Below are 72,089 nucleotides of genomic sequence, written 5' to 3'. Positions count from 1 at the left end.
TACGAGGTAATCTCCTTCTTTGAACTACTTAGAGTTCAATGGAGACATCATTACGTCGACATATGTGACCATAGAAGTACTAAAGAAGTAGAACTTCACTTGGTATGATGTCATTCGTTATTGTCGCGTCACATCATGAATTGGACAAAACATTCGTATCTTCACTATTCTCATGTTCACGCTCGACTGTACCTTTTGTAGTTCGCACGGAGCGCCTGTCATACGGCGGGTCTTAGCGAATTGACACTGGAGTGGAGGTGCGTTACACCGCTTTACTGCACCGTGTCGCGTACCACTGAACGCAACATGAGCTTAGTGTGTAACCGGCTAAAATCTCTTCCCTATAATTAATATATCTTTAAAGTAAGAACAGATCTTTTGAAGGAACGTGCGTTTGACCTTAGTTGGCCCTTGACTGCGATCTCACCTGATAGTTAGTGATGACTTAGTCTAAGATGGAAGCAGGCTAACCTAGAAGGGGTATAGAACTTTTATTAAACGCATACTTTTACCGGTATCGTACCAGAACGCTAAATCGCTCAATGACTTTGCCTGCAGGGTGTTAAGTGGTTACTACCTATGGCCGAAGCCACCTGACCGGCCTTGAGTTAATTTAGAAATTATTTTCCATATTGATTCAGCCTGGAATCGAACTGTGGACGTCTCACTTACACATACGTCCACAGAGCTCATGACTACACCAGGGAAGTCTTATGACTAGCTAATAAAAATATAAAAGTGTGATAGTAACAAGATAAGGCGGTGATAGTCTAGTGGTTAAGATGTCGGCCTCCTATTCGGGAGGTCGACGGTTCAATCCCGGGCACGCATCAATTTTTTAAAGTCATTAATATCACTTGCTTTAACGGTGAACGAAAACATAGAGAGGAAAACTGCATGCCTGAGAGTTTTCCATAATATTCTCAAAGTGAAGTCTGCTACACTTAGCCAGCGTAGTGAACTATGGCCTATCTCCATAGTTCAGTAGTGAGCCAGCAATGGGTTGATGATGATGACAGTAACAGGTGTTAAAAAACAGCCGAAATTAGAACCTCATACCTCTTTAAAAGCAATCGAATCCAACTCGTTATACATATTGTGTTATAGCAGAGCATTCAAATCATTATACTTATAATTAGGTCTCACGCTGAGTGTGTGATTGAAAAATCTCTCCCAGACAGTGTGTACTAGCCTTAAAATATGATTTGTTTGCTTGAAAGAGCTTTTTAAACTGTTCAAACCACATATTGTTACGCCTTAACCGTTGAATAATGGATATTATTAATTTTATTTATATTCGAAAATAGATTAAAGATTTTTTATTGGTTTATTTATTGGCTGTTTATCACAGAGTAAATATGGGCAGTACGTAGGTACAGTTTTTACCAGTTCTACTGAACTTAGTAGTCATTGTAGGCGTAGTTTCTGTTCGGATTTTAGCACACCAGAAACCAACCTATTATTATTTTTACCACAAAAATGGTTAAGACCTGCATGACGAAGAAACGAAATAAATAAAAAATCGTGATAATGTAGGAAATAGGTGCAAGCAATTTTTCACAAAACTGATTGACTGACTGATCTATCAACGCACAACTCAAACTACTGGACATCCGCTAAGAAAGTATTTTTGAAAATTCAATCCATAGGAAAATTGACGTTGTCCACGCGGACGAAGTCGCGGGAATAAGCTAGTTATAAATAATAAAAGAAATAAAAACTTTCAAAAATGTTAAAAAAAATGTATTTATTTATTGGTCTTATGGATAAAGGAGAACTTAGTACCTACTATTACAGTACAAGATATAATATGGATAAATAATACTCTTCTCAATATGCCGGTTTCATTAAGAAACTTCCATTTTCGTAAACACTATAACGATAAAACAATGCAGCTAATCACGCACACAGGGGAACTTAAAACCTGCATAAATATGAAGACGGCAACCGGCAGGTGGACCCACTGATTCCTCGCAGATAATTTGCCTAACTGGTTCTTACTCTGACATATTGCCTTACCAACAACACTACAACCATCAACAATGTTCCCTAAAACTAAATCCATTGCTGGGTCTGTTACTACCATTACAAAATTCTCGAAATATAACCAGCAATATATAGTTCTGTTGACGAGTGGTAGCGTAAACTAGTTGGTTTTACAAAATGACATGCTCTGGTCAGTAGCCCCATCCATACGGTTGATAAGAGTCCTTTATTGCGACATTTAATTATTATGGGTACATTTAAAAGAATATCGTCGAGTTTTTGTCTTTGTTTACAACAAAATTAAAATGATTTTGTTAAAAAAGTGTTGACACACCGCGTAAGGTGTAACACAGGGAAGGTCATTAGGACCGTAACCCTTCGTCATTTACATTAATGACTTACTTTAAGTTACTTAATGTACCTACCTATATAATTTAAACATGAAACAAAATGGAATTCTGCTAAAATATAGAACAAAACTTTATATCTATCTAAAGAGCGAAAGAGATAAGCAAATAAATCAACTAAATTAATAAATATAATCTATCATTTATCAAAACACTATTCATAACGAAAGGACCTAGACAGCTGAAATTTTGCAGTTTCCCTTTATGATGTGACAAAGGCTAAGATTTTCTAAATTCCACGGGATAGAGAATAAAGAGGATTTATATTTTGAATAAGCAAATCTACTTGGGTGCTATGGCTGACAGTGGTCGTAGTATTCTCCAAAGCTTAACCTTTCTAACCTCTCAAACTACTGTTAAATAAATGAATACTTAGGTGAATTAATTATTGATTGCATTATTTTATTGTAAAAGTAATACAACAAATTAAAACGTTAACCATAAGGTATAAAACAATGGGCAAGTTAAGCGTAGGGCAGCTGAGGGCAGCCAATATTGTAGACAATGGCCAATTAACGCTACCTGCAATTAAACCAGACGGCCATTATAAAGAACCTTAACGATTTATATAGAGTTAGTGTTACCAACACGACTCGCTTCATTGGAATAGTATTGCTATTAATATGGATAAGAAATAAAGAGTGAGTATGCGCTACTTCGTTCTCAGAGGTGTGCAAGTCTGCCAACGCGCATTCGGTCAGCGGGGCAGACTATGGCCTTAACTCTTTTTATGGTTAGAGGAGTCCCATGCTCAGTAGAGGACTGTCGATGAGTTGATCATGCTGAAGATAATAATTCATCACCTAGAAAAATGTAAGTATAAATAACATTAGTGGTTTGGTAAGGTAAAAATTAAGGATAGGGTATCCTCTTCCAAATTATCAACTTTTGGATACTGTTTAATTCCTTCAAAAATCTTATGATTGTAAAAAAGTATCTTTATAGGAATAAGCTCTCGAAAAAAATACTTTTAAAGAAAACTAGTACTAGGCCAACGTCCTCCACCGATAGCAGTTCTCTGCTGGGCATTCTTTTGTAAGGACATTCACAAGCTACGGTTTTGCACCGCCTGGATCCAGCGGCTCCCTGCAACTCATTTATTGCTTCAAAAATAAAAACAATTTTTATAATTGAAATAATAGCTTAATAACCCAGTGATAGCATAGTGGTTAAGAGTTTAACACATCGCGTCGGCCTCTTATACGGGGGTTCGGGGTTCGATCTCGGACGCGCACATCTAACTTTTCGGACTTGTGTGCGTTTTAAGAAATTAAATATCACTTGCTTTAACGGTGAAGTAAAACATCGTATAGAAACCGGCATGTCTGAGAATTCTGCATAATATTATCAAAGGTGTGTGAAATCTACCAATCCCTTCATGGCCAGTGTAGAGTCAAACTCACTCTGAGAGGAGAGCCGTGTGATTTAGAAAGCCAGCGATGGGTTGATGATGACGTTGATGAACGGGGGTAAAAACAACTCTAGACATATATTTCTCATCAATAGCCCGATAGTACCCGCCGCCCACGTCCGCGAGGTATTGTTTCAATCGAACCGAGTTATTGTAGATAATGCCTTATTTATTATTAAACGGCCTCTTTTCAGACATTACGAACAATGCCCGGTGATTTTCCCCCTATTGTTACTTGTTAAAGGTCCCAATCGGTGATATTTTTATAGCTTGTTTACAATCTTCAAGTAAATTTGACGACCTACTTTGTTATATTACTAGTAGAGATTAAAGTAAGACTATTTTACAGCCATAAGTTCTAGATAAGAATTACACAACCTAAAAGTTGTGTAAATAGAACCTCTACATACATACTTATTTCCTGTTAATTTATTAAACACTCAGACATGATGCAGTGCAAATTGCAGTTTTTTGAAACCTTCTTAAATTACGTAGGTAAGTACTTGTTACTTTTCTTTATCTTCTTTTATCGAAAAGGAGTTGTCTACTTATACTTCCCATAAGAATTGATTGGATTTTATTAGAAAATAAAAGTCATTAAGGCCGGATTATTATTATAATCAGGTTAATTAAGCATTACCATAGCATTGCATGTTCAAAATGGGTTTGAGATAAAGGCAGTTCGGCTTGAAACAAGTTAATGCGTCCGGGAAGCTTACCCTTCTATGTTTTCACTTGTGTAACTGGCGATAGGCTTGTAGTTTCGAAATAATTAGCTTGTGTTACGCTAAATGTCATTTTATAGTCAGGACACGTTACACGGTACGGTGATATCCATACTAATAATATAATATCCATTAACTAATTTTATAAATGTGAAATTTTAACTACATGACTGCCCAAAAAAGAAGTGTACCTAATGTTTTCAAGGTGTATGTAGGTGTGGGATTATATTCCATCGCAACTTCTGAATGCCTTAAGAGATTTACGTGAGTTGAGTATCGTAAGAATCAATACATCATCTTGAGGAGGTAACACTTTAACGTAGCATCCACCTAGGGAAACAAATCGTATATCCTGAGGATGTTACTTCAATTCCAGTCAAAAAAGTGCTGCTGTATCTGGCGGCTACAAAATTTGACAAGGAAATGTGAAGTGGAGACAAACACAATAGATCGGACGGTCGAAGTGATACAGGGTATTCAAAAACCTGCATAGCCCCAAAGTATAACAAGAAGAAGAAGGTAACACTGGCTTTACATTTTTTTTAACTTTTCACCAGTAGTGTTTTTAATTTTTTTATTTCTTATTAATGGTTTATTTCGTACTGTCAATATACGGTGCCTAAACTAATAAACTTTATAGTAGACTAGCTGGCCTGGCGAACTACGTTCCGGCTAACAGTCGATTCAAATTTTTTAAATATTTCTCTCCGTAAGAACCATCCTCGTACTTCAAGGACTAATATTATAAAAAAAGAATTAGTGAAATCGGTTCAGCTGTTCTCGAGATTTGCGATGACCAACACATTTAGTGATTCATTTTTATATTATAGATATGTAAGCATAAGGTAGTAGGTACTGTCAATTTATCGAACAATAACATCGACATCAACATTCGACACATAAGTACACGGCTTCCTGCGGAAGGCAAATAATGTTTAATTGGCGTGAAAACTCAATAATCGGAGATAAAAATCAGCAGGTAGGAACCAATTACTGCACTAGTGGTGTGGTACTACGCATCCCCGGTCGCCACTCGATGGACTCGTCCGCTACAATGAGTGATGTGACAAAGGAATATATCGATATTATTAAAAATGTTTTTTTTTTTCATGTATGACCTGTGATCAGTCGACAGACTATACGCAAATTTGTTGTAGGATTGTATAGTTTATCCAGAATCTTTGGTGGTCTGAACAATACCAAAAACCTATGGCTCGTTATTAGACTGTTGCAGCGCTGATTTTTAAGCGTAGCCTTATATCGATGCTACGCAGATTTGTTGTAGCGACATAATATGCATGGCTTCCCGGGGAAGGCAGATAATGTTTAATTGGCGTGAAAACTCAAAAATTGGAGATAAAAATCAGCAGGTAGTAACCAATTACTGCACTAGCGGTGTGGTACTACGCATCCGCGGTCGCCACTCGATGGACTCGTCCGCTACAGTGAGTGATGTGATAAATAATTATATCGGATGCTTTACAGCTTAATAGCAATGTTATATACTAAACTAGCAATTTAAAAGCTCATTCTTTTTTGTGTTTGTTGCTCATTCCTATCCATATAATAAATTTAATGCAAAAATGTGTTTGTTTGTTGGTTTGTCTTTCCTTCCAGGTTAAAACCTGAAAAGTCACATAGGCTACATTTAAACCCAGAAAAATAGAATTTTTAAAAACCTAAATCCACGCGGATGAAGTCGCGGGCATCAGCTAATTTAATATAGGTAAATATTGAATAAAAAATAAATAAAATTTATCGGCCTATTTATCGATATAATTACGTCACATCCCTAGCATTTCACATGCGGTTTTCAACGTGCACGGCTCTGGCTCTAACAACTCATTAGTCTGCCCGCGATCACCGGCCTTTATTTGTGGTTGCATGCTGAGGTTAATTGTTTTAATTTGACCTCATCCACTTTTTGAATTTTGTCGACAGATTATTTTCTCATCACTATTATTTATAAAAAATAAGTTTCTATGAAGTTATATTTTGTAGCATGGTACAATAAGTTTTCTTTTGATTAAACTTTAAATTAAAAACATTAATAATATTACCATGATTGGTCTCATTAATTATTGTGTACCTATCTACTAAGTAGCACATCTTTGATTACTTTGCCTAAATAACACAAGATATAATATCTATACAAGATGGAAACGATAGGTACCTACAATCTATATCAATTACATTGTTTGCGAAATTTTCTCAATTCAAAAGATTTAAAAAATTAAAACTGTTATTGATTAAGACTAGATAATATTTTTTTTAAAAAAACAAGCACAAAATCCTTATACCTACTTACCATAGGAATTGAATCAATACCCCTATTATAAATGTGAAAGTGTGTTTCTTTGTTGGTTTGTCCTTCAATCACGTCGCAACGGAGCAACGGATCCACGTGATTTTTTGCATGGGTATATTTAAAGACCTGGAGAGGGACATAGGCTACTTTTATTCCGGAAAATCAAAGAGTTCCCACGGGATTTTAGGAAAACCTAAATCCACGCGTACGAAGTCGTGGGCATCAGCTAGTACGTTTATAAAATAGAGCATTCATTTCTACTTAAGTATTATGTTACTTACCTACTTAGTAAGTAATTTCTTTTTGAGTTAAGATATCGACACTGTCGTAGAACATTGTCAGATATGACAATATGACGAAATCGTGATTTTGACACGAATCTCTTTTATAAACAATTTCCTTTCACACAGGAAAAAATTAGAAAAAAATATTCAGTAGTTTTGGAAATATTCAATAGAACAAAGCAGTATTTGAATATCATTCCGAAGAAAAAGATTACTTGTAAAGAAGCGCCGTTATCGCTTGCTTGTCAAATCACGCTCGCGCCGGCGGATCGTCAGTTGCGATGTTGTTAGATGGAAAACAATCGCGTTACAAAGATTTTTAGAAATAGCTAATTCGTGTATTGTTTAGCTAATTTTGATATAATAAGGATTTAACATCGAAATAATAAAAAACTACGTCGTATAATGTGAAACGACATTGTTCTACAGAATTCAAAAAAATCAAATTTACGCATTTTAAAACTTTATTATGACGATTACTACATACTATGCTTTATACCTGGAAGTTTTCAAGCTTTTTATTTTTGTATATTTTTTGTGTCGTATGTTATCGTAGCGTTGTTTTTGTTCGAAATGTATTTCATTTATTTAGATCGGTTGAGCATATATGACATTGTACTTCGGAACGGTGACAATTTTTTTTTGTCGTGTGTTTTGAACTGACTGTATTCTTGGACATATTTTCACATACACTTTTGTTCGGAATTTTGAAATGTTAATAACACCCTTTTTAATTGATATTTTTTTTTAATTTGTTGTTTTTATATTTTTATGAACCAGCTTTATAATCTACCACTGAATTTGTTATGATATTGTAGATTCTAAAGTAGATGGATCTAAATCATTTCTACTACCAGATGCGAAAAACCTCGCATTTAACTGAAGGATTATAATACAAACACATAGGAACACATAGGAAGGAGGATTTAAAACAAGAGTGAATAGGCACCTTCTAGGCAAACGCGTCCCATCTTAGGCCACATCATCACTTCTCATCAGGTGTGATCGTGGTCAAGCGTGCGCCTATAATAAATAAATAAAAAGGGATGTGTGGCAAGAAGTTTTGGAAGATAACACTGTAAATTTGAACCCTATTCGTCAACCCCGTGGAATATAGCTGATGCTAACACCAGTTTTGAAAATTCCCTACCCGTCGATCGTTGTCAAAGATTTTGGAAACACTGTTGTGGCCACACCTGAATCTCCATTAACTATTCCAACCCTTATGCCTTCACTAACTAATAGTTACAGCAGCTGTAATCACTTGTTTTGTGCAGATCACGATCACTAGCTTGATGCAATATCATCTTCTCCTAATACTGTAAGCAATACTTGTAGATCTTTGTCTGGATTATATACTACCTGTGCTCCGTCTCCAGGGCGAAAAGAACGTAAGAAATCTAAGGAATCCTAGTTGGAGGTTAAGGAAAAGTTTTACAAATTTCAAAAAGGGGCAAGGTTGTCGCTGAAAAAGTCATGGGTGCACCTTGCAAATGTTACAAATGTGTGGATAGAATTACTTATGAAAAAAGATTAGACTATTTTACAAGATTTTGGAGTCTAGTCGAGAAAAACATTGGGGGGTTTGTTGTATTTACCCGTAAGCTTGTAAAGAATTAATGATGTCTCAATAAAGACCAATCAAATTTGCGTAAATTCACCTACACATACTATTTACTACACCTCCTCGACCTCCTACGTCTGATTCTAGTATGTTGCTGTATGTCAAACAATGTTCTTGACAAACATGACTAATTGATTGTCAAGACAGCTCAGATGAATAACTTTTATAGTCTCGTATTGTTTTTTATAGTAATAATAGATACATTTTTTAAATATTAGGTAAATTTGATTACTGACCGTATAATATTTTTTATAAGACTGTTCACTTAACCGATTCCTAACATGTAGATAGTGGTTCCTAACTTAGATGGGCAGGTAACAAAATATGGTTAAGGTTTTTAAAATTTTAATCATAATTAGTATTCTTGGCCTATCCCATTTATGATTGATAAATTATTTTTAACATTTTATCATAATTTTCATTCCATTTTTATTACCATGATATTAAATTAGTAATAACGTTTTAAATAATCTCATTTTTTGTGATTCTGATTTGTTTTATGAACCCATAGCGGTATCTTTTATAGATTTATATATATATTTTAAACCTTTAATTATAATAATATACAAACAGGTTATAAAAGTTGGTTTTGGTTTTTTATTCCAGTATTAAATGCTAAAGAAATTAACATTTTATTTTTATTTTGAGCTAACCATGTGTTAAAATAATGAAATAAAACCTATCCTCCATTCATAAAAACACTATTCTAGCCAGAGATAAATAAAACAATTGCTAATATTAAAATAATAGTACAGCTTTTTTGAAAAGGTGCCAGTTTTTTTTATCAAAGGGGTGTATCAAAAATTAACATACAACATCATCTTCTTATGTTATTCCGTAGAAAAATGTGGCATGTTTACATAAGTGAACGCATTTTCCGTAGAAAAACATCGTATTGTAACACAAAGCGTCCTATCTATCGCAGAACAACGTCGGATATCAACATAAATGGACTATTTCTTTAAAAAATAGACATAATTTACTGGTAATTGTCTATAAACAAGCCCTAATATGATGACAAAGGCTATTTGTAAGTTATTATTCATTAAAGTAATTAGGAAATGAAATATGCAGAAAAATCCGAGTTCAAAACTTTAAACTGCTCTCCTGTAAAACTAACATTTCGTAGAAGTGACTTTGTTCTATGACAGTGTCGATATGGTTAAGATAACCGACTAAGTAGGTACCACTGCACCGGTTTTATCTTCACACACAACATCTCAAGACCCAATAAGTTATGTGAAACAAAAGGCAAACTCCTTTATTCGGGCCAATTAAAGAAACATTACAAAAATGTTGCGGCACAACATTGAAATCGGCATTTTATCGTTTCGTCGAGGACTGTGGATGACACGCTCCGTTCAATATACAAAATATTCAGCGTCGTGTGTCGATATGATCGCGTGAATACTGGTATCGAATTTGCATCTGGAACACTACCACTTGTTATAAAGTCACTTGAAGAAATCGAACGGAAATCTTACTCGAATCGAGTTCAAGTTCAAATCTTCAAAATAAATTGTCCCGAAAACAAAGTCTCATATTTAAATCTTTACTATTCTTAGCGGCAATCATAGTCCTATGATTTGCAATCGAACGGCCCGCGAGCTCAAAGGAATTTTACTAAACAACCAAATGGATTTTCCGTTAGTCTAAATATATAACTGACTGACTGACTGACTGACTGATCTATCAACGCACAACTCAAACTACTGGACAGATCGGGCTGAAATTCGGCATGCAGATAGCTAGATATTATGACGTAGACATCCGCTAAGAAAGGATTTTTGAAAATTCAACCCCTAAGGCGGTGAAATAGGGGTTTGAAATTTGTGTAGTCCACGCGGACGAAGTCGCGAGCATATGCTAGTATAATATAATAATCTTAATCAACCACGAACTCTTACTAAACTTGGACGTTTGCGATGGCTTTAGCTTGCTTTGGCTGGGCAGCACGTATTGTCACCCCTATGAGTGAACGAGATGGAGTACAAGATTTTATAGACAATAGTAAGTAGGTAATTTTATACCCTCGACCCTCACAGGTTTTTTTAGTCAAAAAGCACCCCTGGTAGTTACCTCGAAACGTCCACCAACATTCGAAGCTCGCGTGAACGATGCGATCGTCCACTCCCAAATCGAATACATTATCTCGCCGGTATTCGTGGTCGTGTAATTTGTATTCGAGATAATAATGGTAACGCAGTCAATTGGACTAATCAAGTGTACAGCTTGATAGGGTGATCTAGCTAACCACAAGTTCCTATTATATTATATTAGACAAGACTCTTGACAAGCGTATTTGGTATTCGATGTCATGACCGTTGACCGTACCCCGTGGCACAGCCTTGACATATACAGTCCAATTAATATTGTACTTGTACAGAGCAACGGTGGGGTGGGTTGCGAAGCGCGGGCGGCGCGGCCCGCTGCACGCAGATTCGCGTAGTCTGCGTGATTGATGGACGAGGGTTTACGTGAGCGTGGTTTACCCGTAGTGTTATATTCTCTTCAGACTGTACCTTCGTTTACAGGTATGACGATGTCTAACAGTTCAGTTACCTATTTAATCTTGTATGCTAATAAGTAATAGGCTCAAACATAGAGCTCCGAAAAGCTAATTACAAAATGGAAAATTATTGAGGGGATATCAAAATTGGATTTTTATTGAAACTGTCCCTAATTAATTTAACTTTATTCCAAATCATACCTACTTCAGCACCCATGGTAGTTACCTCGAAACGTCCACCAACATTCGAAGCTCGCGTGAACGATGCGATCGCCCACTCCCAAATCGAATACATTATCTCTCCGGTATTCGTGGTCGTGTAATTTGTATTCGAGCATCCCGCGAGCGAGAACGATATGGTAACGCGGTCAATTTGACTAAACAAGAGCAAAACTGAATTCGATAATTCTGGTTAAACAAAGCTAGGATATTTTTAACTCATAGCTACATTGTATTTTTAAGTTACCTAAAGTTCATAGTCGTCCATCAATGTCGCCTAATCTCTCTCTGTTCGTATCGGATTGCCGTCTCATATCATTGGACTATGAGAGAGAGTAAGGAAATAAAAGTGCATTAAGTAGTATGAAGGCACGCAGACTTGAGCACTAACTTAGTTGTCAAATACCGTTTTGCCGAGAAATATTATACTTAGTGCCACTAAGTATAATATTTCTCGCGCAATACGGTATTTGACAACTAGTCAAATCAGTAACTTTTTATCAAACGTCAAAACGCGCGCTTAGTAGGTATGCGATAAGTATTCTATGAAATACTGGAATGTGACGTCACATCATAATGACGTACTTTTTTAGTTTAATCGATAATTTAAAATGGTTATTACACTTAAAACTAACAAAGGACGTGGATTTTACGTATTTTGGAAGTCCCTCTATTTAATAATCACTCAGAAATAATTTATTTTTGATGTTGTAAAATACCCAATTGGCTAATCTCTATGGAGTGTGGCCACTATGGTCGGGTCGGAAAGACAATATTATAAGGAAAGTACTTACTCACTGACAGAATCATCAACGCTCAGTCCAAACTTGTGATCTGCTGCGCGATTCCGGGAGAATTACAGCTACAATGTCACGATCGCAATTATCTCTGATTGGTTAACGCTCGCTCACTATTGGCTACAACGCATTGTTGCAACAAGAATCGCACAAATTCAGCCAATGAGAACAATTGAGATTGTAATAATGATTGATGCAGGTTTTAGACAATCGCCCTACTGTAGAATCCGTTTTATAATATAGATAAGAAATCAGGCTGGATTTTCAGAAATTCTAACGGGATAGGGAACAAAGAGGATTAATATATTTAAGCGCACACCACATTTCTACGTAAAAATAATATACACACTTACTTACACACACACCCACACACACACACACACACACACACACACACACACACACACACACCCACACAATCATACTTCCACACATATATACATATACACACGCCATGTGAATTTTTATTTCATTCTTTTTTATTTTACTTATTTATCTTATTTTATTGTTTAATTTAGAGTTTATTATTAAGTAATAGTTAGATACTTAATAATTGTATTGTAAATTAAAAAAAGCTTATGTAACAGGGAAGGCACTGGCTCCCATGACACAGTTTATACTTCTTTGGGAGCCAGTGGTCAAAGTCTTATGTGTCAAACCTTTTTTGCAAATAAAGATATATTTATTATTATATTCGCCGAGCGCAGCCGCAGGTGATCGCTAGGTAGATGATATATAGGTAAGTAGATAGCTTAGGTAAATTAAGTAAGTAAATGGCAAGTAAAATTATATTGTTATGATAAATTACATTTCTAATAAGTACATATTTAGGTATCTTACAAATCCTCTAATGTTCAGAATCCATTGACATCCTATGAAAAGCGCATTATTGTGTACAAACTTAACCCGCAGTTCCTTATCCCATACTAAGGATATAGTGAACTTTAAATATGTTGAAATAAAGTTGCGATTTATCACGTCTAAATTACAAACTGGCAGATAAAATGTTGCCAGATTCAGTACCCCAGTAGCTACTTCCTTTGTGTACTTTTTGATTGAATATCGAATGGATAATCGTAAAGCTGAAGCGGTGGCGAATACGGGGAATCGATTTTGAATTGCCATTCAGTGACGGCGAATCGATATGGAAATTGATCATAGATGCTGTGTCGTTTGTAAAGGGTTTGAAGTTGTGAGTATTTATTGTTATTTCCTATATCATTTTCGTTTCTACGAAGAAACTAATTTTATGTTATTGCAAAATTCGAGTAGGTACCCATCTTCCAGGTCTCTTGTCAGGCTCTTACCATTATATATTTTTTTAATTACTCATGAAAACTAAGCAAATGAGTCCAAACTTCCTAAATTAAGGTAAGTACCTAGTTGAGAAATTAGCGCAAATCAAACACGCGAATAAGTCAAACTATTTTATAAAAAAATCTTTTGAAAAGCCTGAGTACCTTCCACTTATTATATGTAACTACTTAGTAAGCTCTTTTATCTGTAACGATCGGCAAAGGTTAATAAAATAACCTTTTTTATTGAAATTAATTTAATTAAACACCTAAATGCCCACACTTGTAGACCCAAAAATAACATTCTCTAACATAATTATCTATATTTCTTTATTAATTATGCTAACGTTATCATTCATTAGATTTTTAATTGAGAAATTAGTTTTAATAAACTTTTAAAAGTTAGCGGGGTATCTAAATGTAATTTTATTTGTGAGAAGTGTTTTTACACCCGCAGTGAGTTTTGATAACGATACATTTTACCATTATTACCTACCTACGAGATGATAAAACGAATCATTTGATTTTTATGCTAAAGGTTGCGTGTTCAGATCACGTCGGGTTCACCAATTATGTAGCTAGAGGGTTGGATAGTGATGAACCAGCTACATATAATGTAATTTTATTTTACACTTTATAAGAACTATTATGTATTTACAATAATGAGTGGCTCGCGAGCCTTATATAATACAACTAGCTTATGCTCGCGACTTCGTTCGTATATTTTATAATTATACTGATTGAGATAAGTACGGTAGATAGATTTTTTCTGTATGTATATACTATATATAGTTTTTTGTATTGAAATATTAAATGATATATAATGCCCGGTAGATATTAGAAATTAAAATTTGTTAAAAACAAATTATGTATGTAAAAAATTTATGTTATATGTTTTAGACATATTTTCTCTTAAGCCCACCCGCTAAGCTTTAAATATCAATTTAGACATTATTAACATAATATCCAGCATATTTTTTTTTAAATTTATGCTGTTTTAATTGACTAACTTGAACTTATTCTCATATAAATTATTATTCACGCATAACTTTGGCTCTAAAACCGTTTTTGTACGTTACAAGTCCAACGGAGAAAAACGAATCATAGTGATATTGACCATGATTTATTACGAAATAATAAGACGATGCCTGCGACTTCGTTCGCGTGAATTTAATTTTTTAAATCCCGTGCAGGGATCTTTTTAATTTTCCGGAACAAAAATTATCTAGTCAATGCCCGTACCCAGGGTGCAAGCTATCTCTGTGACCATCAAAAAGCTAACATTTCTAGACAGACAGACCCTTTTATGGATGTTAAACATGGCAGAGTACAGTAAAAAAAACCGGCCAAGTGCGAGTCAGACTCGCGCTGATCGTTCCTCCCTGTGTTGGGGACAACACGCACAGTAACTTTCAGCGTTTATAAAATAAAGATGGTCTGGCACTCACTGGCTCTCTCTCTCTATAATGTTATTATTCGATAGTAAACCTGCCACTGGAATGTAAAATAAAAGTCGTCCAAAACGATCTTATCCCAATAGGTTAATTGCATAAACACATTATTTAACTTTTGTCACTTTTTAAAGCCGAATTTTATTAGAAGACCGTTAATAGTAACGAGTTATAAAAATGTTACCGCAATCACCCATAAAAATCTTGTCTTTTTAGAAAACAAATCTAGAGTATGTACGACTTATTAGTGGACTAATTACTTTCTCACACTTGCTGTACCTATTTATCTAATGAAATCAAATCTGATGTAAGTCTTAGATTTCTATCTTGATTCTTGGATCTTTGATTTTAAAATATTTACCTAGTAACAGATATTATGTACTCGTAAATAACATTCTAATGTTAGGACTTAGGTCACATTAGTGACGTATCGTTCGATTTAAATATGTCGGGGTTCGTTATTTATTTTTATTCAGATACAACTTAGCCCTTTATTGCAACCTCACCTGGTGGTAAGTGATGATGCAGTCTAAGATAGAAGCGGGCTAACCTGGAAGGGGTATGGTACTTTACGAATTGCTTGCAGCGACAGACAGACATTATTTTCTATTTGTCTTTATATATAATACATATATAAAAGATTCTACTACCAAGGGAGTTAAATGGGGGATAAAAGTGTGTATGAAAGTCCGTCATTTTTCAAGTTATTTGGATGAAAATTGGTATTTGGGTTTTCGGTCACAAATGAAGAAAATATAACTACGTGTTTCGGGTTTTTTGGAAATTCGACGCCCACCTCGATTTTTTAAATTCCACCCGAGCGAAGCCAGGGCGGGTCAGGTAGTAACATTATAAGTGTAGATTGATGATGTATACATAAAATACTTACAAAAACCATTTTCTAGCCGATACATCCGTTGAAATTTAACAAAAATTATCACATAAAGTCTCTGACAGTGTTAATTTAAGTAATTTATGGAAATATAATTCCGTATACCACGGGACTCTATGGGAATGGTTCCCACGTATGTAGTACTAGAATCACTATTATGTTAATGGTAATTAAGGTAAAAAAAGCCAAATGCGAGTCAGGCTCACGCAACGAGGGTTCCGTACTACAGTCGTATTTTATCGACATTTTGCACGATAAATCAAAAACTATTATGCCTAAAAAAAGTAAAACCCTTTCATAATAATAAAATACCCCAATTGATATATAGGTAGTTATCTTACTTCGAAAATTAAAAATACTAATTATTAGTAATGAGACCACAATTTAATTTTTTTTGTGTCATGTGACCACAAATTCGCGGTTTTCCGATTTTTCCCCGAATGTCTGAGATCTACTTACCTGCCAAATTTCATGATTCTCGGTTAACGGGAAGTACCCTATAGGTTTCTTGACAGACCGACAGACAGACACAGACAGACAGACAACAAAGTGATCCTATAAGGGTTCCGTTTTTCCTTTTGAGGTACGGAACCTTAAAAAAATGGTGTTGTGAGAGAAAGTGCACTTTGCTATGCAGGTGGTGGACGACAATTTAACGTTTGGATTTATAAATTGGAATGTTTGTTTTATTTTGATTTCGTGCCATTGATACAGACTACGATGCCCACCTTCCTGCAGAGAAATGATGCCGCTGTGGATATACACGCTGAAATTTTAATGGTTGTTTTACCGAAGCGAAATGATTTTGTCGTGGTATTACAATCGATTTATAAATATAAAAAATTATTACAGTCAAAAATTCACAATCGAGAAAAACAAAAATCGAATGAGACTTCGAACCAATAGTGATACCGCGTGCGTGCAGGCTAGTTTATGCCGTATCACTACGCGCGAGAGTTTATTTTGCTCTAAACTTCTTCACTTTATTGGCAGCGCGGTTCGAGTGAATGTACTATTCACGTTACGTCTAGGGAGTTACTATTGTTTCTCACACTTTCGAGTTGTCGATTTTTTTTAATTGTTTCAAAATAAAACATTTTAATTTTTTAAGTTTAACTCAAAATTTCGATAGTACTACTGAGAGCAAATCGTTCTGCCGCGGGAAGACAACCACTAAAATTTCACCGTATATACGACGTTAGTATACGCAAAAACCGAAACACGTGTCATTGCCTTCCTCAATATCGGATATCCGATTTTAGCAATCACGTTTTGCAGAGTAGGTAAGTTGCTTGCAATGTATAACTTATAATGTTTTTATACTATTTATTCTTTTTCGTTTAAATCAATTGATCATTATAAGAAGAGAAAAATATGGTGCATAGATGCTATGAAAAAGGCATATTTTACTGTGAAAATAAGGAGATGAATAAATGTTAACACATTATTTCTTGTGTTCATTATATTCAAAACAACTATTGTGTGATTTTTTTATTTACCTACTGTGTAAAGTAGGGTACCTACCTAATATCGGATATCCGATACTGAGATTATCGGATATCTGATATTAGGAGCCTACTTGGTTGAGACCTGAATTTCTTCTAAAACTGATATACCTATATGATTTTGTGCCTAAATTAACGCTACAATACTCTAACTTGTTTGAAGTTCATATAGAACATGAGACCAGGATTACGTGTATTAATTTTTGTCTGATTACGGTTACGTTTAATTATTTTTTTCATAATTTTACAAAAAGTATCCGATATTCGGGTCCCTTCCCCTATCTTGGTTTTCTATATCAATGTTCGGCACCTTAATCAATGATCAATGATACGTTTCGAATGAGATTAAATTTCCTGAATATCTGATCAAGATAATGGGTGAAGGAGAAATTATCGTAAGATTGCTGCTTTATCTCGATTCTTAAGATTTTATGGGGATCTAAGGCTGAGAAAGGATGTACTTTGACGTTGCTCAGACTCAGTTAAAATAGACAGATTTATGTCTCACTCATAACTGTCTCGTTTTAGCTTTAAGTAAAATCTAAACAAAATAGAAAAAACTAGCTTATGCTCGCGACTTCGTCCGGGTGGTCTACACAAATTTCGAAGAACTATTTCACCCCCTTAGGTAGGGGTTGAATTTTCAAAAATCTAGACTTTATAGACTAGTGCTTGGCTGCAATCAGACCAGCTAGGTGATTCGCTAACTCAGTGTCTAACACAGAATGCTAGCCATCGAGGTTGGTTGGTTCTACATTGCTGCTTCACTGGGTGGCAGTGAAATATTTTTTCGTAGATAACCTTCAACGGATTAAAAAAATGAGCTCGGCGGCTATCGTTCAGTGTTAGACACTGAGTTAGAGAATCACCCCACTGGTGGTTTAATTCATACATTTTTTTAAGGTTAAAAGAAGCTATTCAATCCTACTAAACACTGACACAACATCATCATCATCATCATGATCAACCCATCGCCGGCTCACTACAAAGCACGGGTCTCCTGGCAGAGTGAGAAGGGTTTTGATCACGCTGGCCATGTGCGGATTGGCAGACTTCACACACCTTTGAGAACATTATGGAGAACTCTCAGGCATGCAGGTTTCCTCACGATGTTTTCCTTCACCGTTAAACTAAAGTGATATTTTAATTACTTAAAAACGCACATAACTCCGAAAAGTTAAGAGGTGCGTGCCCGGGATCGAACCCCCGACCTCCGATTGGAAGGCGGACGTCCTAACCACTAGGTTACCACAGCTTCCAAACACTGACACGCAAAGAGATTAAATAGAATATTCCAGTAGCTTCCTTACCCGCTCAATCTTACCCGGTGATTGATGAACGAGTGAGCGGAATGACCGAATGGGATCGATTCAGTAATGGCCGACATTTGCATCTGTATGGGCGAGATGGGTGTCTTTTACTGATCTAAACGATTCTTTAATGCTGCTGCTTTTCTATTACTAGTAGCTTATTCCCGCGATTTATTTGGCGACCCCCCCTGGTGCAGTGGTAACTGGTAAGCCTGTGGTCTTATAAGTGGGAGGTCCCTGGTTCGTTTTCCGGCATGGGCAAATTTTTGTAATAGGTATCTATAGTACGCGACAGGTTGAAATGGCAATCGGGGAGGAAACGCCCCGCACACCCGCACAGACCTCGCGCTAACCTGGGCGTCCCCCGCATCATACCCCGATTGCTATCTCGACCTTTCGCGGACTTTAGGTACTATATAATGTCAACAAGCCAGTTGGAATACTTTTTTCAGTATGGCACATAGAGAGCTTACATTACATCCTGTAGACAGATAAAGGACGTCTTTAGGTATTTCGGAAAAATAAAGGTTGCTATAAAAACCTAAAACCACGCTAAACCACTAGTCGAAGTCGCAGGCAAAATCTAGTTCTTAAAAGACTACCAATAAGTAGTAATTTTTTGTTGATTTAGTTTTCTTGTGATATACTAAGCATTTTGATTTGTAGGTATTAGAACCATAAAATTGTATAAAAAAACTACAAAGCTATTCAAAGAGGGTGATAATAAAATCAATAATAAATTGTATATTATTATTTTATTTATTTATTCAATGAATTTTTAATCCATCAACCTGTATTATTATTGTTATAGTTCCAGAGCTGTTGACAAACTTAAAAAATTTGGCAATGAGCCGGTATTAAAAAAATCTGGTATTCGAAAGCCCTAGTTATCTCATATAATTAGGGCTTTCGAATACCAGATTTTGTAAATACCGGTAATAAAGTAATTACCGATTTTTTCAATACCTTCTCACTTCTCGCTGCTCGCTTCTCGCTTCTCGCTTCACACTCCTCGCTTCTCGCTGCTCGCTTCTCGCTGCTCGCTTCTCGCTACTCGCTTCTCGCTGCTCGCTTCTCGCTGCTCGCTTCTTGCTTCTCGCTGCTCGCTTCTCGCTTCTCGCTGCTCGCTGCTCGCTGCTTAATTCTCTCTTCTCGCTTCGTTCTCGTTTTCATTTTAGCTTTAGCTTTAGTTTTAGTTTTTCTTAGTCTTTCGTTTTAGCTTTAGTTTTGGTTTCAGTTTTTTTGGGTAGTGATATGGTTAGTGATTAAAATTTACCGTGCGTTATGTAGTTTCGTAACTGTAGAGAAGCAAAAGAACAAGTGTAAAAAATAAAAATAAAAATACCAGCGTAAAATATTCGCTATCTCCTGAACTATGTTTTTAAGTTAATGTAAATAATATAAGGGCCCACACAGCGTCGCATCGGAGGCAATATCCGTGTAATGTTTGGGATGATTGCCGGACGTGACAGACTGACATACCATTGTCTCTGTATGTGCATTGTGAAATTGCATGTTTGTATTACTGACCGTACGCGACTGAATTACGCAGTTCGATTGGATAACGAAAGGATTGTATGGATAGGACATGATTGCCTTTTAAAATTTATTTAGTAGATAATGCCCGCGACTTTACCCGTCTAAATCGGTTGAGCAAATGGACCGTTAAAAGCTAGCAGACATACAGGCACACTTTCGCATTATTATTTTCGCCTGCCACAATCATCATCATCATGATCTACCTATCGCCGGCTAACTTCTGAGGAAGGATCTCCTCTCAGAATAAGAAGTCTACCACTGTGGCCAAGTGCGGATTTCACACACCTTTGAGAAAATTATGTTTTCTCATGATATTTTTCTTGAAGCGAGCTTGACCATTGAAGCGAGTGATATTTAATTACTTACGCACATACCTCCAGGAAGCGTGCCCGGAATCGAACCCCCAACCTCCCGAAGAAGAAACTGACGTCTTACACTGGAATTCATAGTCGCCATTCAGATGACGTGTCCCATTCAACCTTCATGTAATTTCATAAAGGTGTTCATTTGACACATAAATGTCGTCTGAATAGACCTCTAAAGAAGCCCCCACCTTTACTAAGAACTCCAGTGTCAATCACAAGGCTATCACCGATCACAATACAAAGGAAGCATCATCAACCCATCACCAGCCTGAGCACAGTAGGCCGAATTCGTAAAACCTGCATCAATCATTATTACAAGCTCAATTGTTGTAACTTGCTGAATTTGTGCTATTTTTGTTGCAACAATGCATTGTAGTCAATAGTGAGCGAGCGTCAACCAATCAGAGGTGATTGCGATCGTGACATTGTAGCTGTCATTCTACCGCAATCGCGCAGCAGGTCTCCTATCAGAATGAGAATGGTTTAGGGCCTAAACTTTAGGCCATAGTTCATCAGGCTGGCCAAGTGCGGATTGGCTCAAAGGAATAAAGATAATCATTACCCTTATATAATTGCGAAAGTGTGTTTGTTTGTTGGTTTATTGGTTTGTTGGTTTGTTGGTTTGGTAGTTTGTCCTTCAATCACGTCGCAACGGTGCAACGGACTGATGTGATTTTTGCATGGATATAGATAAAGACCTGGAGAGTGACAGGCTACTTTTTATCCCGGAAAATCAAAGAGTTCCCACGGGATTTTTAAAAGCCTAATTCCACGCGAACGAAGTCGCGGCCATCAGCTAGTGAAATAAATAAAGTTTAAAAATCTACATTATTCTATCGTCCCTCGTAATACCGGGCTATTACGTTCAGCTCCCGACGTTACGGTCAACGAAAATTGACCGTTTGATCAGCAAATCATTCCATTCCATTCCATTCATCTGTATTGCTATCATTTTGTATACGATCGATCTGGGATCGACGAAGGAAGTCACAATGGTCTAAGATCCCGCTATAGAACGACCTTCACCGAGCTGGTTAATGGATGAAACGTATTTTATATTCAATTTAATATGTCAATAAATATAATATAATATGGGTTGCCTAAAAAATTTCAGTCCAGTATAATATGAGTAAATAATAATAAAAAAATAAAAAAAATTAAATCATATCACCGGTTTGTTTAATTGACAATTTCCATACCAATCGAAAGTAAAAAGCCTATAGAATATGCAAACGTTATTTTTTTCACCGGGTAGGCAGGCAGAGGCATCTCTAGCCCTTGTGGCGCCCGTGTGCCACCAGTACCCTGGCGCCCTCTAGTCTAGTAGGAGCAGGGTCAAAATGGAATACTAACAGTTATATTTTCAAACGGAAATTCGGATGCAAATGGTGCAATTTTAAATGATGACGGCGTCGGCCATAACACGAGCGCAGGGTCTTTGAGAGCGCCGGCATCGACGCATCTTTGGAGGTGTCGCATTAAAGGGCGCTCGGCGCCCCCTTAGACCCGGCGCCCGTGTGCGCCGCACAACCTGCACCATAGGTAAAGACGCCTCTGTAGGCAGGTATAAACAGGTAAATCGATACTAGTAACTTGCACCACGTTAATGAATAAAAGTTAAATGAAAATAAACATTATTTCACTAACCTAACGTTTGCATATTCTATGGATACATTCGATACTTTCGATTTGGTATGGAATTTGTGAAATGATTAAAAAAAAATTTTTTATTATTATTAATTAATCATCTTGGACTGAAATTTTTAGGCAACCCATATGCAATATATTTATTGACATATTAAATTGAATGTAAAATACGTTTCATCCATTAACCAGCTCGGTGAAGGTCGTTCTATAGCGGGATCCTATACTACAATGAACTTCAATAGAATAGAATTTTCTGAACTGCAAGACCACAATACAAAATATCCTATGCCTCATGCAGTTTGCAGTTGGCGGACTGTAGCCCATCTGGGACCTGTACCTTTAAGTATGTCTCCAGCTTTAGTCTTTGTAGTGAGCTTTAGCACAAAGCCCCTGAGCAGTGATGTGATGTAACAACAGGTTTTGTTTATTTGTTAGTTGTTCGCAACACAATAACCGTTACCTGCGTGCATTTCTTGCCGCTAGATAATGATATAGAGTGGTAACAACCACTCTTCAATTCTTAGGGTCCCGTACCCAAAGGGTACAAACGGAGCCCTATTAATGTCACTCTGCTGCCTGTCTGACCGCGTGTTACAGGTCTCTAGCTCGTAGATAAAATGAGCTAGAAACTTGAAATTTCGGTCTTTGAACCGAAAGACTATTGTAGGGACTTCCACACCCCATATGGTCTTGCACCGCCTGAATCTAGCGGCTCCCTGTGACTCGTTTGACGTCGTCTGTACACCTAGTGGGAAGTCTTCCTAACACTGCACTTCCCGGTAGTAGGTTGCCATGCTAGCATCTTGGTACCCCAATGTTAATTGGTTTTTCAAACTATGTGTCCTGCCCATTGCCACTTCAGCTTCGCAACCCGTTGAGCTATTTCGGTTACTGTAGTTCCCCTACAGATCTCCTCATTTCTGAAATGACCACGTATAGAAATTCCAAGCACAGCTCTCTCCATCGCCCGCTGAGTGACTTTGAGCTTTCTTATGAGCAGCAGCTCTATGTAAACAATCGATTGCAATTAGGTTGTCAATGGACAAGTGTCAACGGACCCGTTCCGTTCCGTCGCGGCGGTGGTTAAGAAACGTTACCGCAACTATCTAGTAATTATTGACTAGTTTTCCACTATTTGTTTACTTTCTTATTTTCCTTGTTACTACTTACTACCGCAGTAGTAGCAAAGGTAATCAAATTATCCGTATACCGGTAGTAGGATTGGTAGTACCAAGGGTAATAAACGTTAATATGATAACATTCCTTACTTTGTGCCGATAGTGTAGCAACTCTATGTAAATAATCGATTGCAATTAGATTGTCAATGAACAAGTGTCGCCGGACCCGTTCCGTTCCGTCGCGGCGGTGGTTAAGAAACGTTACCGCAACTATCCAGTAATTATTGACTAGTTTTCCACTATTTATATACTTTCTTTAATCCGCAGGGCAATGTCCTTTTGCAGGAATATGATTGAATAGCTGACCCGCCCGGCTTCACTCGGCTGGAATGTTTCCATATGTAAAACTTCAATTGTTTCAAGGCTTTCTGTTTGCTCTCAGTTTCTCTTTGCAGCCTCATCATCATCATCTTTATCAACCGATAGATATTCACTGCTGGACATAGGTATCTCTAATAGGGACTTTCACGCGAACCAACCGGTCTTGCGCCGCCTTGAAATAGAAACATCTTCAAGGGAAATAAAATAGAGTACAGTAATGTACATCAGCCTTTAGAATGACATTTCGGCTTTGTAGAGCGTTTTCTTTGTCACTCATACCTATATGACGTTTTGTCGGTCTCAACGACAGAGACAACGCTGTACAAATCTGCTATTTCTTTCTTAAGGTCGATGTAAATTACTTTCTGCCGCGTACTGTAGAAAAATTTTTGAATGTTTCGTCAAGTGAATCTACCTAGCGTCCTACACTAGTTCGTAATATCCCTTCTACCAAGAAGAACCAGCAATACAATCGGCGCTTGCTATTTTCATCCTCATATACTACAACTGGATTCATCAGTAGGTATTATAAATGCGAAAATGTGTTTGTTTGTTGGTTTGTCCTTCCATCACGTCGCTACGGTGCAATGGATTGACGTGATTTTTTGCATGGGTATAGATAAAGACCTGGAGAGTGACATAGGCTACTTTTTATCCCGGAAAATCAAAGAGTTCCCATAGGATTTTTGAAAAACCTAATTCCACTGGGACGAAGTCGCGGGCATCAGCTAGTAATCTCATAACACAGAATGAGGTTATCAAATAAGACAAAGCTTTTTCTGACTTAATATCTTTGTCGCTGAGAAAAAGAGAGACAGAGAGGCAGATTTGTAGAGAAAAGTTAGTTTAGCAATATTTATTGACTGGGATTATAGATGTGACTCTATAGCCCATACATGTAACGGTGTAAGTAGATATTAACGCTTATCGTTGGTCATTAAGAGCGACCGCCACCGCTATTCGCTTTACTACCTTTAATGATGATTCTAGCCTCTAGGTAATAGGCATTTCGAACTGTGATGACCTAATGATTAAATTAATAAGGATATAATAATATTATTTGTTCGCTTAAAACACGAAGTAGGTATTGTATTCGTTAGATACATAAAATTGGATACGGCAGAGTATAGATGTCTCGCTGCAGTGGATTTGGTGAGAATTACTTAATTTAATTTATTTTAGTTTATGAGTTTAATAATTTGATTTTTATGTACATTTTAGTTAATTTATAAGATAAGATAAGATAAGATAAGTTTATTAATTTCATAATAATTTCATAATATAATTTATAGTTTGGTTTTAATTTTAAGTTTTGTTTACAAATGTAAAATAAAATATATTTGTTACAAATCTAGAGTTAACAAAGTTGTCGTATACTTCTACCGAATACCGATAAAGAAAGCTAAAATAGTGGTTTCTAAGGCATCCTTTGTATGCAGTAGGTAGTGAGGCAATACATACATAATAAGCGCGATTAGCTAAGACGAGCCTCGGGCAACGGTAGCCGGGATGTGCCAATCTTTTTCTTGTTAGTGCATCGGTTACATGATGCTGTGAATCAGTACCCTTATTATTAATGCGAAAGTGAGTTTGTTTGTTGGTTTATTGGTTTGTCCTTCAATCACGTCGCAACGGATTGACGTGATTTTTTGCATGGGTACCTATAGATAAAGACCTGAAAAGTGACATAGGCTACTTTTTATCCCGGAAAATCAAAGAGTTCCCAAGGGAGTTTTGAAAAACCTAATTCCACGCGGACGAAGTCGTGGGCATCAGCTAGTTAAGTATAAATCCCGCAAATTTCTAATGCGCCATTTTAGTAACGTCAGCGCTAGACTGAAGTTTCGAGCTGATGGTGTATTTTTATTTCGGCTGACGTCAAAATTACGTCATTTCGATGTTAATGAGACATGGTTCCAGCGCAATAGCAATTTGCGGGACTTATAGACGGGTTTAAAATTGAGGAGCTGGCAAACAAAACTTAAGCTGACAATATACCTATATATCATCCTCATCATGATCAACCCATCGCCGGCTCACTACAGAGCACGGGTCTCCTCTTAGAGTGAAAAGGTTTTAGCCATAGTCTGCCACGCTGGCCAAGTGCGGATTGGCAGACTTCACACAGCTTTGAGATCATTATATGAAGAACTCTCAGGCGTGCAGGTTGTTTCACGAGGTTTTCCTTCACCGTTAGCTGATCATTATTAGTTTTTCTATTTTAAATCAAGATTTTTTTACCAACTGATTTCTAAACAAAGGATTTTTAGATATTTAACCTGAGTGGAGTCGGGTTGGGTCAGCTAATTTTATATAGGCACATTTTGCGAGATGATATTTCAAAATCAGTTTAAAAAAATAAAAAATTACAGAACGCACGTCACTCTTTTTGGTCCTGGCAGAATACCAGCGCTCAGGTTTTATTTTAAAACCTGCAGCATTAATGCTGAGCTGGGGCCATTTCATCCTGTGCCAAGTGGGTGCAAGAACTCATTTTAAAATAAATTAATTACTAAGTATTTTTTATGATCTACTAACCACTACCTACTAACCATTAATTTAAAGTTTGTTTGTACCTTAGGCATAAGATGAATAAACTAGTTTTCTTTCTTTCTTTCTTTCTTACTAGAATGAAGTTAAAAATAAACCGCTCCATGTAAACCCAGTTCTAATGGCGCTCGTACGTAATATACTATTAAAGGGAGTCAACGCACCCGTATAGCTAAGGCATGTAATATTAACAACAGCTACTGTTTTCCAACTAGTCCTAAACCGGCCGGGCGACATGCAGGACATACAGCGAGCTGTCTTTACCACCATAACTGCTTTACAGAGCTGATCATTACCACCGTAACAGCGTTTATAGAACTGATACTATTAGCGTAATCGAAAGACGTAATAAACCATTCCGAAGAAGGAATTTACTAAAGTCACAGCGAGTATTTATAGGTCTATGGTCACAGCGTAAATACATACAGTGAGATGACGCCTCTGATACTTGCGATCGAGTCATTTTTACGGCTGTGGGCACCTGTAGTCCGCGGCAGGTCGAGATGGCAATCGGTGTATGAGGCCGGGGGACGCCCCTGACCTGCGATCGCGCACGTCACCTGCGATCGCCCGCACCACGTTAGCGCGGGGGTTGCGCGGGTGTGCGGGACATTCTCTTCCCGATTGCCATTTCGACCTGTAACATACTATCTTCTTCTTCTTCTTCTTTGCTCTAGGCTGGTTCCCGCACTTAAACGTTTCCGTCTGTTGTGCGCACTGCCCCTCCCCGCTGAAGTCTTCACTCCAGCCATCCAAGCTCGCTCCAGAAGCCGAGTAGACCGCCCAGGTTGCCGAGGGCTTCATGCAGTGAGGTCGGGGAACCCAAATGGCGCTCGCGTTGTTCTGCTACGCCCGTGCACTCTAGGAGCACGTGGGTCGGTGTTTCATCGACCTCCATGCAGGCCCTGCACAAAGGACTGTTGGTGACACCTATTGTCACGTAGGTACTATACATATTATCCAAACGATTGATCTCATCGGTATCATCACGAACGAATCTCTTCTCATATTGAGAAGAAAGTTGGCTGACTTTCATAGCCGCCTCGAGACTTTTTTTATAAACATTGTGGGAGAATCAACTCAAAGTTGCTCGTGTAAACACCGTCAACATATTTTAGTCTTCCAAAGAAGGCGTTTTCTACCTAAGTGAAATAAACGAGCTCCATGTAAACTCCATGTACTGTACATCTCAGTAATATTTTATTGAAAGGCGTCAATGTGCCTTTTTAGGTATTAACTGTGTAATTATAACAAGATACTGTTTTCCAACTAGGTAGGACACGTCGGGAAATGATATTGCCATCTTTACCAAGTTCTGGTTCCCCATGACTTTGAAATAAATTCATTTTGCGGGGTATAGCGAATCCGTATTAAACTATCTACCTAATGAGAATTCTTTTCAGGATTTACTATACCATACTTTTTTAATTGATTAAAATAATTTTGATTTGAAATACACTCCCATCAAGTTTATATTTACATACTATATATTTATTAGATGATGGCCAGTTACTTCCTTCGCTTTCGTTTAATTTTTTTAAGGACCCGGGGAAACTCTTTGATTCCCGGAATATAAAGTAGGCTAGGCTAGGTACTTCGCGCCCGAGCACAGGCTCCTTCTTTACAAAGCGCAAGGCCGCCCACATATGGGCTCAACCTTTGGGTCGGAGCACCGCATTACCAACTCCTTCCATTTGATCTGATCCAAAGGCGGGCTGTTCGACTTGTGGACGATCCCAAACTAACCGGCTCGTTGGAAAGCCTGGAGCACCGCAGACACGTAAGCTCTCTTTGCGTATCGCCTTTATAATGGGGAGTGCTCTGAAGAGCGTTTTGACCTCATACCACCCTCCTTTTTCAACAACCACACCGCGCGCCACCGTAAGCAATTTCACCTTCACCACCTGGGTGAAGGTGAACACTTCCACCGTCCGTTGTGCCAGATCCTTCTTTCCACGCACATTGCAAACTGTGGAATCAACTCCCATCGGCGGTGTTCCCACTAGATTACAACAAAGCGTTATTCAAGGGGGCGATCCAACAAACTCCTGAAAGCCAGGCAGTTCCACTGCAAATGTTCATGGGCGGCGGTAATCACATAACATCAGGTGACTCGCCTGCTAGTTTGTTCGCTATATAAAGGTATGTAACTTTCCACGATATCCATGCAAAAAATTACGTCGATCTTTTGCTCTATTGCGGTGTGGTTGAAGGACAAACCAACAGACAAACAAAATAAACACATTTTCGCATTTATAATACGGGTAGCGATTATCAGATAATACCAGTAGGTAAATAATAAATAATTTATGGAAAGGCCCTCCTGGCTGTGACCGTTTTAATAATATTTACGAGGTATTAACAGAGTCGCTTATTTATTGCGAACCAGTGCTTATACTAATGCAACAACAAATTATTATTAATTCCAGTAGTCGTTCGAAATTATCCCTGGTTATATTGGGAAAGCCTGTTTGGATGACTGTTATTTCTAGGCTACATTGATATCTTTTTACCCGAACGAACGTAGTTTCTACCGCATTTCTTTTTACCCGATTATTGCAAAGCCGAAAGGATGGGTTATGATTTTAGCAGTCTATTTATTATCCGTACTAATATTATAAATGCGAAAGTGTGTCTGGCTGTCTGTCTGCTAGCTTTTCACGGCTCAACCGTTCAACCGATTTTGACGAAATTTGGTACAGAGGTAGCTTGCAACCCGGGGAAGGACATAGGCTTTTTATCCCGAAAAATTTAAGAGTTCCCACAGGATTTTTAAAAACCTAAATCCACGCGTACGAAGTCGCGGGCATCAGCTAGTTATACATATCTGTAAGTATGTAATGTAAGTAGGTATATATTATGTATGTTTGTATATTTATGTATGTACCACCGTAGCGCCTAAACTACTGAGCCGAATTCATGAATGATTGTCATTTGATTGCTTAAAAAAATGTCAACATAAATTATATAGGTACTTACATTTTTTATTATATTAGTATTCATAGTACCTACTATGAATACTAATCATACTGAGAGTTTTTCAGTCCCTTCAATGTGTCTCTAGCTTTATGTTCAAACCATCATAATTGCGTGTGTCCACGGCATTCAATATCTATTGGAAGCAATTTGATATGTAATAAATAGCTTTGAAATACTTCGAAGAATTGGTTTTCATAAGTGCAGCTATTTTTGTAGCTGTAAAAAATAGTTTTTGTAGGTACCTGAGCAATGTTGTTTATTAGAATTGTGGGTCGCAGAATCGATGGCTGTTGGGGCAAACCTGTGCTTGAGTTGTCATCATCATCATCGTTTCAGCCTTTTTTTTTCGAGGGGGAAATCTTAAAAAACCCAATCGGGTTATGTGAGATTTCTGCCCACTAAACCCCCTCGGTGGCCCTCCTCAGCGCGTTATTGATAGGCTTCGGGAACTCTAAAGAACTTACGCCGGTGACTCTCTCGCGTGACGCCCATTGGACTCATCCTGGAGAAAGTACTTCTCTGGCCTCATGCACCTGCATGTAGGCACGGCAACTTGTACCACAGTAAGCTGCCGACTTCTCAGGGTCGCCGGCTCCAGCCACCGGCGACCTCGAAGTCCATCATCGTTTCAGCCTATTGCCGGCCCACAACTGTGCAAAGATCAGCTCATCAGAGCAAACTGAGTAGGATTTAGGCCACTAGTATACCACAGGTATTAGTCTGCGGCCCGGGTGGGAGCGGGTGCGTCCTGCGGGGCGGCCAGAGGGGGCGATTTCATACTCTCCATGCCGCTCGGTACAGTTCTTGCAATTCACGAAGACGTGTGAACTTTACGTGTAGTTACGTCGTTTACATGGGCATTGCGTAAGTGTGCGTGCATGTCGGACCAATCGGTCGCGAGCAAGCGCTCGCAAACGCACACATTTAGAGTAACTTACTTATACCGATACGACTTAAACACAAACATGAACCACTCGCCTTCGTGAAATGCAAAAACTATACCCGCTCTGGATTATGACGCGTAATTTCTTGTAAATATTATAATAGTTTGATCTTCACGCTAGCCGCCCCGTAGAACGCACCCGCTTGAAACCCGGGCCACAGACTTATACATAGGTCGTTGGGTAGGTTATATATATTTACCTACATGAAAATGTTACAAAGTATGAAAATTATTCAGGTAGGTACCTACGCAATGTGTAATAAAAATTTGCATAAAAAGCATTACCTAGTTCAAACAATTATTCTCAATAGGCTTGTTTTATTATTATGCTAATGGATTAATAAATATTAATAAAAATGTAAGCACTACATTTAATACATATTAATATAAAAATTATGATTGTAATAAACCAGATTGGTCTATCAAGTTCTTACCAAGATTTATTAGTCATCAATAAATGCTTATAATTTTTAATTGACCTATTACATTATTTAGTGCCTCGCTAAAATCCAAAGCCACGTTTACACCAATAAAACAATTGCGGTGTATGTAAGTATGTGACACACAGATTCGGCTAAAACTATTATAAGTAGGTACTTACTGAAAAAAGAAATGTATTGGTCATCAATAAAATATGCTTATAAGTTTTTATTGACTTTTTACATTATTTACACTGGAATTTTTAAAAATTGCGTTCTGTATCATGCTTGGCGAAAATTAAATTATTAATACCAAAAAAAAAATCATCGGCGTTTTGAAAAAATCATGCTGTTTGCGTTAATATAGGTACCTACATATTTACAATTTTAAAAAATTAAACAAAGAAAATGGCATATAGTCCGCGATAAGTCGACATGGCAATCGGGGTATGCGGCGGGGGGAGGGGGGGGGGGACCCGCACATCACCCGCGCTCGCCCGCACTAGTTTAGCGCGGGGGCTGTGTGGGTACGTGCGGGTACATCGCGTATTATACCTACCTAGATGTTTTAGACCCTTTTGTTTGCAAATGTGGATGTCGATGTCAGTGATCGAATGACACGAACTTTAGACTCAAGTTAAGAATAGTTTTATTACGAGCTGAAGCTAATATAAATTAAACGAGTGTAAAAATATTGTAGATTCAGTTGCTAAAATATTCAATAGAATAAATTGCATACTAATAACATGCTCCGATTGGCTATTACAGGCTAGGATACACTGGAGGTTTTGTATGTACCTATTAATAACAAGATCACGCCTACGACGGATTTACATAATAGATATATTACTTTATGTAGGTAACTATATCATAACGAATAATTCCTATGATACAAACTATTAGCTAATTGAAGGAAATTATGTATTTATAGATACCTACATAATATTATAATTGTATTGTTTGTAGTGAAACCTGCTATATCCCTTCCAAGTTAGACCGCCTCGATTGCATCATCATTCATCAGCATCACTTACCACCATGTGAGATCGCAGACAACGGCTAACTTGTCATGGAATAAAACAATGGTAGGTACTTTTACTTTTTACTAGCTTATTCCCGCGACGTTGTCCGAGTGGACTACACAAATTTCAAAACCCCTATTTTATCCCTTCAGGGGTTGAATTTTTAAAAATCCTTTATTAGCGCATGCCTACGTCCTAATTAAGTATCATAATAAGATCAGGCATAAAAATCCAACTTCTAAAGGGGTAAAATTTGTGTAGTAGTGAATAAGCTAGTAATGCATAAAACATGGGGTAGGTACATACCACGAAATCCAAATCAATTAATCAAAACAAATCAAAATCATCAAATTAATCGTGGTATGTATTCAGCTACAATTGCTTTTGTGCGTTTGAATCAACGCGGAACGTAGAACTCTGAACTCCAAACTCTGCACCTCTAGCAGTATGGTCGATGCCTAAAGTACCACAGAATAAATAAATAACAGCTACCTAACTTAATTACATTATATTCTGCCTGTGTGGGCAAAATTCTTGATACAATTTATGTATACGTATAGATTGTATCGAAGTAGGTCGCGCAAAAATGCCTATAATCAAAAAATTGCCCAACTAAATAATTACTGTATAAGCTCCGGCTGTCATAATTTATTGTGTTGGTCACAATACCTGCCCGCATTGTCGTAATTTCCTCGTTAGGGTATGGTCACATAAAGAGTATTTAAATGTGTATATGCTTTCACTTTACTGCCAGCACACCAAGCACTAAATAGTAGGATGATTTTGCTATGTACAGTGCAAAAAGGCTCTCTTGGCACTTGAATGACATTGACATGGGGGCGCTGTTGGAGAACATAGGTTTAGACTATTCAAACAAGAACAAAGAGGACACTTGACGACAACGTTAGTTCCGATTTTCGCCACGCGCCAAGAGAGCCTTATCTTTGCTGTCCTTATTGCTCTAAGGTATACTGCGTTCGGTAGCAAGCGTGAAATGAACGGATTGTCTTACACGCAAATTATGCTGTTATACGCAGGTTATACGTCTAGGGCGCCTTTGTGATTGATAAGGTACATAGGTATGTTCTTGTCCGTCCATTTTATATTTTACTAGACTAAAAACCTGCATTTTTGAGAGTTTTGCATAATGTTTCAAAGATGTCTGAAGTCTGCTAATCCTCAATTAGCCAGTGGGGTGGATGCGGCCTAAACCCTTCTGAGGGGATGCCTGTGGTCAGCAGTGGGCTGGCGATGAGTTTATGATGATGCAAAAAATAACGTCAATCCGTTCCTCCATTGCAGCAGGATTGAAGGACAAACCAACAAACGAACACACTTTCGCATTTATAATATTGAATAGTGATTCTATCGTCTGTGTCTATGGTAACAAGTAGCAGCAGTAGCCGCGAGCTATAAAGCTATTTCAAAGCACTTTGCTGTCCTTATTGCCCTAAGGTATACTGCGTTCGGTAGCAAGCGTGAAATGGAACGGATTGTCTTACACGCAAATTATGCTGTTATACGCAGGTTATACGTCTAGGGTTCCATTGTGATTGATAAGTTACATAGGTTCATGTCCGTCTATTTTATATTTAACATTAGTCTGCGAGGGAAAGGGGTTACTTGAGTCTTGATTATTTCTTGATTGCCGTTATTATTTTTCTGTAAAAATGAATCGCTAAAATATATGTTGCTGATCGAGAACACCTGAACCGATTTCGCTAATTTTTTTTTTAATATTCCTTGAAGTACGAGGATGGTTCTTACGGAGAGAAAAAATAAAAATTGCCTGAAAGAGAATCGACTGTTAGGCGGTACGAAGTTCAGCTAGTATTAAATAAATACCATAATCCCCGTACGGCAGTTTTTTATTTAAGCCATACCCGTTTGGTTTCTACACGGCATCGTACCGGAGCGCTAAATCGCTTGGCGGCACATCTTTATATAATCACACCGGACCAGACAAGAGATTTAGAAATTATAAAATTCCAAACCTCTGCTGGGAATCGAATAGGGGACCTCCCAATAATAACACCACAGCGCTTACCACTCCGCCAGGGAGGTTGCTGATGAGGGAGGGAGGAGCTATTCGTAGTTCCAAGGTTCCAGACGTCACGGTCTTGTGCCGCCTGAATCCAGTGGCTTCCTGTAACTCAAGTGAGTTGCAGGAAGCCACTGAGTGAGTCAGTGGCAGAGCTGGACAGACGACATCAAGTGATGTCGTCTGTCCAGCTATTGGGGATAAACGTCACGCTTTCCATTGCGATGTCGTCATTCTAACTCTTGGGACCCTAACGCCCCAAGGCCCTGGCCTTAATAAAATAATTGCAACGATGGATATAAAAATACTGCGATACGTTAATGGCCTTTTTGGTTTTGAGCGCACACCCTCGATTCAAGAGCAATCGCCGCGGGTGCCAGATCCAAAATACCAATAATTTAGTAAATTTATTCGCTCCATAGCTCTTTTGTTCACTGGTAATGAGCGGTTACCGATTTAAAATCACATTGCCTCTATACAATCCGGTGTAAATTCAGGGCTATGTACACACAAGTATTTTTTAGTGAACGTGCCGCCAACTAAATATGTCGTCAACAAAAGGAAAACTGACTGACTGACTGATCTATCAACGCGCAGCTCAAATTACTGGACGGATCAGGGTGAAATAGAGGTTTGAAATTTGTGTAGTCCACGCGGACGAAGTCGCGAGCATTAGCTAGTTAGGTACCTACAGACAAAACTTACATACACATTTTCAAGCTTCTAGATACATCGAGTGGTTTGAGCTTCAGGTACGTTGATGGCAGTCAGTAGAGTAGACTTTTAAGTCGCTTTCAACGAAGAAACAGAGTGAATTAAAATCCCGTTCGGAAACCAGCCTTAGTACATTTATCGGGCAATTTAAATTATTATAACGTGCGAGTATACAGTAATTTGCGGGCAGGGCGTATTGTGTAATGGCCGAGCGTACAGATTGTTGGTTTGACGTGTGCCCAACGTGTAAAGGTAGGTTTATAGTGAAACCTTTTAAATGAGGAAATAATTTTTGCATTGTATGGTGAACGAAAACATCGTGTGGAAACCTGTAGGTCGAATTCGTAAAACCTGCATCAATCATTATTACAATCTCAATTGTTGTGATTGGCTGAATTAGCCAGTAGTAGCCAATAGTCAGCGAGCGTCAACCAATCAGAGGTGATTGCAATCGTGATATTGTAGCTGTCATTCTACTGCAATCGAGCAGCTGCATTCCTGAGAGTTGTCCATAATGTTTTCAAAGGTGTGTGAAGTCTGCCCCTCCGCACTTGGCCATTCCCTTCTTTTTCTGAGAGGAGACCCTCGCTGACCGACGACGCATTGGTGATAAATGATAATGATGAAGAAGTATGTTGCTGTTGATCAGAAATTGGGGGTAAAACCCAGGGGGGAGGGCCCGATACCAAAGAGGTGCAAACGCAAAAGTTTTTGTTTTAGTACAGAAAAAATTGCGGAAATGAGCATATAGCAAAATTGTATTCTATAGTAAGATCACGCATGTAGGTAAATAAAAACGTTAGAAACATAATATTTTGTTACAAATTTGAATTTTGAATTCATACTGGAACAATGAAAATATTATATTTCAAAAAAATTTGTAACACCTTCCTAGTAAAATGGTCCGTCGATATCACTATGTAGATATTGTTACGTCGTCATAATAATCTACTTTTTCGCTTTCAATATGACAGAAGACCCAGTGTAACCACTGCCTAAATCAGCTAATTATACATTGTGAAGTCAATCCAATTTTCCCACAATGCCAGGAAAGAGAATGGACGCGCGTGACACACTTTACACAAGTTCCCATTAATCATTACATGGAAAAAAATTAAATATTGACAGCTTATAAGCAAAGCAGCTCCTTTTACTCGCCGACATAATGAGACGCTAAGAATCTGGGTCTAAAGATTTTAAGGCTGAACCTGACCACAAATCACGATGGTAACTTAACGGAAAGACGTCACGCGCGCGCGGGTGTCTGACTTGCCTTACATCACCGGTGTTGCCACTATAGTCCGCGCCAGGTTGAAATGGCAATCGGGGTATAAGGACGCTCTGCACACCCGCACGTCACCCGCGTTCGCGGGTAATAATAATTATATCCATACTAATATTATAAATGCGAAAGTGTGTCTGTCTGTCTGCTAGCCTTTCACGACCCATCCGTTCAACCGATCTTGACGAAATTTGGTTCAGCAATAGCTTGCATCCCGGGGAAGGACATAGGCTACTTTTTATCCTGGAAAATCAAAGAGTTCCCACGGGATTTTTAAAAACCTAAATCCACGCGGACGAAGTCGCTGGCATCTAGTAATAAAATAATTTCGAAAAGTTAGAGTCTATCTTCCGATTAAGAGGCAGACGTATTAAGCACTAGGCCACACTAGGCTATCACGGTGGCCTAGTTACGAAATAGCGTAGGTATTCAATTCGTGTGTACTAGGTGAACAACGTTGACCTAATATGGATGGGTCCATACCAAACTGGATGGGTTCTCATACCCATCCAGTTTTGTTATAATATATTAAACTTTTATTGATCAGTGTTGACCGCTAAACGCAGAACTCTGTTATTAGAACTCTTGACATGGCTGTTAGGTATACACTTAGCTGTGCTACTAAATTATATTAAAATGTTAGAAACTTTGAACAAAATTATAAACGACGTTTCATTTGAACCACCACCTACCATTAAATCGGAGAATTTGTGTTAGACTATGACTAGTTAATTCCCTATAACGTCCTCACTAAATAACAATAGCAATCTTGTAATAACCATCGTTATTTGAGAGCTTTACATAAATCGCAATTATGGAACAATATCGTTATAGTCTAGGAGACGGGTGTAAATTCTCAGGCAAGTTTAATGCACCAGAAGCAAGTTGATACTGCTTGATTGTTGTTTAGTGAATTTTCAAAAATTTAGGTATTTCTGTCTTACTTTAAAGGCTTATTTTGAAATTTGATTATTATTGTATGTTTTTTTTAAATTTTGACTAAATTTTGTAATTTTTTCAATGTATGTAATTTAAATCAATTAGTGATCACAATTGACGTAGTTGCATAATAATTTTGTACACTGTCTGCGGCAGTAGGTTATGTTCGGGTCTAACTATTGAAATACATAGGTGTTGTTTATCCACAATTTTGCAAAATAAAAAATATATTTATTATTTATTATTATTTGTTAATTTAGGCTTATAAGCATAGCATTATAATTATCATGAATAAATTATCAAGATATTTTATTTGTAGTTCAGTCTCTCATAGATGTTTCTCTTTGCAATACCGAAACATTCTCCAAAAAAATTCTTTCTGTAAGTATTCAATTTCATTTACGTCCCTTATACTAGAATATTTTTTCTAGCTGTTCTATGCAACTTCTTAATGAAAGTTGCTGATAGTTGAAGTATTTAATAGTTTTAAGGTTGTTGGAAAATAAATACCAACAGGGTCCAGGGCATTTCGATTAAGAAAAAAATTGAAAGTGGCTGTGTTTGAATACAGGCAGTAGATGTATTTGTACTACATCAAATTAGAACAGTTGTCTCTTACACTATAACCCTATCGGTACAGTACAAGATCATTATATTAACAGTCACGGTGTTAATCGTCGGATTCCCATAATAAAAACGTATATTGATGGTAATGCCGTGAACCTGAATATCATGTCGTATTAGAGGTATTAAGGGAAAACTATGGAAACATAATTATTAACTTTTGATACAAAATTATAATATTATGAGCTTTGATAAGCCCTTGCAGGCAGTGACCTGCAGCTCATAGAGGCATAAAAGCACTGCTTACCCAAGAAATAGTTACCCTAGTTGAAATAGCTTAATGCTCAATGTAAGTGGGTACCTTCCTAACTACTGCTTACCCTGGCTTTGAACCCTGTGCACGCCACTGCTTGCAGGTGAAGCAGGGCAATTATTAAAAAGAAAGAAATATCTTTATTTATAGCGAAAACACGTACTTACTGGACTAAGTACAAGTGCTAAGTGCAGTCGATTCCTGAAAAGGCCAATTTTGGTAACTTTAATATTTCCCTAATTTTTATTTTATTAAGGTTTTCATACTCTAATTAATATTAAATTCGAGTTCAGTGATTTGTATAAAAGATTCTTTTTACCAAATAGCGAGCAAACGATCAGGCGGGTCGCCTGATGTTAAGTGATTACCGCCGCCCATGAACGACATGATTAGCTACCTAGTCCTAACCTATTATTATAGTCAATTTTTAATACCCCCAGCCATTGACTTACATATTACTTCGTAAGGACAAGGGCATTGAACAAGCACAATTGCACCGACTCATTAGTCTTAAAATGTTTATTTAGCACCAATGCATCCACAGTGACGTCTGGATTTCAAACGGGTCGTTCATTAGTATCTAAGAGGTGGCGCTGATTTATTTGGTTCCAAAACGGTGAAAAATTTTGTTCGCTTGGGCATATCTTGTCATTTATATCGATGACCCCAGCTCATACACGGGCGGTGGAATTACTTATTTGATTTTTTTCGCTGATTGTAACGAATATTGGGCTACGTGCACAGTTAGCCCGGAGCCAAATCTGCTCGGTCAGGCCTCGTGCGGCGAATACAAATGTTTATTATGGAAGAGTAGCGCGCATTGTGAGGCCTCGGGCTACTCCACTGAAGGAGTCGTGGCCGTTCTAAGAGCTAGGAGAAGTATGGAGTCGAATTTTATAATTTTGAGCCGAATCTGCTCGTTCAGGCCTTGGCGGCGAATGCAAATGTTTATTTTATGGAAGAGCAGCGCGAATTGTGAAGCCTCGGGCTACTCGACTGAATGAGTCGTGGCCGCTCTAAGAATTAGGAGAAGTGTTTTTTTTATCTTTATTTTTAGCCGGGGATTTATCACTTAACCACGAAGTGATAACGCCCCGATTTGTTTATGATTGATTATGAAGATTGATTTGTTTATGCAAACAAATCAATTTATATTAAAACTTAATCACTACACTAATTAAAGACTATTTATATAAATTTAAACTAAAGAAGTATTTATTTGATTTGTTGATTTTTTCTTACGATGGGGTATCGTTAATCCATCGATATAGCGGCTGTATACTTAGCGCAATTCTCAAATGTAAATATTTTTACTTTATAGATTTTTTTTTGACAGGACAGTCATATTTATTTTTATTTTTTACATATTGGCGCAGATTAGTCTTTGTGCCGTACGGGCGTACCAACTTGCTCAGGCAGGCGCTGCTGACGCGCGTGGTAAGCCCCGTAGGAACTCCTTGATTTTCGGGGTTGAAAAGTAGTCTATGTCCTTCCCCGGGATGTAAGCTAACTCTGTACCAAATTTCATAAAAATCGGTAGAACTGTTGAGCCGTGAAAAGCTACGACAGACAGATACACTTTCGCATTTATAATATTAAGTATGGATGTATAAGCTAGTTTAGACTTTAGAGTACACGGTCGCATTGGGTTAGGAATCCCTGTAAGGACAGTATGCATAATGATAAAAAAAAATTGTTGTCATATTATACGATTGCTACTCCATACCATTCTCTATCCATCTGTCGTCTTACGCTTTAGCCCGGCATTGTCTGCGGCACAAATATGATCAAATTATAAAGATGGCCGCCCGGGGCGATCGCTCCCGACCAAGTGCGAACAATTGCAACCGGGACGTGTATTATAACCCTATTATCTTGCCGTCTTATCGAGTTGCTCAGGTAATTTTGTTGCACACTGCAATTGTAATTAATTGTCAGTAGGTAGGTAATGCAATTGTAATTTTTTTGCTGAAAATATTTGCTGAAATTACACTTAAAGCTAGCTTTATCTAATTACTATACAAATCAATGCAAATTGTAATTTAGATTGTTTTTACAAAACAATTTTAGAAACTGCTATGGCTCATCGGTCGGGGGAAGTAATAAAATTCGAAAGGTCGTAAGTGGGGTACTTATTGATATTTTCTTTTCTTATTTAGGTACTATTTTCATTTAATGTAAGTCATTTATTAATATCACATTTATTATCTTGCCTCAGGCATATTTTGTGTTTTGAAAATTGATTCTTATCACTCGTTTAGAACTCGATTTTATCGCATGAAAAATTATTATACTTAGGTGTGTATTAGTGACTGAAACTATTATCACCATTTACGCAAGTGATCGCGATCGCTATCGCAATGGAAAGTCCGAGTAAGTCCCGATATGTTTAATGCATGATCGCTTTTTATGTCTCTGTTATTATCAAGTAATATATATAGCCACAGTTTAGCGACCATACAGACTGGAAACGGTAATATAGTATCACAAATTACTAGGGCTTATTTTTAACATTACATAACAACTTTAAATACATATCCAAAATTGCGGACCGGCAGGATCTAACGACGACGTAAAACACTATAAAAATTATAAAAATATTACATAACAAGTAAAATATGAATCTGATATATTACTAACGTATGTTGCAAATCATTTTTTTTTTTCATTTCATTTCATTCATTTATTAGTAATCAATATCATAGTACATTCATCTTTATAAATAAATATAAAATAAGGAACTGACCGACTGATATATTAACGTACAGCTTACGTATACCGTTGAATATAGAAACTTGTGCACGCAGGTTGTATCGATAACGTTTGAGTAGATCCCAATAAGAAAGACAAGCGAAATTTGGACGTACCTATAGCGAGTTTTTATTAGACATGTGTCCGCTATAGCTTAACTCAACTGAAAACCGCTGCCGTGCCTATAGCGTACCGTAGCGTTATTGTCGTAGCTAACAACGGTTATCAGCTAACATCTATGACGAACCACCTGACAACGCAACGCTGCCAACTGGCAACTGACAATGCATTGTTTGGTTTTTTGGTAACTAGAAACGCATTAATTATGCCTTCTCTTTCTTTCTTTCACTGAAAGCTGAGAAGGAGCGGTTATTGGCTACCGGCTTAGTAACTAAGAACTTGATAAACCAAAGCCGACCTTATCTCTATTACGCTAAGACTTAACTGTACAAGTACTTGTCCATTACACTTTGATCTATCAATCTTAATACAGTTAGCCTTAGAGTAATAGAGGTAAGGTCCTCTTTGGTTTATCAATCTTCGTGAAATGTTTTTGGTTAACTGGATTGTGGCAAACTATTCGTGCAGGCGTCCACTATAGTTTGACCTATGTCAATGATCATTATAATTAAACTTTGCTGCTATGAACTTAAGGTTGTGATTACTTCACGATATTTATGAGAGTAAAATTGGTTTTATTTTAGTGAATATGCGCGCGCTAGCTATACAGACGGTATTGATACGGCAGCTAGCTTAGTTACTACAACGGAAACCGCTGCGCGTTGCGCATATTAAATTAGTTGAAACACAACTCTGATACCGATATTCGGCAACGGTTATCAATATTGGTATTGAAACTAAATAACTGTTGATTAACCGTTGCCAGATATGGCCAAAAACGCCCATCTTTAGTTTTTATACAAAGCAAATCCAAGCGCATAGTAGCGTAGCATGCTGTTACGCGGAAACAGAATGTGTCGCCTTATCGCAGCAAGACACTTGTTTTGCGTAAACTATTTGTTCCCATCTGATGCCTAGACTGTACGATTGTTAAGCTGTGTTGTAGTGTAAACCTTTCGCTTTAGCAAATTAATTGGCGTGGTTAACGTAATTATTTCAAGTTAATAAATAATTAGTATCAAGGAATCTTCCTGCAAAAAAAATGGCACCATTGCCTAACAATAGAGAATTTTTTCGCTTAAAGAATGAGGTTGTTATGAGTACATGTAGATTACGTTGCATTCCTGCTAGTATGCAGTAGTATAATAGTTTTTATGTCGTTAACTTCTGGCTTAATTAACAGCTTAATTAAATAAATAGCTTATTAAGTATGACATACCGTAATATGTACGTTATTATTTTGTAATTATTATGTTACGTGACAATGTTAGTAATAAGACTAAACTAGACTACCTAGGTAGTTGAGCATAATATCAAGTCGGTCCAATTTCATAGGATGTGATCTAAAGGAAAATATTCTAGTAATATGTAACCTTGTCAAGGTAGCCTATTAGCCGTAAGATATCAAAGAAAATTAGGTTCTATCAATATATACTAAATACTAATAAAGTAAGTCAGGTAGGTAGGTACTTATTATTATTTAGGGTACAGAATTTATTTAATAAGTTAGCAATTTATTCCCAAAAGACCCAATCAATCGGATTTAATAAAAACAACTAATTTCCGATGTATAAATGGATGAATTTAGATTTTTATCCCGTGGGAACTTTCTAAATTTCCTGGATAGAAACTGCCCATGTCTGTCCTCGGGATGCAAGATTTGCCGTGAAAAGCTAACAGACAGAAAGACAGACTCTTCCGCATTTGTTATATCTACACTAATCTACACTATATATAATATTATAAAGAGGAAAACTTTGTTTGTTTGTTTGTTTGTTTGTTTGTTTGTTTGTACTGAATAGGCTCAAAAACTACTGGACCGATTTTAAAAATTCTTTCACCATTCGAAAGCTACATTATCCACGAGTAACATAGGCTATATTTTATTTTGGAAAAAAATAGGGTTCCGTAAGATATTTGGGTTTTTCGGACACAAGGTGTAAAAAATCAACCAGAAAAGTTACTTATTTTGCGTACGCTGCCTAAACTATAAAAGATAGAACCATAAAATGTTCTAATTAATTGTAGATCTTATAAATATCTACAAAAAAGTCCGCGACACACTATACCCATCTATGTCGAGTGAGGCACAGCAACCATTTTTTTATTTAAAAATCTTGAATTTTTTTTGGACTACATTTAAACGCGTTTATTTTACTCATGCTATTAATCCTTATCAAAATAAATGATTTCATCACTAAGAACAGTTTATGGAGATAATATTTGGTCTTTGAATGATTAAAATTGGACGTTTGGTTTTGAAGTTATGGCGAAATTAAAATATTACGATTTCTGCTGCACGGCCCGTTGTATTATATAAAGAGGTAATGTCGTTAAGTTTGTTTGTAGGGGGTAATCTTTAGAACTACTGAACCGATTTTAAAAATTCTTTCACCAGTAGAAAGCTACATTATTCCTGAGTGACATAGGCTATACGGGATCTTTAAAAACCTAAATCTACGCGGGCGAAGCCGCGGGGATCAGCTAGTTGGTATATAATATGATACTTCAGATGCTATTAGGAATTCAGTCTACTAGATAAGATAAGTATAAATGGATCCATATATCTCACGCATATTTTGTTAAAGTGTAAGTATGTAAGTAAATTAGGTAGCACTTTCCCACGTAGTAGCCATAAATTTGATGTACGTACCTATGGTCCATGAGAGAGTTTTGGAGTTTACCTAACTTATTGTTGGTGATTAATGTTCGATAATTAATTAAGATCTTCGCTAAATTTATGTGCGATTACGTTTAGTTTCTTACGGATATTACGTGAAATATTAACAATACGAGACTCAATAGCTCAACCGGTAATAGGAGTGGACTGAAAACCGAAAGGTCGACCGACGCCGACGGTTCAAACCCCGCCCGTTGCACTATTGTCGTACCTGCTCCTAGCACAAGCCTGACGCTTAATTGGAGAGGAAAGGGGAATATTTGTCATTTAACATGGCTAATATTCTTTATTAAAAAAAAAAAATAAGGTGATAAATTATTAACTTCTTTTGTAATTTCCAGCGATTTGAGTACTTAGGTAGGTATATGCTTATGTTATATGTATATCAATGATCTTTCCCAATTCCTTAATAAGTAATATAGGTAACAATTGATTTTGTGGCCTTGTCCACAAGTTCAAAGTCGCTCAGCCTGCTATGGAGCGGGCTATGTTGGGTGTTTCTTTCAGGGACACCATCCGTAACGAGGAAATCCGTAGGTGAACCAAAGTGACCGACATAGCTCAACGAATTAGCCAGCTGAAGTGGCAGTGGGCAAGCCATGTCTGTCGCAGAACTGATGGCCGCAGGGGCAGACTTGTACTGAAGTGGAGACCGCGTACCAACAAACGCATTGTGGAACGACCTCCAACCCGCTGGATGATGACCTTAAGAAGGCGGTGTGAACTGGGTGGATGAGAAAGGCGGCGGACCGTGTGTGGTAGGGCGCTCTTGGGAAGGCTTATGTCCAGCCGTGGATGACAACAGGGTGATTGATTGAGTGATCACACGTTTGGGCTTACCTATCATTAGGTATCATATTAGCCCATCCCCGGCCTACTACTGAGTACGGACTCCTCTCAGAATATATGTTCAAAATTATCGTGAAAACCAAACTAAAATCTAAAAACAAATCTATATTTATATAAAACGAAAAGGTGACTGACTGACTGATCGATCAACGTACAGGTCTAACTACTGGACGGATCGGGCTGAAATTCGGCATGCAGATAGCTATTATGACGCAGGCATCCGCTTAGAAAGGAATTTGAAAATTCAATCCCTAAGGGGGTGAAACAGGGGATCGAATTTTGTGTACTCCACGCGGACGAAGTCGCGAGTACAAGCTAGTACGTAATATTATACACAAACGTAGATTACAACTATATTTCATACACCTAGAAGATGATTATTGCATTTTTATTACTAAATAAGTACGTCAATTTAATTCGACGGTAGTCATTACTTTTAAATATTACATTTACTCAATTCGTTACCCACATACTCAAATGATACAAATTAATGCTTATCCGACAGTTTAAAGAAAGAGGTCATGAGTGTAAACCGGCCATCGCATCGTTTCGTTTACGCGCGATGTCTCACTTTAATGTGGGAACGAGGCGATTGGGCAGCTCTAATAGAAAAATTATAGGCAACGCACACTACACTCATTCAACAAATCTCAATATATAAAATTAAAAGGTGACTGATTAACTGACTGACTGACTGACTGGTAAATTAATACTACCTGACTATTCATAAGCACTTGTAAAAAGTTTACATGAATAAAAAAACATTCTATTCTATTCTATTCTATACTGACTGACTGACTGACCGACTGATCTATCAACGCACAGCTCAAACTACTGGACGGATCGGGCTGAAACTTGGCATGCAGATAGCTGTTATGACGTAGGCATCCGCTAAGAAAGGATTTTTGAAAATTTAACCCCTAAGGAGGTTAAATAAGGGTTTGAAATTTAAGTAGTCCACGCGGGCAAAGTCACGAGCATAAGCTAGTACCTATTATTAAAGACTAGATTATGCCCGCGACTTATCCTGTTTTTAGGGATTGAATTTTCAAAAGTCCTTTGTTAGCGGATGTCTACGTCATAATAGCTATCTGCATGCCAAATTTCAGCCCGATCCGTCTAGTAGTTTGAGCTGTGCGTTGATAGATCAGTCAGCCAGTCATATTTTAACTTTAGATGTTTTGATAATGGTTGTGACACAGTGATTTCACTGATATTTGCGAATTCTCACGTGAAACTGACAAGGCGACGGGTGACCCACATTAGCTTAATTATGTTATTTTTTCGCACAAGAGCCTTAAGTACAATCGTGACTTACGGTTATTTGCGCAAATTTAAAACTTCGCTGAAATAGTTTGGTACAGTAAACGGAAAATATGACGTAACGGTACTAAAATAACCTTTAAGAGAAAGTTTGGTGTCAGTGTCCGTTCGGCTTTATACTGAAACCGGCCCGACTACTTGACAATGATGTATTGTGGTTGGGAGTCAAAGGTTCGATTCTATTAACATTTTATAATTTGTTTATCCACGATGTGTCGATTTTGTTGGCGTGTTGGCCAAATGTTTCAACAAATAAGAGAAAGTAAGAGCTTTTGCGAAAATGACGTAGAGTAAGATAGATGAGTTGTAGGACTTGTAGGCAATGATACCTATCGTCCGTGACAGGTTAAAATGGCACTCGGGATATGAGGCGGGCGACTCCCCGCACACCCGCATGTCACCCGCGCTCGCCCGCACAGGGTTCAAAGTCAAAGCCAAAGTCAAAACGTTTATTCAAAGTAGGTAAAAAAATTACGCTTTTCGATAGTCGGTTTGCATTTGTAAGATGATGATATAGTGGTGATAATTTTTGCGCGAACTTAAAACTAAAGCTACTAGGGTTCCAAACGCGCCCAGGTCTGAGAAGAGCCCACAAAAACTCAGCCGGGTATTCTTTTTATTATCACCACTTTACAACTTTTTTTTTTTTTAAAGAATATTAGCCATGTTAAATGACTAACATTCCCCTTTCCTCTCCAACTAAGCGTCAGGCTTGTGCTAGGAGTAGGTACGACAATAGTGCAACGGGCGGGGTTTGAACCGTCGACCTTTCGGTTTTCAGTCCACTCCTATACCGGTTGAGCTATTGAGGCTCATCAACTATCACAAGTAGTTAACGCAGGGGCTGTGCGGGTGTGCGGGGCGTTCCCTCCCCGATTGCCCTTTCGACCTGTCATTCTATACCTACCATAGATCGATCATACGAGCAGGTAGGTTACGTTCGGATAGACGTTAGGCTGCCAAGGTGCTGGAATGGCGACCTATCGTACCAGGAAACGTAGCGTTGGAAGAGACAAGAGGCATCAAACTAGTTGCAGGGAACTGCTGGATTTGTTGCTTAAAAAACAAGTCGGCAATCGCAGGTCTAACGTACTTGTTAGTAGATCATGTCAGTGCTAGACCCCCACTACGATTTTTTTTTCAAAATGCCGTCTGAGAAAAGCCGGGGTAGGCCAGCTAGTATTACCTATAATATTAAAAGTTCTACATATTATAGTTACCTATACGTTTTCATCTATCTATTTGATCCAATGTTGGTCGATGATTCAACTTGTCCCGAACCAAGTCCCGAACCCATTGGCCAATGATCACGAAACAATCAATTTGTCAAACAGTTGAACGGAGTCTATTTGTTTTTTATAATGACAGAGAAACGCAGGTTTTGACACGGCCTCAAATTATAGCTCACATCTAAGATGTATATTAAAATAATTGATTATTGTAACATACAATCATTATAAATATGGAGGTCTAAATTATTCTTTTGGGAGACCGTTTACGGATTTGGGTTAATAGTGCTTGACTGTCTGTTGAATTTTGTTTGACGTTTCTAATAGTTATTAGAATAGAATAGTTTTGAAGTGAAAACTTAAAAGCCTAATTTACACTCATTAAGTTGTTGAGTAGTTAAATAAATTTTAACTTAATTTTAAGTGACATAATGCATGTAAACAGTGAATTTAGTAATAATTTGCATGTTTTTAGTGTGCAAGTAAACAAGTAGAATATAATTTTATCTGTTTTTCGGTTAAGTAGCCGTGCTCTCCTCACCCCGCGCAACCCCCATCGGTTTTCCTTCCCCATAAAAAACTAGTGAAATTTATTGCTTAAAATGCACATAACTTCAAAAAATCAGAGATAATAAAAAAGCGTGTCCGGGATCGAACCCCCGACCTCCCAGAGCAATATCAAAATCAAAGTAATTAGCAGCAACAGGCCCGGGCCCCCGACGGCAGCGACATTTACTCGCATATTTACATGCAACATTACAATAAATCACTCGATTCACTTTTCTAAATTGATATTGTAATCCGTTCCGTCTTGTTCTTGTTGCACGGAATAAATGAAGACGTCGCCGTGATGCGGCTTCGTTAAATTGCTATCTCCTCGCGTTAGAAAGCTGTGGAGTTGCTAATGGTATTAAATTTATATTAGAGGTTGGCTGTAATCACACCTGATGGCAAGAGACGATGCAGCCTAAGATGGAGCACGTTTGTCAAGACTCTATGCCCTAGGAGATGCCTATTCACTCTTTACTTGGAGGTAAGTATCTATATTAAAAGTAGAGGAGAAAATTGTCCGTATACTAGTGGTTACAATTAGAAACGAGGCAGCAAATCGCTTCGTATGTGTCGTGTTCGTAGATTTTCGACCTTGACGATGCCTAGAGCGGTATGATAGTAAAGTTTATCTGTTTTATTGCTGTGAACTTCATTATATTTTAGCAGTTACGCTACATAATCCGAGGCATAGTTGCTCACTACGGGTGCTGTAAGAAAGCTCGGAGTATTTTAATTTTTGACCGCCCAACTGGGTTATTATACCAACCATATCAACCATATCATGGTACTTACCGCATGACATGCCACTACCTATGACTCTACCCATATATAAACGCTAAGTGTTTTGGTTTATTGGTTTGCCCTTCAATCACACTGCAACGGAGCGATGGATTGACGTAAGTTTTTGCATGGATCTAGCTAAAAATCTGGAGAGTGACATAGGCTACTTTTTATTTTGGAAATTTACATATATTTTCGACTCCACGCCTTTCCAAATCCCCACTTATCGCATAACGATACAAAATGGAGAATCACGATGAACAGAAGCTGACTTATGTCCCGGTCCTATTCTGTGATATGTTCATCTCAACAATAAATATCCGAGTCCAATTAACGGAGGCGAACCGCCCAACTGGGTTATGACATATCAACCATATCATGATACCGCATGATATAGTAGTGTTGTTTTATCTTTGCATGCTGACTCTGGTAGAAGTTCTACTTGAATTTCAAGTAAATAAGTGATAAGTAGATTAAAATAAGACTAGCTGACCCGCCCCGGCTTCGCTTTTGAAAATCGAGGTGGAGGTTGAATTTCCAAAAATTCTGAAACACGTATTTCTTTATTTGTGGCCGAAACCCTAAAAGCAATTTTCATGCAAATAACTTGAAAAATGACGGACTTTCATACAAATTTTCATCCCCAATTTTAACCCTCTTGGTAGTAGAATTTTCAAGAATCGTGAAATACGTATTTTTATTGAAAGCTTAAATACCAATTTTACTCGATTTAGGTAACTTCAAAAATGATGGACTTTCATACAAAATTCCATCCCCCATTTAACCCACTTAGGAGTGGAATTTCAAAAAATACTTTCTTAGTGGATACCTACTCTTTACAAAGAACACATCCTCAAAATTTCATATCTCTAGGACCAGCGGTTTAGCCTGTGCGTTGAAATATAAGTCAGTCAGTTAGTCAACCAGTCAGGACACATTGGCTTAGTTATATCGCCCTACACTGCCCCAAGTGCCCAAGTAATTGTTTTTTCAGTCAACGAGTCATTTTTACCAATTAAGGCTTTCATCTAACCTAAGCTTTGTGTTTAAAGTTTAGACACTGCTAGAGAGACTAAACGGTCAAGCGATAGCGTAACTAATAGCAGAAGTCAAAAAATGCATTTTTATTTTGTTAGAAAACTTTCCTTCATATATTAAACCGCAGCAGAATAACGTACTTTTTAAATGAACGCTTGCGCTATTTAGTACAATAAAATTTAAATTATAGTTCAATGTACCCACCTTTTTATGCTAGTTTTTAATTTTATACAACACAGATCCAACGTGAGAACTCATCTGCATATTACACACGAGTAGAATAAATTGTTTTGCGAATCGATTAACTTCTCAATCTCGTATCGATTCTGTATCGATTACTTTTTGTTTGGCCTCCAATGTTAATGCTTTCCGCTTGGTAGGTATGTCTTTATAAGTTACTTATAAATAAAAATATGTACTGCTGTGTTAGATTGTTATTTTTACATAATATGATTAATTCCACTTACTCTACCTAAAGACACCTAAAAATATTATGTACCTACCTACTAAATTATTAAGAACGAGCAGAAAAAGTGCTAAGAAAAGTCGTACTTATGCTAGTTTTGTTTTCACAATAAATTCCATTCCAGACAGTTTTGTTTTCTTACGAAAAAGATTTTAAACTGAAAAGGCTGATATGCCAGAGCAACATAATGCGATTTTGAAACATGCCACAGGGCCGCATGCTACAAAAACGTTGCAAACATAACTATACAAAAACTAGATAAAAATGAAAATGAGGTATGGATCGGAGCAAGTAATACCTAATCAAAATTCAAACAAGTAAGTTAATTCTCGCCTAGCTCTGATTTTTGACGGGAGATAGATATAATAATCTTATTAATAGGCCACGATTACACCTGTAAGTTATAGTCAAGTAGCTTACGTAATTAATTGACAACATATTGACAGACTAAGGTAAGTAATTACAGGAGTGTAAATATGTCGTAAGTTACGTAAGTAAAACTTACAGAAGCATCCGCGGAAAAGCCTATGCAAATGAAAGTTTGCATCGAGTCAGCTTATAGTCACAGGACTATTGTCTTAAATGCCCGCCGCCGATTTTTCGGATAAAAATCGGTTTCAATCCTAATGTTCCACTCATGATGGTAATATTGTCCTATCTCACATATTATAAAACTTTAAATATCTTTGATAGTTTTCATAGTTCCCAATCAATCATTGTTAGACATACCTAATATTAATGAATGGAATAAGTACAAGAATTCTTGACTATATAAGGACAATTTTTATATACGTTTGAAATGACTAATACTGCAAGTTTGCAAATGAAGCGAGAAAATAAGCTTGAGCCTTTTTATTCTATCTTGGAAATGAATGGATCATGTCAGTTACATAATTTGTGGTCCAAGTCATTAGCGAAAAGATATCTAATAGGGTCTTGGACTGTAGTAATAAAATGAAGTGATTTTTTGTATAGTGTTAGTTTATGGGGCTAGAATCCATTATTAGAGATGGTAATTTAAAAAAAAAAAATTACATACTTCATTATTAACGTCACGCTACAATGGAAAGCGATTAATGACGTCACAATGCGTAAACGACAAATATTTTTAATATTTTTAACATAAAAAAAAATCCAGATGAAATTCTCTATTTTCATGTTAAATAGTGGTAAATACCTAGTTAAGCGAGCAGCAGGCAGCGAGTAGAGTAGAGTGGCAGCGTCGCGATTAACTCCGTCACTACCTTATTCCGTCGGTGCGTCTTTCGTCTAAGAGAAACATGTAAACGCTTAATCTTGTAACTTAGATCCCGCATGAATAATCTAACAACCACTCTGTCATCACATAGAGCTGGTTGTAGGTATGCAGGTCGTTGCACCGTCGTATAGCAATACACGACATTTCCGACGGTAGGTTGTTCAGATTTACGCATTTTAACTGAAGAAAAACTTAAAAAAATGGACATTCTTTTAAACAAATTACTCTTTTTTTGGTATACTATATTAAGTACAAGCTGTAGTTTCGCAAACTGAAAATGCTTAAACTGGTAACTTAGATCCCGCATGAACAAGGTAACAACCGCTCTGTCATCACATAGAGCTGGTTTTAGTGTAGGTATGTAGGTTGTTGCACCGTCGTTTGGCAATACCCGACATTACCAACGGTAGGCTAAGTATTTGGATTTACGCATTTCAATCAGTTTTTTTTTACAATTTTGTGCTTCTTTTCAAGACACTAGTTATTATTTTCAGATATATCATACGCTCTATCTTGTAACTTAGATCCCGCATGAACAAGGTAACAAGCACTCTGTCATCACATAGAGCTGGTTGTAGGTATGCAGGTCGTTGCACCGTCTCGTTTGGCAATACGCGACATTTCCAACGGTAGGCGGTTTGGATTTACGCATTTTAATTGGAGAAGAACTAGAATCTAAGTGTATTACAAAACTATCACGATTATGTATCCTTGCTATACTTAATTTGTTTGTAACACAACACTTGTGATGAATACTTTGTATGGTTTAATGAAAGGTTTTTGCTGACCGGGTTTTTACTTTAATGAGTTATTTGAGTCATATTTTAGCACTGGAATTTGGAAATACTTTTTCCTTATGTCTTGTGATCTGTATTGTTTTCACAATATCTATTGTGATTCATATTATATGGTCGATTAACCTTCCTGATAGGATAAGAGCGGTAATAGCTCAGTGGTTAGACGTCGCCCTCTTATTCGGGAGATCGGGCGATTCGTTCCCGGGCACCTCTAATTTTTCAGAGCTATTCGTATGTGCATTTTAAGCAATTTTATAACGTGTTTTAGCGGTGAAGGAAAATATTATGAGGCAACTTGCATACCAGAGAGTTCTCCATAATGTTCTCAAACGTGTGGGAAGTCTGCCAATCCGTACTTGGCCTGCGTGGCGGCGTTTGGCTAAAAGCTATGGCTCTCTTTCTAAGAGGATACTTGTGCTTAGTCAATGAGTGGTGAACCGGAGATTCATGATGATGATGGTGATCCTTCCTGATAAAATGGAGACCGCTTCTCAGCAAGCAGAGAGTAGAGTGCCGTCCGACGGTGGAGCGACGACATTCTAAAAGAAACGAAACCCTTCTTGTGTGAATCCGACTCGCACTTGGCTAGTTTTGTATTTCAAATCTTGGCGTTGTACTGCCATGCACACTGAAGTCGGAACACGCAACAAAAATAAGTGCATAACGAATCTCAACTTTCCCATCGCATGACTTAAGACAATACAATACCAACACGGGTTCTTTTGCTTTTCTTTTTAACTTTTTACTTTTAAAAGCTTTCAATCAAGCGGCGTTTTGAAAGAACAATATCTCTGGCTACTCACGAACCCAATCAGCGGACACTCGGCTTCGGGAGATAAATAAAATATATGCATAATAAAATTTAAAAGTGGCTCTGTTTTTGTGTTGCGCTGACACGTATGATACGCTTTTTTTTCTTTTTTTTTGACACTGTTAACTGTCATTCTACATTTCATCACCATCATAATATCATGATCAACCCATAACTGGCTCACTACAGAGCACGTGTCTCCTTTCAGAACGAGAAGGGTTTTGGCCATACGCTAGCTAATTGCGGATTGGCAGACTTCACACACCTTTGAGAACATTATGGACAACTATCAGGCTTTAAATATCACTTGATTTAACGGCGAAGGAAAACATCGTGAGGAAACCTGCATTCTACTCTTACTGAAACATAAAGATACTTATCGGTAAACTGTAACCATCTTAATTTGTGTTTGACCTTAGAATAAAAGAATAATGTAAGAACCTAAATCCAAGCAGATGCAGGAGTTGCGGACATGATCTTGTGCCTATCCTGTGTCTATCTACATATAGGTAGCATAGATATAAAACTGTGTAGGAGCATTTATGTTATTTCAAAACGACTACCTACCGTCTCAATAATGTATAATTTAACGAATATAACTGTAATTAAAAAATCGGGCAGCATTGTGAGGAAAAAAGGTACAAAAACAAATAAAAGAGCAACTAAATTGCATAAGAGTTCTGCATCGGAATTTGCATTTCGGCTACCGCCTGTATAAAAGGTCGCACGCACAGAGTTTGATAATGACACCCCGAATATTAAGATGTATACACAATGCAGTAAAACCTGTTAATACTTTTGAATTTTCGTGTTATTTTAGCAGATTATGTTTTAGCCTAAAACTTTCAGGATACGTCACCATAGCCTAATATTTGACATAATGTCGATTCAGTAGGGCGATTGTCTAAAACCTGCATCAATCATTATTACAATCTCAATTGTTCTGATTGGCTGAATTTGTGCGATTCTTGTTGCAACAATGCATTGTGGCCAATAGTGAGCGAGCAATAACCAATCAGAGATGATTGCGATCGTGACATTGTAGCTGTCGCTGTTAACGCTCGCTCACTATTGGCTACAATGCATTGTTGCAACAAGAATCGCACAAATTCAGCCAATCAGAACAATTGAGATTGTAATAATGATTGATACAGGTTTTAGACAATCGCCCTACATGATCAAACTGAGATTTCCCTTTACTACTACTTCCCTTTAGATTACTGCAAAATTGAGGACATCCAATATGGACACGCCCTTACAATTTATCGCGTATCTTCAGGTAGAAAAGTGTTAAATCGAGGCGATTATTTTGATTGCCTCCGGCACAGCCGCCGACTTAGGAATCCTATGGAGCAATTGCGAACGAAATCGAGATCATTAGCCGATCTCTTCAAGTTCCGTTCATCTAAGAAAAACCTTAATAAATCCATATTAAAACTTCTGTTGAAATCGATTGAAATTAAATGGAGTGGTGCTTTACGGCCTGTTTCCTGCCGCATTTGTGTTTGCTTTAATTTTGATACCTACTTAGTATCTACTAAGTACCTATAGACCATACACTTTGTAGGTCTGTGGAGTACGCGACAGGTGGCAATAGGGGAGTGAACGTCCAGCACACCCGCACAGCTCCTGAGCTATCCCGGGCGGGCGAGCGCGGTTGACGTGCAGGTGTGTGGGGCTTCCCCCGCCTCATACCCGGATTGCCATCTCAACCTGACGCGGACTGTAGGTACCGCATGAACGGTATCAATCCTCATCCATACTCCATACTCTTAGATTAAGGATTGGTCTCAAATCCTTAATCTAAAGCCATACCTACTATTTACATTCTAAATGCGAAAATGTGTCTGTCTGTCTGTCTGCTAGCTTTTTACGGCCCATTTCTTAACCGATTTTGACGAAATTTGGCACCAAGATAGCTTCTCGGGGAAAGAGTTCCCATGGGATTAAAAAAAACCTAAATCCACGTGAACGAAGTTGCCGGCATCATTTAGGTAGGTACTTGGTACAGAGACAGCTTGCATCCTAGAGACAGACTTTTATCCTGGAAAATTCAAGAGTTCCTACAGGATTTTTAAATACCTAAATCCAGAATTTTTAAATCTAAATTCAGCGTATGAAGTCGTTTAATCTAATCTATCTATCCATCTATAGAAAACACAAAAATGTTATCCATATAATCTTATGTCTGTTGTAGACTTTGATACCATACAACCGATGTGCCCCAGGCCAGCTTCATTAGAAAGGCAATAATGCGAAGATGGATTTAGACCAATAAAAATGTACCTATTTCTTTTTTAGCGCTGTAGCACACGCTGGGTATCCGCTAGTCTAGTATACTTTAAGACCTGAACTAAACTGGTCTACTTTCTCACAAATTTTAAAAAATTTCACTCGAGCGAAGTCGCGGCGGGTCAACTAGTATACTTATAATATTATAGTATCGATAATTCGGCATCAGTGTCTCTTTCGGTTAAATTGTATCGGCTTAAACAAAGTCGATGCCGATTGTCGAGTTTAAATTGCATTTTCAATTTAATTGCTTCTCAGATCATTCCTCGCGATTGCGGTTGCTACTCCATTAGTAACTGACTGACTTGTTGAGAACCTCTTTTGTCTTTTAGTCAGTTGTAGCTTTTTTGTGTTCGCTAAAAGGTGTCGCGTGTATGTAGGTTTGTCATTGTCTCGTTGACACACGCTTGGGTTTTCGATATATTATCTTTTTAGGGTTCCGTACCTCAAAAGGAAAAAAGGAACCCTTATAGAATCACTTCGTTGTATGTCTGTCTGTCTGTCCATCTGTCCGTCGTGCCCGTCAAGAAAACCTATAGAGTACTTCCCGTGGACCTAGAATCATGAAATTTGGTAGGTAGGTCTTACAGCACAAGTAAAGAAATAAATCTGTGTTCATGAATAAATAATTTTCAATTTTCAAAGAAAGAAAACTATACTAACATACGAACCTATACGACATAGGCTACATTTTATCCCGGGAAATCAAAGAGTTCCCACGAGATTTTTAAAAACCTAAATCCACGCGTATGAAGTCGCGGGCATCAGCTAGTAATAAAATATATTAGTGTCAGTGATCTATTAAATAAGTTATACCGGTTGACAAAGGTTCCCCAGAGAGGAACTGGGGTCGAAAGGAACTGGGGCATAGACAATAGGGACAAATTACCGTCGGCCAATTTAGCTGCTGATCCCCTATTGTTTCCGTACGATGTATATACTGCAAAGGAAAGTTCTTGATACTTTAATATTTTTGAATATAGGTACCTCCATATATTTTTATTTACTTGTTTGGAAACATCGCATCTAATTTTGTTGAGCCAGGAAAAATAATATGTAAGTACACTTAAAATTTTCTCAAAATAATGTTATTTACAGCCAATTCAATTATAGTATAGATAAACATCTACACAATGTTCCCTTGACGCATCGATTTAAAATCAAAGATTTTAAATTCCTAATTAATTATTCTAAACTGCTTAAAACACACAACTTAGAATATGTTCGTGCCCGGGATCGAGCAACGGACCTCCAAATAGAAGGTCGAAGTTATTAACTACTGGTTCATCACCGCCTTTTACTATACTTAATTCAAATGTACGAGTATTTAGAAAGACTAGGTATCTTTTAAATTTATATGAAACGTTTACACTTACATATCTTAAACATTACATCACTATCTGAAACCTTTCCCGAGACACAGACAGATAAAACAAATAATTCGCCACATCAATATATCAGTTAGAAACGTTAGCTCTCCAATTACAGACTATTAACAGTAGTATTACTGACATTTACCGTTTCCAATTTCACATAACGCAATAACTTTAATATGATAATAACGAGCAATGTACATGCTTGTCAAGTAAACAAAATGACACGACTTTCTATGCGGAAACCTAGCTCGGTGTTATTGAAAACTCGGGCGGACGATCCATCATGGCGGCGCTTCGTTGGACGTCGCTCAAGAGAATATTGGCCCGCTGTTCGCAAGATGCATGGTGTGCTCGTAACGTTTAGACATATAAATCATGTCTAAATATCTTGGTACGTCGTGTGGTGCAAATTGAAATGCTTTTTAGGGTTCCGTATATCCACAAAAAAAAAATCAGTTATAGTAGCTAACACTTCGTTGTCTGTCAAGGGAATCAAAACATATAGAATGCTTTCTGTTGACCTATTGCCATGAAATTTTGCAGATATAAATGTTTTAAATAGCACAAGTAAATGCAAAAATCCGAAAATTGTGAATTTGTGGTTACATCACATAAAAAAGTTTTATTCCTTGTACGATGGTACGGAACCATCGTGATGATATCATCATTATCAACCGATAGACGCCATCTGCAGAACAAAGGTCTTTTGTAGAGACTTCGCCTTTACGTCGCCTGAATCCAGCTCCCTGCGACTCGGTTGATGTTGTCTGTGAACCTAGTGGGGGTCTTCCAATACGATACCTACTTCGTAGAATTATCATCATCATAATCAACGATCAAGATTATCTAATCGCGTTACACAGTAGGTGCTACACTTGTCGCCAATTCGTTCGCATCAACGCGAGTCTATTTAGACGATGATTGTTCTATGATAGTAAATTAGCGTTGATTCGAAGCGGAACTATTTATTTATTTATTTTATACTTTATTGCACACAACACAAAGTAATTATTTATAGAAAAATATACAAATCTAATAGCTGTAGCATGCATAGGCGGCCTTATCGCTAAAGCGATCCTTTCCAGGCAACCTTAGACGAAAGGAATCACGAAAGCACCACTATAACCTATGTCATTGATTTTGAATTATTTATATCCATGCAAAAAATGAAGTCGATTTGTTGCTATGTTGCGGCGTGATTGAAGAACGAACCAACAAACAAACACACTTTCGTGTTTAAAATATGGATAGAATGTGATACTTAATGATATCTTTAAGTACAATCACCCTATCCAAGTTATAAAGTAAAATTAACTTAAATACAGTAAGTACAAATATAGCTCATATCTCCTGTCCCTCCTCGCTAAGTACCACAATTAATGCACAGGATATTGAGCGCTTATCTATCGTCGTTATAATCCGGGATTACGTCTGTCCAGATCCAGTTCTTCTGAGTACCATGTTTACAGTTGTTTTCATGTTAGATAGTTGAAAACATTGAATATGCTACTTTGTGGGATTTGTTTTGGAATGGCCATAATAATATTAGTATTGAGTGCTCAATCATCGACCTATTATTGCGTGTACTACTGGATAAAGACCTTTTCTTGAGCATAATTCCACTCATGATCCCTTGCCTTATTCCTCATCCACAAGGTAATTGGTCCGCAGGCTGGCGGTCTAGGTACCGACGTAGCGCTTCTAGACCCGGTACGTGATCTACACTTCAGAACACGTCTGCCCCAGCAGACGGCCCGGTGTACTACCGGGACCTGGTCTCCTCGGAGGTGAACTACCGAGGACTGCGGGAAGGAGCTGCTCGGAAGTGCGGCAGTGACGACGGAAAAGAGGATGGCGGAGAGGAGGAAGACGAGGAGGGAGGAAGCGACGAGTATGAGGAGGACGCGACGAACTCAGAGGAGGTGAGCGGAACACTTCAGAACACGTCTGCCCCAGCAGTAATCGGTTCAGTGGCATGCATGGCTTGTCCTCTGCACTCTGTCCTTACCAGCTTGCTTTCCTACTAACCTTTTAAGCTATGTCAGTCACTTTGAGTCTCGCAAACATTTCCTAGTTACCGATTTTGTAACTCCCTAACTCATTTAGGTTCATCTTTCAATTGGATCTGTTTTAAATAAAAAAGGTAATCATTGTTTTTCTCGTATTTTTAACCTAATGTAACTTACTGAGGCATCACATACAGACAGCTAAGGCGAAAATCGCGAACCCTTAATAGGCGCTTCTGTAAATATGCAAACTACGCTACTCAATCTACTGAGGTATTAATAAATTATTAGGAAACATGCGTACGCTTTGTTCAAAGAAAAACAAACACATTTCACCCATTCCAATCAGTGCCACATCACCGTTAAAAGAAACGTCTCGACAACGAATCGGTGACAGCCCTGTTTGCATGGACACACTGCGCTCTAGCTTAGTGAATACAAAAATAAATACCGAGCATGTATTCAAACAAGCTCGTACCTTCTGAATAGAGACAATACAAAAACGATTTAAGAATTTCAACCTTTTCCAAAGCAATGTTTACTTCTAAAATCTGGATGTAGCTGTATTTTCTGAGTTTTTTAAATTCTAATCAGAAATAAGGAGATCCGTAAAATTACTTACCAAAGTAATTTTGGTAGGTTTAGGTTACTTTGGTAACTCCCAAACTTTGTACTTTAGAATTCCAAAGCTAAAAGGGCAGGTCACCGATGTACGTTGGTGTCTTAATGGGTTGAAGTATTCGACCCGACCTCGCACCAGAAGGCATAGTGTTAGTAGACCTCTTACTAGTGGGACTGATTTCATCAAACGAGTCACAGGGAGCCACTACGCTCAAGCAACAGGAATAAGACTGTGGAGTATGGAATTTCTTCTAAGATACCTATGTCCAGCAACAGGCGTCCAACGGTTATGACTAATTATTGATGTAGGAGGAATCGTGAGAGACAACGCTGATGAATAAAACACGATGTAAAACACCTGTAGTTTGAAGTTTTATTTAGTTTACAGAAGACGTGGCCCGTGTGTATTATGTAAAACAGCACGACACCCAATTAAGGGGGGTGGAGGAGCAAATTTTTCACCACGCCGCCAACCCTATTTGGTTAACGCGTTCGTCAAAGAGATACTCTTAAGTTGCACTCATACAAATGCCGATCAAGTGCGGATTCTTAACACTCCTCTCACTTTATAAGGTACCGACTTAAATTAGGGTTTGCAATTGTACTATACAAGTTTACGTCGTTAAGCCTTGTTCCCTACATTGTCAATCGTCTCGATTTATCAGGTTGTTATGTTTGTTTTAAATAGTGTTTATGTCGTGCGAGGTGCAAAGCCGGCACAGAATCCACAACTAACAGATACGACTTTCCTAGCAGTTTATAGTTTTATCAGTAAGAGAAATGGATGCGGTTGGACAAAAATCTCTAAACTAAATAGACGGGTTGTGTTCAATATTGAGATTTGGACAACCGAAGCAGCACATCAACATCGTCAACCGACAGACAGATAGGTAGAGACCTACAAGAGTGTAAGGACTTCCACTCGCCACGGTCTTGAATCCAGCGGCTTCGTGCGACTCGTTTTTTTTTTTAATAGAGATAGCGAGCAAACGAGCAGGCGGGTCACCTGATGATATTGTTTGATATTGTCTGTCCACCTATTGTACATAGTACATACATACGCGACAGGTCGAGATGGCAATCGGGGTATAAGGCGGGGTGACGCCCCGCACACCGCCCTCTCTATCCTACACCGGATTAGCGCGGGAGCTGTGTGGGTTTGCGGGTCGTCCCCACCCCGATTGTCATCTCGACCTGTCGCGAACTGTAGAGGGTGGTTTGTCAATTGCACTTTCCGGTGCGAGGTCACCATTCTAGCATTTTGGGACCCCGATCTCTATCAGTTCTTCAAAATATTTTTTTATAGTTAGTTAGTCTAGTTATTTAACAAGTTTCTTACTTTTTTAATGTAGCTAATTTAAAACGATCTGCCTTTGAAAAATAGTTCTGCCAAGCTAGGCATCCGGTGTGAAAAATACAAGGTAATTATTGTACATTAGTCAGGTCTGTCTGCACTTTATACCTCGCTCGTCAAGATAGTAAGTACAAGGTGTTGACGACTTGTAATTGAAAAATTGGCGATTTCAGTGCCGGCATATTATATATCTACTAGATTATGCTCACGACTTCGTACGCGTGGACTACATAAATTTCAAACCTCTATTTCACCTCCTAATTTTCAAAAATCCTTTCTTAGCGGAGGCCAACGTCATAATAGCTATCTGCATGCCAAATTTCAGCCCGATCCACCCAGTAGTTTGAGCTGTGCGTTGATAGATCAGTCAGTCAGTCAGTCTGTCACCTATATCTTTAGATTCTAATGATTTTAAGCTTATTTCGTGGTTTAACGACATATTTAAATGTGTATAACCATCGTGACCACGACCCGTGCAATTGGGTTGAAATATCGACAAATAAAAAAAATTTATCGTGGTATGTACCCGTTGTATATACATTAAAATATTTAGATTCTGTGGTGCCAGTCTATAAGAGGTTCAGTGTTACACCTCATTATCTCAACCTATCACCGGTCCACTACTGAACACCTAGGTTTCCTTTCCGAATGAGAAGGGTTTAGACAAAGACTGAGTAGGTACGGATTGGCAGACTTCACACATCTTTGAGAATATTATCGAGAACTCTCAGGCATGTAGACTTCCTTAGGTAACAATGTTTTCCTTCACCTGATATTTAATTAGGTACCTACCTACTTAAAACGCACATAATTCCGAAAAGTTGAAATGCGTGCCCGGGATCGAACCCCCGAGCTACGATTAGGAGATGGACGTCCTAACCACTAGGCTAGCACAATGTTGTTTTAATTTAGAAAATTGTAATCAGCCCCACCAGGAATCGAATTGGCGACTTCTTGATTGCGAGATGGTGTAAGAGGTCGTTGCATTTAAAATTATAATCCACGACCTGTTTGCTAGCTCTTAGTCAGGAATCTAGATCTAAATGGAATTATTGCGGACACGGTATGACTTAATCTTTGAACGGTTGGTAAAAGATTATCTTCATCATCATCATCATGATCAACCCATTGCCAGCTCGCTACAGAGAACGGGTCTCCTCTCAGAGTGAGAAGGCTCGATCGCACCGGGTTAGCGCAGTGGTAGCCCCGATTGCCATCTCGACCTGTCGCGTACTATAGCTGACGTCTTTTCTGATTGGAACCCGCTATCTCCAGCTATCGCAGAATTACGCAAACAAATCTCCATCTTAAAATCGACGCAAAATATATGCCCACAGGCGAAATCTACATAATGTATAATGATTGTAAAAGGTATTTTACATAAGCCCTTATTTCCAAAGGAAATGTTATCTGTCCAGCTATCACGCTATCATTCATTCTAACAAGCTTTCCTGTACGGTGTCCCACAAAATTCTACTAACAAATATAACCTTTAGTGTCTACGCAATAAAGGTTATGAAGTAAATGTTGTACGTTGTACAGCATATGTGGGAAATGCCTGGTTGAAGCGTAAATATGAAACTAGTTTGTGTAATTGTTCAGGAAGGGAGAGGTTAGGTTATTTAATAGGTATTAACTTGGTCTAAGCTCAATAAATACGTAGAAAGGGCTTTGTGTAATAAACAAAAGTTGTGTACGACTTCCTTTCGAACGAATGAGACTAGTCCAGGTAGACTACAATCATTTACTCGTAGAAATATCAATTGGGAAAGAATTCAAAGGAGAATAATTTAAACTAGTTGATACCCACGACTTCGTCCGCGTGGCTGTACTATATAAAATAAAAAATAAAAAAATAAAAATCTTTTTTATTCGAATAAACTTTTACAAGTAGGTACTTACGAATAGTCGGATATAGCTTTTGATTTACCGTGATAAAAAGTACCCCATGTATATCCAAGATACAAGCTACTTATCTCTATACGAAATAGAGGATTCCACGTAGATTTGGGTTTTTAAAGAATCCCATGGGAACTCTCTGATTTTCCGGGACAAAAGTACTTAGTAGATAGGTATGTCCGTCCCCCAGGATGTAATGTTAAAGCAAGTGATATTTAATTTTATTTTTTATAAAGATTTTTATTTGTTTAGTTTTAGATGCAAATGAAAATACAATAAACAAAAATACCAAACTTATTCTAGAACATAAAAATTACAGATCGAAAATATCATCTAAACCACCGCAACGAGGCAGGGTGCCCAGAACGCTGGCAGCGTTACCTCATTGAATGGCCAGACTAATATGCTGACCGAGGTAAATTTAATTTTTTTAAACGCACATAACTCCGAAAAGTTGCGTGCCCGGGATCGATCCCCCGACCTCTGATTAGAGGGCGGACGTCCTGACCACTAGGTTATCACAGCTGTAGCTGCTTCTTTCTCCGTAGATTACTTACTTTATTTTAACTAGGCCGCATGCCGAACATACATCGCATGCCCGTTGTACGCTAAATTCGTGAATAATAGACATGGCGTATGTAAATAGTGTCTAGATCTACATACATCGATCTCAGACGCTGTCCGATACTGTGGAAGGGACACGATTGTGCGCGTGTCCAGTGTTTCCGACACTTTTTGCTACTTTTATCACCACTATATCTTAGAAATCCAACATCTGACCATCAAAAAGAGTAATTTATTACCTATTTTGAATAAATCATTTGACTTTGACTTTTTCATTTACTAGAAGTAAATACTTTTTTTTTTTTAAAGAATATTAGCCATATTAAATGACGAATATTCCCCTTTCCTCTCCAATTAAGCGTCAGGCTTGTGCTAGGAGTAGGTACGACAATAGTGCAACGGGCGGGTTTTGAACCGTCGACCTATCGGTTTTCAGTCCACTCCTATACCGGTTGAGCTATTGAGGCTCTAAACTTACCTATGAAGATAATGCAAAAGGCAGAATTCGAATACGCAATTTACGGTTCAGTCCACCACGGTGGACTGAGGTACATAGTGGAGTGGACAGTCCACCATTGAGTAACTAATGTTTCAAACTTGTGATACAATAATAGTTTTGTCGAAATAACAGTTTTTCGGAACCTTTTCTAGACAGATATTTAGAAATAGACAACCATTAATAATTGTAGGTAGTATTAAAAACAGAAAAGTGACATTACATCAATGAAAGGTTCAAAGCATCCACACTGGCCTTTTCCTGCCCCTTATGTAGAAAAGAAGCGATAGTATGAATGAATTATTTTGAATGAGATAAATTGCTACTTCTTTACTAAAGAAGTCATTTGAATAGTGCCACATCACTACCCACATAGTGGGCTACTTTTTATCCCGGAAAATCAAAGAGCTCCCACAGGATTTTTTAAAAACTTAATCAACGCGGATGAAGTCGTGAGCATCAGCTAGTTCTATTATAATAGTGAAATTTTATGACGACTCGACAAATTAAATTAGAGCAAAAAGTCGTAGCAAATGGAAAACGCGTATAAAGTAAGCAGAATGTGGGAATGTCCCCGGTTAGATCTTCTCAACTAGTTTGGTATACGGCACGGTTGGCCAGTTTTTGTGCAGGTTCATCCGAGATACGCCTTTGTTATCTCTCTTCCTAGTTCGTTACACTGATAGCATGCATGTTAATAGGGTTGCAACATATTAAAAGGTAGTATTTCTCTTTTATCTGTGAAATGTACACCAACTGCTGAATTCTAATTGATCATAATCTTTCTACTACTAGTAAAAATATAAGGCCTAGTGATCACCAAAGAGAAGATGGACTGAGATATTATGTTTAGCAGACTCTGCAGATTCAGAAAGAAGTATCACATCAAATTTCAAAAATTTAATAAGTTATTGGTCGATTAAATCTTTTATAGTTGAGATGTACTTTTTTGGATTTCATAATATTAATCAAAATATTAGATTTAATTTAGATTTAGATCAATTATTTGTTGAACTTCAGAACATTAACTTTGTAAATTTATTTTATCTAGAATATTTTTATTATCATTGGAATTAAGAATTTCATAAATTAAATTAATATTGATTGTTGTAGCAGCTCTAAATAAATGTCCAAGTATCAGTCAAAATAAAATATGTCCACCCATCGGAACTAAGTCGCGAATGCCTTGCATTTTTCAGAGTTTTTTTAACGTTATTAATTAAGGTTCTCAGTGCGAGCGGAAGATTTGAGATAAAAATATAGATACCTTTAATGACCCCCATAAAATACGAAGCCGACAAAATGTTTGTAGTCAAGACACCTTTGCTTTCTAATAACATAATTAAATAAAAATAGACACATTTTTAAAAGGTTTTGTTTTCGAGTACCCTATTCAATTTATTTACTGTCGATTTAAAAAAAATAAAGCTTCTAAAGGAAATGTTTCAAATTGTGCCACATACTTACATAAAGGTTTCCTTAAAAAATTGAGAAAAATCGCTTTATCCCGGGAAAATTACAAATTTAAATGTATACCTAGTAGTGGCTATGTGACGTTATGTATGTTGGTCTCAACGACAGGGACAACGCTCTACAAAACTGCTATCTCTTTCTAAAGGTCGACGTACAATATTTCCTGCCGGGCACCTACTGTATAGCATTATTTACTCGTACCTATTGAACATTGCGTGGTGTGGTACCACAACAAAGTTAATAATTATTGTCTAATACAGTAGCTGGCAATTGCCAATAGGCAGGTTGGTACGAAATAATAAATAATTCCAGTTACATAACAGGTTTCATTAAGACGGCACTAAATCAGGCTGGCTGAGAGGCGCCCGCGCAACCATCTTGCATTGGAACGTTAGCAAAAAAATCGCAATATTTATTATAATTTCGATCATGACAAAGTGAAGATTGACTGAGCGGTAACCGCGTAGGCCTTAGTGGTTAAGACGTCGGCCTTCTATTCGGATTTGGGAGGTCGAGGGGTTCAACTAAATAAATAAATAAATAAATATTTTTTATTCAATTAAACTTTTACAAGTTATTTTGAATCGTCCCCGTCGACCCCGGGCACGCACCACCAACTGAATTCGGAAATCGGAGCTATGTGCATTTTAGGCTTCTTGATTTAACAGTGAAGGAAATCATCTTTAGGAAACCTGCATGTCTGAGAGTTCTGCGTAATGTTCTCAAAGATGTGTGAAGACTGTCAATCTGGGTTGGGTCAGCGTGGCTGATTGTGGCCTAAACCCTTCTCATTCTGAGAGGAGACCCATTCTCCACCATTAAATATCATTTGATTCAACGGTGAAGGAAATCATCGTTAGGATACTTCCATGTCAGAGTTCTCCATAATGTTCTCATAGGTAGTGGAGGTCGGCCAATCCCTGTTAGGCCAGCGTGGCAGACTGTGGCCTAAACCCTTCTCATTCTGAGACCCATACTCAGTAGTGGACCGGCGATTTAGCGTTGTGATGATGTGGTGCGGTCCTATGGGGTGTGGTGTGGACCATTGATAAAAGTCACATTACAAAGAAAACCTGGGTTAAGTTAGACTTAAAAACACATTATTTTATTGATTTACAAAATCAAGTTACTAAATCTAATATTAATGTGTAATAAATAAATAATTAATATCTACTGTGCAACAATTTTATATCTTTATAGATAAAATCTCTAAGGATATTTCTTGAGTAGGTACATAAAAGCTTATCTAAGTAAACAAGCTCTTACGTCGTTAAAACTTTTGTGAAAGTAAGTACTTTGTAACGTGTAAAATAAACTTCTCTGTGAATTACTAAATACTTGGTTAATTGTTTTGCTCCCTCTTACAAACAGCTAACTTCCTTTATTGCTAATAGTACAAGAGACAACTGCAACATTGAAGTACATGGAGGGACCACCCGATTCTCTTGTTTTTCTCTAAACTAAACTTATCTTAACACACATGTAGTTATTGACATGCTATAGTGTGAGGCCCTGCCTCCTGAGGTAGTGAAAACTGTTCCAGGAGGCAGTGTCTTCCCATAATAATATCATAAAACAGCGAACAAACACTTAATATAAATTAAAAAACAACTAGGTACTTATAATTGATAATTGTAATTATTTAAATTTAGTATAATAAGAGCGTGTCTTTGTGTGTAGTGTATGTGGGTGTGTTTGAATGTGAATGTAAGTGCACGAGCGTGCGCGCGCGCATACATGATAATTTAAATTACCATACTCCTTCCAAGTCCTTCTCTTCTCAAGTTCTCTTTCCAAGTTCCGCTTTCATCTAAGACTGCATCGTGCACCAGGTGACATTTCCATCAAGGACTAAATTTTCATTGAATAAAATAATACCTATAAAAAACATGTATTTTTGCACCTAATAAAATACAGGCTTGAATGTTTTTACAGAATCCACGATAAAATCAATCGAAACATCGTACTCATTTTCTCTACTAAGTCTGTTAATATGCACTGGGCCAGTGTGGCATACTATGGCCTATACTTACTCTTCTCATTTTGAGAGGAAACCTGTAAACTGACGACGGCTTGATCATGATGACGATGATTATGATTTCCTATATGTGTATTAAAAGAGCCACTTGGACAGTTTGTGCGAGACAGTCTGACTAAGGCTGAAATCTATAGAGCGTGCTTTGACTTTGCTTAGACCTAAGTCACTGTTAAAACGAGACAGATTTATGCCAGCTATATAATGCTGTCTCGTTTTAACCGTGTCTCAAGTCTGAGCAAAGTCAGAGTGCGCTCTATGGATCTCACCCTAAGGATTCATGCCTTCAACTCACGGTAGATTTATCTGCAGTCTCTCATACTATAAAATTACTCAGCGTAAAATATTCCCTGTGTGAACTCCAACTAAGTAAGGGGAAAATTTATTATTATAACCATATTAAAATCATTGCAAAGATGTCTTAGGCTTAGCAAGAAACCTCTTTATGTTATTAGATCATTTATTGTCGGATCACTTTGATGTTTTATTGAAGCTTTCTATTAAAGATTTTATGGCTTATTAAGCAGCTATAATTAAATTATTTATGGACTGTAAATTAGTTATAAAAATCTCTACATTCTGATATTCGCTGTAAACGTGGCTACCCGCTAGGAGAAAGAGATTTGTCACCAAAGTCGATCAACTTCTACAACCGCATCGCTTGCCACCGCGAAGCAATCCCACCCTGACCACCTACAGTTCGCGACAGGTTGTGATGGCAATCGGGGTATAAGGCGAGGGGACGTCCCGCACACCCACACATCACCCAGGTGTGCGGGGCGTCCCTACTCCGATTGCTATTTCGACCTGTCGCATATTATACCTGGGTGCCTGCAGGGTGATTCGTTAACTCAGTTTCTAACACTGAATGATAGGCACGGCGCTCATTTTTTAATCCGTTGAAGGTTTTCTACGAAAAATATTTTAATATCACCCAGTGAAGCAGCAATGTAGAACTAACCAACCTCGGTGGCTATCATTAATTAGTGCCAGATCATTTTTCCACGCACACGCAAACTGTGGAACCAACTCTCTTCGGCGGTGTTCCCACTAGATTTTAACTTGTGGTTATTTAAGAGGCAGATCAACATGTGTCTGAAAGTCGGCAACGCATTGGCGCTTCCTCTGTTGCTGCAAATGTTCATGGGCGGCGGTAATCACTTAATATCAGACGACTAGAAAAAAACTGAAAATACACTCTATAGGAAATAAAAATACTGTTTTTGCTGTCTGTACAAAAAGTGTAATCTTTTTAGCTATTTGTGTAGTACAGTGAGTGGAAATGGTTATTAAAAGAAAACGCCTCCATGCACGGTTTATCCTTTACCTATGTATTTAACTACTGGTAAATGAAGAAGTTTCAGGGCAACGTTCGATAAAATTTTCATAGATGGCGCTAAATAACCCCACCACTAAAGATGAAAAATAATACCTATATCTATATGATCTATGCTTTAATGTTTAGGTCGTGTCAATCAATGACAGCTAATCGAAGTGAGATGTAACGGTTAGATTCTAAAGAATATTATGTTAATAAACCAGACGTTTGTCAGTTTCACTATCGGATCCGATATATCAGGTAGGTAGGTATGTTGTGTCGATACAATATCGGAACATTTAAATAAAATTCCTAACGAATTATAGTGTTGTAGTGAGTAGCGTAGCGAAAAACAATAAATAACACGACGGAATGTGGTGTTTGTGACCCTCACGCGACCCGAGATAAAGGGTTAATCTACGGGGGTTGCCCTATAAATCATGTTACATTTCAAGTTGTTAGGGTTGTCAACGCACTGTCAATTTTGTATCTTATTTATAGCTTTCTATAATAGCCAGGATTTTAGTATTTTTTAGAACGACGTTAGTGAAATCAGCCCCCCAATTGTGTAAGAATATCCATTTAATGGCTATCGCAATCGTCAAGAATTCTGCCCTTTGATTGGCTGTGAAAAAATGTAAACAGCGAATCAACCAATCAAAGGGCAGAATTTCTTGACGATTGCGATAGCCATGAAATGGTTATTCTTACACAATTGGGGAGCCGGTTGGTATTCGATCTTTTAATTAAATAATAGGCAAGTGTCTAAAATGTAGGAGAGGTTCGTTTGTTTAATTCATAGGATTAATTATGTTAATGGGCATTGAACCTCGTTGGCATATCTACAAGTTCGCCATTTTGAAAAAATCTCGTTTTGGCGGCTAATAATAAAACATGTGTCACTAAGAGACACTTTAAAATAAATAATTAAATTTAATAAAACAAATATGAAAAGGGGCCACTCATACAACAAACGTGATTTTTAAAGTAAGATAACTATACCAAGTGGGGTATCATATGAAAGGGCTTTATCTGTACATTTCTAAAACTGATTTTATTTCTTTTTATGCATAATAATTCTTAATTTATCGTGCAAAATGTCGAAAAAAGACTGTAGTACGGAACCCCCGGTGCGCGTGTCTGACTCGCACTTGGCCGGTTTTTAGGGATTGTCTTAGCTATAGTGAAAACCTATTTTATACCCAGGAGTAAAAGCTTTAAGTACGTTGATAATGTTGATATACGATTTAGTTAGTTTGTGTACACAGTTATCGCAATAAAATTTATTTTATTCTATTCAATTCTATTCTATCCTTATAAACGAGACGTGCAAGTGGTACGTATTAAACCACTACCCACTAGAACTAAGATTTTGTACTTATATTGTTGCTGTTTATCTTAATAATAATTTCTGTGTATCTTAAAAAATATTAATACAGTTTTTGGCAGCCCTGTAGTTAAATAGTAGGATAATAACTCATTCAGTTGACACAGATGGCGTTGTTGTACATCAAAATGGCCGCCGATTACTGTCCGCCGTGATTTATTCGCATCAACTTAATTTATGCAAATGATATTAGCTACTTTATGTTGGGAAATATTGATTTTTGCAAAAAAATGTTAGACAATAAATTTATATTTATGTAAAATGACATTGAGAAACGATGAACCCGGATATGTTTAGTCATTTTATTGATAAATACATGTTTAATATTATGAGTCTGTCTGTCTGTTTGTTACTTTTTCACGGCGAATCGTTGAACAGACCTCATACTGGCATAGAGAAAGTTTGCTTCTTAGAAATAGACATAAGACATCAAATTCAAAATCAACACAATTTATCCCACAAAATCATAAAGTTCCTATGGGATATTTAAAAGATTAAACCCACTCGGACGAAGTCATATGCGTCAGCTAGTATATTGTAAGCAAAATATTACACTAATCATTCATATTATTTTTGCTGTCTGCGCATTAATTAATCTATGATTGTATAATAGTTAAATTTTTTCACATAGCTCATTAGCTCAATGTACCTATTTATTGTGAAAAATATGATGAATCGAATATTATTTATATTAATAAGCTCACCCAGTCATTTATCATTCTTATATTTCCCAATTTTTCAAAAGACTACTAAAACTACTTTTGCAGTCTTGCGCCTATATCGCATAGAATCGTGTGGTAATCGATTCGCGTCGTCGACGCGACTGAATCGCCCGTGCTAGACGCGCAGGTGTGACCGCAGCTTAATTTTAAAACTAGCTCATGTCCGCGACTTCGTCTGCGTGGATTAAACACATTTCAAATCCCTATTTTACCCACTTAGGGGTTGAATTTTCTAAAACCCCTTTCTAAGCGGATGTCTATACGTCATAATAGATATCTGCTGCGCGATTGCGGTAGAATGACAGCTACAATATCAGTCACCTGTAGGGCGATTGTCTAAAACCTGCATCAATCATTATTACAATCTCAATTGTTCTGATTGGCTGAATTTGTGCGATCCTTGTTGCAACAATGCATTGTAGCCAATAGTGAGCGAGCATCAACCAATCCGAGGTGATTGCGATCGTGACATTGTAGCTGTCATTCTCCCGCAATCGCGCAGCAGTGGCCCTACCGCGGTTGTTTGACAGCTACAATGTCACGATCGCAATCATCTCTGATTGGTTAATGCTCGCTCACTATTGGCCACAATGCATTGTAGCAACAAGAATCGCACAAATTCAGCCAATCAGAACAATTGAGATTGTAATAATGATTGATGCAGGTTTTAGACAATCGCCCTACAGGATCGCAATCACTTCTGATTGGTTGACGCTCGCTTCATATCGGCTACAATTCATTGTTGCGAATCGGTGCCAGTAATACCCTAAATTCAGCCAATCACAACAATTGCGATTGTAATAATGATTGATGCCGGTTTTACGGAATCGACCAGCTGCATGCTAAATTTCAGCCCGATCCGTCCTGTAATTTGAGCAGTGCGTTGACAGATCAGTCAGTCAGTCAGCTTTTCAAATAATATTAGGTATTTAGATAAGCTTCTCAAATCTACGTTCATCGATGTATCTACCTATTACCTACCTAATAATGATTATGACAATAACATAAAACAAGCTCAATACGCAAAACAAGCCCTCTGTCGACGCGTATTTGTCAAAACAACCGCTTACAGGGGCTTAACCCTTCACTGATATCAATTAATCGGCTCAATTTATGAATTATTGCAGGGGGTCCCCAATACGGCATATCCGATGAGGTGGGTGCATAAATGTGGAGCTACGAGTGATGTACTGGACTAAGAGCCAGCGAGTGTCCGTTATTTTATAAAAGCTGAAAGTTCCTCTGCGTATTGTCCCCAACACAGGTAGAAACGATATGCGACTAAGTTTGGATCATGGTAGCTTTGGGAAATAGCAGGTAACAAAGGTGTAAAAAATCTTATGTCAAAGTAAAAAGTCTAATTTTTATATATTTCTTTTGGAATAGTATAAGAAATCACGTCATGCATTGCCAGACACTTAGTATTGTGGCCCTGCCAGACACAGTTAAACTTGTAAACTAAGGGCGTCTGTCAGGGGGGTGGGGTAGTATCAATTTAATTAATTTGACATTTCAATTTTCAAACACCATATTGTAATCTTGAACTGAAGAGCTATCCCCAAGGATTGCGACGCTTTATTGAATAATTGAGAAGCAAACTTTATTAAAATCAAAACTGAATTAAAACAGGCAAATTAGACATAATGCGTTTTAATGCTTTTCAAATGGGGTCACAAAATCACTGTTTAATAATGCATTTCATTATGAGGGTGAGATTTTAGACCCCGAAAAAGGACTGTATTATTTGAGGTTTAAAGTTTATTTTGCATTGCATGGGTGTGGAAGATAAATCCCATGATAGATGACTCGTCTTTTGACATGTGCTTTCATTGTAGATTAGGATCTACGATGCTGATTTGAATCTGAGATTTTGTCAGAACAACTGTGAGATACTTAAGCTGTTTGTTTTGCGCCTTTTTTGGGGTTTGCATCAACAGGAGCTTTGTAGACTTGTACAAAATACTTATTCTTGACTTTTTTTTAAAAAACTAGATGATGCCCGCGACTTTTTAGATTTAGGTTTTTAAAAATTCAGTGGGAACTCTTTGATTTTCCGTGATCAAAAGTAGCCTATGTCCTTCCCCGGAATGCAAGCTATCTCTGTACCAAATTTCGTTGAAATCGATTGAACGTATTGGCCATGAAAGGCTAGCAGACAGACAGACAGACACACTTTCGCATTTATAATATTAATGTGAATGTTTTTATTTTAGTTTTTGCATTTATCTTCACGTGATATTTTCTACTACCTGCCTAGGTAGGAACTGTAAACTTATTGTCAGTCGATATTGACGACCTAACTGGCGAAGTACCCAGTGGTATTATCATCATAATGATCAACCCATCCCGCTCA

Source organism: Maniola hyperantus, chromosome 22, assembly GCF_902806685.2.
Source record: "Maniola hyperantus chromosome 22, iAphHyp1.2, whole genome shotgun sequence".
Classification (NCBI taxonomy): Eukaryota; Metazoa; Arthropoda; class Insecta; order Lepidoptera; family Nymphalidae; genus Maniola; species Maniola hyperantus.
Note: the sequence above shows the minus strand (reverse complement) of the source record.